The sequence below is a fragment of the Eleutherodactylus coqui genome, chromosome 8 (assembly GCF_035609145.1).
Source record: "Eleutherodactylus coqui strain aEleCoq1 chromosome 8, aEleCoq1.hap1, whole genome shotgun sequence".
Classification (NCBI taxonomy): Eukaryota; Metazoa; Chordata; class Amphibia; order Anura; family Eleutherodactylidae; genus Eleutherodactylus; species Eleutherodactylus coqui.
Genome location: NC_089844.1, coordinates 133,842,415 through 133,914,503, shown reverse-complemented (window position 1 = coordinate 133,914,503; position 72,089 = coordinate 133,842,415). Strand labels below are relative to the sequence as shown.

At 44.3% G+C, this 72,089-nt stretch overlaps 1 protein-coding gene across 2 annotated transcripts; it reads left to right on the top strand.

Moving 5' to 3' along the window:
• Positions 1-19,888: 19,888 nt before the first annotated feature.
• On the top strand, positions 19,889-50,194 carry TBC1D24 (TBC1 domain family member 24). Of its 2 annotated transcripts, XM_066576440.1 has the most exons (8): positions 19,889-20,064; positions 38,651-39,673; positions 40,669-40,686; positions 43,162-43,320; positions 44,168-44,231; positions 47,318-47,413; positions 48,084-48,309; positions 49,438-50,194. In XM_066576440.1, exons 2-8 carry the CDS (start codon positions 38,709-38,711, stop codon positions 49,611-49,613), a joined length of 1,704 nt encoding a protein of 567 aa, XP_066432537.1. In that variant the 5' UTR covers positions 19,889-20,064; positions 38,651-38,708; the 3' UTR covers positions 49,614-50,194. The 2 variants fall into 2 exon arrangements, with proteins under 2 accessions (XP_066432537.1, XP_066432538.1); XM_066576441.1 differs by lacking the exon at positions 40,669-40,686 and having other exon boundaries at positions 19,897-20,064.
• The last annotated feature ends 21,895 nt before the right edge of the window (positions 50,195-72,089 follow it).

The following is a 72,089-nucleotide window of genomic DNA, read 5'->3' as shown; positions in this document are numbered from 1 at the left end:
AAATGAAAGATGGGAGCATTTACACACAACAATTATCGCTCAAATTATAGCTTAAGAGCGAATTTTGATTGATAATTGCTGTGTGTAAATGGGCCTTTACAAATAACACAATACAACGTGAACAAATATGGCTCATTACTTTACGGCTGGTTAAACCATTGAGTACAGAAGGCAATCTCCCTTACACAAATGTGTATTGGAGGTCCTCAGAAGAAATCAATAGCAGACATGTTGTCATCAGTACCTCTCAGTATTGCAGCCTCAGGCTTTGCACCTGTAACTGATCAAATCTTAGCTTGGAAATTTTTTTAAAATATTTTTAAAGTACAGTAAAGTTTGTTTCCATCAGGCCTATATACACTGAATAGAGCCGCAGGGTGGATGCTTTACGCCTGCTCCAATCCAACTCCTGGTCAAAGCAGTCGTGCAGCAAGAAAGAACAGGGGGCTGTTCTAGTGATTGAAGGGATCCCAGCACTGGACCCCCAGTGATGAGACATTTAATGCCCATTGTGGCACAACCCTCTAAATACATTCTGGGAGTCCCTCTCTCCTATTTTGCAATCTACCCATGAATGAACCTTCTAGACCGGCTCTCATATGTGTAACGCCTACACAGTCATCTCAACCTCAACAGCGTATTTCCAGATACACACTCCTGAGTAACCAGCACAAGCTACATACAGGATGGTGCGTGCCTACACAACAAGGAGCACACGTAGCCCTGGCCAGCCCGCACCTGCTCAGGTTATTCATTAGGGAATCTGCAGAGCTTGGGAAGAAAGAAGTGTAATGAGAAACTTCATTTTTTATTTGCATTTTCCTTTACGGTCTTTTACATCACACTCCAAGTAATCTCTACCGCGTACAAGCTAGTAGTATACCCACAGAAACGAAAATGTTCTACGTAATGTTTCTCTTAGCCTTTTTAGAGAAACAATGAGAAGCCAGATGTATTTATGTCTGTGCTAGCTGTATATTAAAGGTCAACACTGCCCCCTAATGAAAAATTGTACCATTACACCACATTAGATCACATCAACAGAGAGGTTGGATGAAAGTCCCCACTAGTTGAGGCGGCATTACACATTAGCACAGTGTTTTTGCATTTTACTGTACTTTTTGCGCAGACTTTGAACGATCACATTGACGCAGGACACAGCTGCGCACAGAGTTAAAAGGCTATTAAGCCTAATTAATGTCTTGGGCTGTTATTTTCCCTGCAAAATTGCGCAGAGTATGCGCAATTATGTAGGAATTGGGTGCTTATTTGCACCCCCACCATGGACTCTTATGGGGCCATTGGTGCACAAATGCGCACTAAAATACAGCATGCCTGGATAAACATGGTGGTGTAGCCACGTTGAATTCAGGATATGATGAGGCAGATGGAGTGAACACAGCTTACAATGATTATTTAAAGGAGATGTCTCGAGGAAGCAGTGAATTTTTTTTTTTGCCCAGTCCCCCTAATTAAGCATACATTACTAAGCCCCCCTGTAAATGACATTTCTAGCTGGTTTGTACTTACCGTTCCAGCGTTTCAGCAACTTATAAAAGATTCCCCAAGATGGCCGCCGGCTTTTTTCCCGTCGCTTGCTGTAGCCCGACGTGCGCGCTCCCGAGACGCTACCAGCTGTGTCTCCATGACAACACGACGCCCCGCAGCCGCCGACCGGACCCCTGGAGTGAACACGGCCGACCAGTCACCCACCGCCAGGCAGCAGGTAACCGGCGCAGCCCCCGGCCCCCCCACGCTAGACCCGGCTCCCCCGCGCTACCGCCCCGGCTCCCCAGCGCTACCGCCCCGGCTCCCCAGCGCTAGACCCTGACAGACGAAGGCCCCCTCGGCCCAGCGCTAGGCCCCGGAGCCCAGCGCTAGGCCCCGGAGCCCAGCGCTAGGCCCCGGAGCCCAGCGCTAGGTTCCGGAGCCCAGGTGAAGGCCCCGGAGCCCAGCGCTAGGCCCCGGAGCCCAGCGCTAGGTTCCGGAGCCCAGCGCTAGGTTCTGGAGTCCAGCGCTAGGTTCCGGAGCCCAGCGCTGGGCTCCGGAACCTAGCGCTGGGCTCCGGGGCCTACCGCTGTGGCCCGGGACCTTCACCTGTTAGTGAAGATCACCCCCCGACCCATCACTTACCTGGGCGGCTTCTCGGGACAGCTGGGCTGCTGGGCTGGGCTTCTCCGCTGGGCAGCTCCAGTTTCTGCACCTTCCTCTAACAGAGGATGGTACAGAATGGCCGCTCCAGCGTGCTCCCGAGCAGTGACAGCTCGTCTGCGCATGCGCAGAAGAGCTGTAGCGGGGAGCACACTGAAGCGGCTCGTGCTGAAAGAAGAAGACCGGACTGCGCAAGCGCGTCTAAAAAAGCAAGCTGCCAGCGAATTTAGACGGAACCATGGAGACGAGGACGCTAGCAACGGAACAGGTAAGTGGAATAACTTCTGTATGGCTCATATTTAATGCACGATGTATATTACAAAGTGCATTAATATGGCCATACAGAAGTGTATAACCCCACTTGCATTCGCGAGACCTCCCCTTTAATTAGCCTCGTGTGGCGCAGAGTGCGAAGGCATCAGAAATGCAGTCCTAAGCTCTCGCTCATGCCCTGAAGGTTGTGAGTTCAATCCCCGTCTGGTTCAGGTAGCTGGCTCAAGGTTGACTCAGCCTTCCATCCTCCTGAGGTCAGTAAAGTGAGTACCCAGCTTGGTGGGGGGGTAATGAATTATCTGAAAGCGCTCTAGATTAAGTTGGTGCTATACAACAAGATATATTTATTTAATAACAAAATAATGCTAGGCCTCCTGCAGAATTCTCGCAGCGGGATACGAGCCGTGCCCATGCAGTGACCTGGTGCTTACCTCCTGCACATGCGCAGAAATAGGACATGCCGCGATTTGTTTACAGCGAAAGTTTTCATGCGGTCGAATCGCGGCTGTCTAATGCAATCCTATAGCAGCGGGCACAGGCGAAAATTCTGTGAGAATTCCCCCCCCACCCCACCCGTCTGCATTTGACCTTAGGCTGAATGCAGACTGCCAGGTCAGATTCCCACTGCCAGATTCTCACAGCGGGATGTGACCCTGTGCCCCTGCAGTGACCTCCGGCTTACCTGTCCAGCGTCTTCACTGTGTGCTGTGGTTGTACCTCTGCGAGGCTCGCACTAGAGTAGAACATGCCCCAATTTCCACCCCGGGAGCGGAATATAGCAGTTGATTTCCGCTCGTGGGCATGGAAATGCATTTTTCAATGCATGTCCTATAGGCTGAATTCACAGCGGGATCTGGAGCTCCGGATCTCACAGTGTGAAGACGCTTGTCCACATTAGGCCTAATTGTATAATGACAAATGGAAACGATTCAGCTGTTACCATGGAGTTACGTAATGCTGTCTATGGCTAACCAAAATCATGAAATTACTAATACTTTGTGAAAAATGCTGAATAATATGGGCAAAACAATATCAGTAATACTGTACGAAGATCCATCCCATTAAACAGAAATACAAATCTTGTAATACAGTTTGTCACTAAAGGGTTTGAGGGTGAAGAGGCTTGAAAATGGCTTAAAACTTGTCTGCAATTCTGCATCACAATCGGCAGTTAGACCTGTGGAATTTCCCAGCTGTGGATTTGCCTGCGCCCTGCGGTGTAATTCTGTCGTGTTTAAAGGTCTCTTAAAGGGGTTGTCCAGGGATAGAAAAAGATGGTTGCTCTCTTCCGAGTACAGCGCCACCCCCTGTCCATTTTGTTGTGTCTGGTTTTGTAGCTCAGTTCCATTGAAGAGCCCCGTGTGGAACAGAGTGTTACGGTTGCGAGTTCAACCCCCACATTGGTTCAGGTAGCTCAAGGTTGACTCAGCCTTCCATCCTTTTGAGTTCGGTAAAATGAGTACCCAGCTTGTACTCATCTTACAGATGACTGGGGAAGGCAATGGCAAACCATCCCTCAAAAACAGCCTGGCAAGTAAAACGTCACAATATGACATCACCTGAGGAGTAAGTCATGACTCGATGCTTGCAGCGGAGGACTTTACCTCCATAGAAGAACTGTTTGGAAGAAAGCAGATATGTTTTTCTAACACTGGACAACCCCTTAACGGCACAGGATGAGAGTTTACGTCCTGGCCAGCCAGTACTTAGTGCATCAGGACGTAAAAGTATGTCCTGTGCTTCAGATGTCGCGCAGACAATCACTACTTACCACAGCGGGACCAATCACAGTGATCACTGTAAATAGATAGTCAATGCTGACTGATCACTTACAGCGCAGCAGCGAGAGCTCACGCTGTTTACATTGTGATCTCCCCACCCACCGCAGTGTATTATAGGCGTTTGGAGAGGAAGCGTTGTGAGAATTGTGTGAAAAATAATAAACATTACCAGCGGTCTGAGTTAGTAATAGGCAGTGTGATCAGTCAGTACATTAGTGTAGTTAGTAAGGTGTGATCAGTGTGTCATTCAGTGAAGTATTAGTTTAGTTGGTGTCTGATTCTGTCAGTATAGTGTGTGGTTAGTCAGTGTATCCATCAGAGTATTCATTGGTGTAAATAAAAAGACCCCCCCCCCCCCAAAAAAAAAAGAAGCAAAAAAAGTTCCTGCTGCGTTAACGTCCCCTCACCCCATAGTCATCCATCTCGTCAACAGTCAATGTAGTGTAGCGTGTGGTTAGTCAGGGTAATGTCAGCATATCCATCAGTGTAAATACAAAAAAAAACACAAAAAAGTTCCTGCTGACTTCCTGTTCCTGTCCCAGTGATCCCTCAGTGTTTTGAGGTCATCCACCCAATGAAAAAAAAAATCTGCTTTTTTGGGTGCATAATAATACATTTATATACAGTATGGCCCATGGGAGGGGTACTGCGGGGGAGGCTTACTCAGACTCATCTAGTGAGTCTAAACCCCCTGTGATGCCAAGGACTGCTACTTCAGAGGACCCTAATTCATCTGATGCTCAATGGATTACCAGGGAAAATTTCAGACCCCAGAGCCCTGACTTTTCTAGAAGCTCAAGGATACAATTTGATGCAGCAGGGCTCAGAAGAGGGGAGTTTTTAAAGTTTTTATTTCAGATGATTTTATGCCCCACATTGTTACCCAAACCAGTTAATACGCCTAGAATATTATTTAAAAAAAACCAACTCCAGTTTTGCAAACCCCCACAAGTGGCTGGCCCCTCCATAAATGTCATACATGTAATGTCTTTTGTGTAGATGCACTGCACACACTGCCTAGTCTCTTGTTAGGTGTATTGCACAGCTGAAGCAAATGAAAGGTTAATGTTTGCATGAGACTGGGAGATGCGTGCAAATGTATCAATATTTGTCTAGCCATGTGATTTGTGTAGTCTATAACTATGACTGTTTGGGGTGTGTTAGGGAGTCTGTCCTCTTCTACGGTTGGGAGTGAAGTGCCGGCCACATGGGAGTACCTTCAACCCTCATGTGGTAAGGGGGTGGGAGAAGAGGAGCGGTTCCTGAGGGTCCATATACCAGGAACCGTGGAAGAAAGAAAATGAGAGAAGAGAAAGAGTTTGAGAGTGAGCATGAAGTGAGAAGGCTGAGATCACCGTGCAGAGGTACTATACCAAAGAGTGTCTGTGGAGTGACCCTACCCTTATCCTTCTCTGCAGAGTTCCCCCTCCAGGAGTGGTTCCTGTTAGATAACTTAGACTGCAGGACCATTGTCATCCTGTGTTTTCAACCTGCTGTTTTGCCTGCACGGCTGTCTTTTGCATTTGTGCCTTTTATCACGTTTATCAAGTAACGTTTTTCCAGGCCCTGACCGTTCCCATGGACATGAGGTACGTTACACAGTCTGTGGCTTCTTTATTTACCGCCGGGGGTCATTCCAGTGGGTAATGGAACAGTAGCGTGACCTGTGACAACCTTATCTCCTTTTCTTATGTTTATTGGCCATCCCTCTCCTAGGGGTGTCCAGAAGAGGCCCAGCGCTGCTCTGGCCAAGGCTACGTGTGTCCCTCCGCGAGGAAGCCTGGTAAGTGCCGTCGTGACAAGTGACCATTCTACCTTCCCAGCTCCTCAACGTATGCCCTGTGTCTGGAGTCACCCTAAGGGATGCTGCAGATGCCTCAGAGATCACAAAATTTGGGGTCATTGTATTATGTATGGGGTTAGTAAAGAAGCCAAGCATTAGGGCCTACTGGAGCACGGATATTTTATACTACATCCCAATGGTCCACATGGCGATGTCAAGGGTGCGTTTTGCTGCACTATAATGACAATATGCAGTGTCCACCCAGCGATGACCCCAATTACAATCACTTATATAAAATCAGGTCGGTACACACCCAAGAAAAACATTTCTATAGAAGAGTCCTTGGTACATTTCAAAGGGAGGCTTAAATTCTGTCAGTACCTGCCCAGTAAGAGGGCACGGTATGGCATAAAAATGTACAAGCTACCCCTTCCTAGGAGTTGCAGGAAAAATTGTATGGGAATTGGTGCACCCACTGCTGGACCAGAGTTACCACCTCTACCTGGATCATTTTTACACCAGTGTTCCTCTAAACCAGAGCCTCGCTTCCAGAAATTCGGTGGCAATTGGCACTGTTGGAAAAAAAACAGTAAAGCCTCCCTTTTTGCTTTGGTAAATTCTCAGAATGGTTAAGAGCCATGTGCCCAGGCTGCACTGAACCACCATTATATGATTAACCCTGATGTAGTCTGCGCAGTTTATACATAAAGCCACATGCCACTCCTTCCCTTCTGAGCCCTGCCATGCGCCCAAACAGCAGTTTATGTCCACATGTGGGGCATTTCCGTGGCGGGAGAAATTGGGTAACACATTGTGGGGTGATTTCTCTCCTATTGTCCCTGTCAAAAATTAAACATCTTGGGCTAAACGTACAAAATTTTGGAAGAACTAGAATTTTTCCTTTTCAAATCAAAATGTTAACAAAATTCACAAAACACCTGGTAGGTCAAAATGCTCACTACGCCCCTCGAATAATTCCCTGAAGGGTCTAGTTAGCAAAGTGGGGTTACTTCTTGGGGGTTTCAAATGTCCTGGTACCTCAGGGGCTGCAAACATAGCATGGCGCCTGAAAACTATTCCAGCAATATCTGCATTCCAAAAGCTAAATAGCGCCCCTTCCCATCTGAGCCCTGCCATGTGCCCAAACAGTGGCTTACATCCCCATATTGGTTATTATAAGAACTGCAGAATCTGGGTAATACATTTTGAGTTTTTTTCTCTGCTACCTCCCGCTGCCTTGTAGGAAAAAATGGTTTTAGATTGAAAATCTGCTAACCAAAAAAACTGAAATGTTCTAGTTTCTGATGGACTTTGCTTTATTACCTGTGAAACATCTAAATGGTTAACAAACTTCCTAAATGCTGTTTTGAATACATTGAGGGGTGCAGTTTTTTAAATGGTGGAAATCATCTGGGTTTTCTGATATATAGGCCCTTAAAAGCCATGTCAGAAGTGAATTGGTCATTAAATTCACTAAAATTAATTAAATTTGCTAGTAAATTTGAAAAAATAATGTTAAACTTGTGTATTTTGTGAAGTCCTAAAAAACACTTAAAAAATGATTGCAATCTAAAGTTGACCTATGGTAACTGTTATTAACTAATGGCCCTTTTACACGGTTTGTCCGATTCTAGTTGTCCGTCACCGGTTCGTCCGCCTGTTTAGACTGAACGATCAGTGAACAAGAATTGTGCAGTTCTCAATCACTGATCGTTCAGTGTTTCACATTTCTATGTGCAAATAAGTAAGATGGAATAATACATCTGCAGCGCCACCTACTGGATGGCAGTATTCCTGCAATTCAATGTCTTTATAAAGGCTCCCACACACTTGCGATTGCGTTTTTTATTAACGAGATTGTCAATGGGACTTTCTAATGTTAAAAACGCCATGCACCAAAAACGCAGTTGCTTGCGTTGCGTTTTTTTACAATAGAAAGTCCCATTGACAATCGCGTTAACAAAAAACGCAATCGCAAGTGTGCGGGAGCCCTAACAATTATTGGGAATTGAAAGCCATCCAATAGGTGGCGCTGCAGAGGTATTGTTCCATCTTACTTAATTGTATATATTTTCCAGAGGAGCATGCATGGCCTTATAAGTCTCCACACACCTTCTATGTGCTCTCCTTAGGCCTCTCTCACACAGGGCGTTTGCAAAAGCGCTGCGTTTTTCAACGCTACGTTTACAGCGTTTTCAGCACAGCTGACAATGCTGCCTATTCATTTCTTTCAAAGTATTTTTATTGCTTTTTCATTAACATACACAATACTTGTAAATTGTCACACATAACAAGGAGCTAACTAATACCATTTGGTTGCCCAGATGGAAGAGAACTTTACATTTTCTTAAATGGATTCCAACAATAAATCTCTTTAAACTGAGCATTCTTCATTGTCTTGTTATTTCCTATAGTAGACGTTAACATCCTAAGGGAGAGGGGGGGGGGGGGTATTACAGGACAAGAGGGGAAGGAAAGGATTAGAGGGAAGGTGGTGGGGAGGGAGGGGGGAGCGGTGGTATCCAGGTTATCCTCTTTACTTTTCCTTGTCACATCTGATCTACGGTCTTACTCACATTTGCCCGTAAGCAGCCAGTTTTGAAACATAGGGGTATTTCGTATATTTATCCATAGTGCCCACGTTTGATAACACTTATCATATCCTAGCGGGTCCTCCGATAATCTGATCCTCTCCATTCGCTCAATCTCATCCATCACCCCTACCCATGCACTTCTGGGAATTTCCAGACTCTGTTTCCAGAACCTAGGAATTACCTGCCTTGTGGCTATAATGAAGAATTTTAGCAGTCCTTTCCTGAGTTGGTGTGCATTTTCATGAGTGATGGACTGGAGTGCCATTTCTGGTGTCAGAGTTATTGTTTCTCTTCCCGTCTTTTCGAATAGATGTTTCATATCTTGCCATATGGTTGCGACCATAGGGCAATCCCACCAAATGTGGAGCATTGAACCCACCTCAGCTCTACAACGCCAGCAGGTATTCAGGGTTGAGGGGAAGAAGGAGTGTAGTCTTTCCGGTGTCAAGTACCATCTTGACACGATCTTAAAATTTAACTCTTGGAGCCTACTGGAAACTGCCACTTTATGGGTAAGCTGAAACGCTTTGCTCCAGAGCTCCATCGAGAAAGACCGGCCCAGTGCCTCCTCCCACGCACCTATCCACCTAGGTTGGTGATTTCCCAGTTGTTCCTCTATTAAATGGTTGTAGAGTATTGATACGGTATGTCTGGGAGCCTCCCTAGGGGGTGTATGTCATGTTCCATCGTTGACTAGGTTTTATCTTCCCCACGTAGCTATGCACTTGTAGGTATTGCATCCATGAGCCCGGCGCCTGCCTGCCCATTCATTTCAATGGGAGACACACAGCTGAAAACGCCCAAGAATAGAACAGGCAATGCTTTCAAAACGCAGCATTTTTCAACGCAGCGTTTTCAGCCCTGTGTGAGCAGCCCCATTGAAATGAATGGGAGCCTTGTACAGCGTTTAGCACAGGGCTGAAAACGTCGCGCTAAACGCTGTACAAAAACGCCCGTGAGTGAGAGGCCTTAGAGTGGTTTCACATGGGCAAGAAAATCGTGCGATTTTCATCTGATGCGAGAGACAGTAAAAAAGCAGATTATGAAACCAATGATTGTCAGTGGTTTCCTTCCCATCTGCGATGTTTTTAACGATGTGATGTGGAGAGAACAAAAAAATCACGACATGCTTTATCTTTCTGCAATGTGTGATTTTTTTATCTCCCATGTTTCCCTATTGCAGCGCAACGAAACTTGCGTTGCAATTAGAATTGAGCTTGATGCTCGTTCGAGTATTAGCGTACTCGATGGTGCTCGTTACTCGAACGAGCATCAAGCCACGTTCGACCCCGCCCCAGTTTTGGCTCCTCACCGCTGCGACGTGCCAGTCTTGGCCCCTCCCCGCCGCAGAGCGCGTCATTGGCAAATTTTTGGTCTGGCAAGCAGGAGAGAGAGAGAAAACATGCGGCGGGGCTGACAGCGGCTGTTAGGTGATGTATTTGGTTTTTTGTTTTTTTTTATGCAGCTAGCGTTTATGTTTGGGGTTAGGCTTATATTTCAAGCCCTCCCAAAAATCCTGGCAAAAGATCGCTACAGCTTCTGCGACTTTGTGGCGTCACCCGTGACTTTGCAGCGACACAAAATCGCATTATGGCCGCAAAAAACGCAGTGATATCACGATGAACAGTGATGCGATATTGCTGCGATTTTCTCATAGCAATACTGCTGTCGCCCTTGTGGACGAGACCTAAAAGTGATCAACAATGCTATACATACATCAAAATGGTACCAATTAGAGATGAGCGAACGTACTCGGTAAGGGCGATTTCGCAATCGAGCACCGCGATTTTCGAGTACTTCACTACTCGAGTGAAAAGTACTCGGGTGCGCTGTGGGTGAGCGGGGGGTTGCAGCGGGGAGTGGGGGGGAGAGGGAGAGAGAGAGAGCTCCCCCCTGTTCCCCGCTGCTACCCCCCGCTCCCCTCTGCAACCCCCCGCCCCACAGCGCCCCCAAGTACTTTTCACCCGAGTAGTGAAGTACTCGAAAATCGCGGTGCTCGATTGCGAAATCGCCCTTACCGAGTACGTTCGCTCATCTCTAGTACCAATCAAGATTACAGCTTGTCACACAAAAAGTAAGCCCTCAAAGAGCTCTGTTGATAGAAAAATAAAAAAAAGTTAACAGTCTTTAAATGCAGCGATGCCGAAAAAATGTTTTGCCAAAAAATAGTTTTTTTCTATGGTACAAAAGTAGAAAGCCTTAAAAAAAATACATAATTATGGTATTGTTGTAATTGTACCTTCCCACAGAAAAAAATGATCATGTCATTTATGCTCCATGATTAACGGTGTAAAAAAAAAAAGCAGCTGCACAATAGATCTTTTTTTTCTCTCCAAAAAAAAGTAGTAAAAGTAATGCAAAACATTATATGTACCAAAAAAATGGTACCAATAAAAACTGCAGCTCTTTACGCAAAAAATGGCGGATGAAAGTCCCCCCCAAAACTGCCGCATCCTTAGACCTCGGTCAGACGAGCGTTTTTTTCTGCAAAAAAATGCGCTTGTAAAATGTGAAAATGGACAAAGTTTCATATATGCACAGCACACCATGAAGAGAGAGAAGAGCTGCTGCGCTTGGAGAAGCAAAGGAGCTCCATGAACATTGTCACAGTGTTCATTGATGATAGGACTCCCCATGGGGTGGAGAAATCCCCTGCCACAGCTGTGACAGCTGTGGCAGAGGAGCGCGATGCTATCCCTTTGCTTTCAATGGGGCCGGGGCTGCTGCTGGGATGAAAGCAACCCTCGCAGGGATTTGCAGGGAAGGGCTTAAATATAAGCCCTACTCCAAAAATAAGCCATAGCTGCTTTAAAAAATACATCACCTCTTCGTCACTGTCCAGCTCTGGTGCGTTCTCCCCAGCACTGCATTTCTTCTGCCCAGGGATTTAAAAATCCCCACCTCCTGGTAAGCACCTTTTAAATGCCCTGCTGTAAGCAGCGGGTATCTATTCCCAGCGTGGGAGTTTCCATTAACTCCTGCTCCCATAGGAGTCAATGGAAACTCCTGCGCAAATAGCACCTATGCTCTATCTTTTTTAGGTGCATTCTATTTTACGCTGCAAATTCTCTGCATATGACCGCTTCTATAAGAATCCATTGGTTATCTTGGAACGTGTTCACTTTTCACTGACCTAAAACATGCTCGTCTGACCGAGCCCTTACGCGGAAAATAGACCATGTCCCTAAAGTGTTAATAAACTCGGTGCTTTTGATCAGGCTTAGGCCAGTGTATAAAATGCCGGTCAAAGAATACAGCCTTAGGCCTCGGACAGAAGAGCACGAATAGGCACATAAAAAGATTGCGTCTATTAGAACCAATGAAAGTGTTCACATCTACGTTTTTTAGAGCGCAAAATACTCGCAGCTACCTAAGATAGGACATGCTAGTGCAACTTGCATCTAAAAAATCCACAGCGCACGCAAAGATAAGACCTTCCATAGACTCCTATGGGAGCTGGGAAACACGCACAACACACCTCGGATCATGTGAACAGGCAAATAGCCGTAATTCACCTGGTCACGCAATTTTTTCCACACGCAAGGGACGGTCTTTTTGCACGCCTCTTCGTGCGCGGGAAAAAAGTTTGCTTGAGGCCTTACAGTTTCAGTGTTTTTTTTTTTCTGTCCATTCAAGCTTAAGATGTATTATATAAAACATAAATTGTCTACATTTTGTCTCATCAAGACAAACCCTTCTACAAAACAGCCGTTTGGTGATCTCACTGATCCCTGTCCAATTCCTGGATGCTGCTATTATCACTGGGGGGCAGCCTCACCATGACGCAATGTGTATGGAGCCTTAGATAAGATCTCTTTACAACAATTCTCTGATATACATTTCAACTGCCCATCTTCGTTTTTTCCAGCTCCTGTTTTAATCACCTTCGTCTTTTAGGCACTGGGTTATAAAACATTATTTTTGGCCTGGGTGTCCCCCGCCTTCCAGTAACCTGGTCAGGCAAAGGTCCAGGAACTGATGGTTTCCCAGTGAACACCAGATGTGAGCATGTAATGTACATCTGGGACTGTGTGGGCACTTGGACTTTGGCCATTTATTAGCAAGATGTTGGAAAATATTGTTTTTCTAAACAATGTAACAAGGTTAAGTACACAAAAGTAAAAGACATGAAAAACTGAGTAATGTCGCCTCATTCCTCAGCCATTCCTATGACCTATGTGTGTGCGGGTTTGAAGACTGTAGCAGCTTCATACAGTAACTATTAAAAAGTTTTTAACCCCCATGATTCTCCCAGAATTAGGCCTCATGTCCACTTGAAAAATACAATCCGCGCAGAATCTGCCGTGGATTCCCGCGCGGATTTGCTTTAAATGGTATTTTTTTGCATGCAGATATCCGCACACATTGCTATCAATGTGATAGCAATGTTGCCGATCCGCGCGGAATCCGCGGCAGAATGGCGCATGCCGCGTTTTTTATCCCGTGCGTGAAAAACGCAATTCTTTTAAAATGCCATCCACAGGTGCAAAAATCAATTTAATGGACCCGCGGATGGCCAATGATTCCCTATGTGCAAAATCCGGAATTCCATTTAGCTAGTGGACATGAGGCATTAGGCCTCATGTCCACTGGGTAAATGGAATTGCGGAATCCGCAGCGGATTTTGCACATAGGGAATCATTGCCATCCGTGGGTCCATTAAATTGATTTTTGCACCCGCGGATGGCATTTTAAAAGAATTGCGTTTTTCATGCGCAGGAGAAAAAATACGGCATGCTCCATTTGCTACGAATTCCGCGCGGATCGGCAACATTGCTATCACATTGATAGCAATGTGTGCGGATATCTGCATGCAAAAAAATGCCATTTAAAGCATACCCGCGGCAGATTCTGCGCGTTTTGTATTTTTTGAGGGGACATGAGGCCTTAGACCCCTTAATGACGCGGTCCCTTTTTCTTTTTCCATTTTTGTTTTTTTTCCTCCCCCCTTCAAAAAAATCATAACTCCTTTATTTATCCATCGACGTCGCTGTATGAGGGCTTGTTTTTTGCGGGACAAGTTGTATTTTTCAATGGTGCCATTTACTGTACCATATAATGTACTTAAAAACTTTTAAAAAATTCTAAGTGGAGTAAAATGAAACAAAAAAACGACATTCCGCCATCTTTCAGTGCGTCTTGTTTCTATGGCATACAAACTGCAATAAAACCGACATGATAACTTTATTCTATGGGTCAGTCAAAACTTGTATAGTTTTTTTTTTACTATACTACTCTTTTTTTTTCAGACATTTAATTTTTTTCAATTATTTTCTACCACCATCTTCTGCGCGCAATAACTTTTTTATTTTTCCGTCGACATAGTTCAGCGATGGCACATTTTTTGTGGGATGTCCTGTAGTTTCCATTAGTACCAATTTAGAATACATATGACTTTTTGATCACTTTTTATTGTGTTTTTCCTGGGAGACAGGGCGACTGAAAAAGTGCATTTCTGGCGTTATTTTTTTTTCCGGACGACGTTCACCGTGTGGGGAAAATAATGCGCTACTTTGATAGATCGGACTTTTACAGACGCGGCGATACCAAATATGTATTTTTATTTTATTATTTAGATTTTTTAGTAATAGATATGGCAAAAGGAGGGTGATCTAAACTTTTATAACTTTTTTTTTTACAATTAATAAAACTTAATTGATCTTATTTTTACTTTTTTTTTAAGTCCCCCTGGGTGACTACAACTTGCGATGCTTTGATTGCTCCTGCAGTATGACGTAATGCTACAACATTACATCACACTGCCATTTGACAGGCGATCTCACCGTGGGGGGGGGGGGTGAGGGGCCCCCGAACGTCGTTTGGGGGATTTAAATGCCATTGTCAGAATTGGTTAAAGGGTTAAACACCAAACACAAACAATTAGCGTTCCATTTATTTCAAAGGGGCAGATGGAAATACCCGAGCACCTACCGCTCAGCTATCTCTGGCAGTCCCATTGCATGTGAATGGAACGGCAGCGAGACAGTGTGACCAGCACTTCGATTATGATGCGGCGATTCTTGTTTGAACGAGAGAATGACGTCCCCGCTAATTCGTTCACATTTGTGCAGCCTGTTTAGTCAGGTAAATGCATCATTGGCTCATTCAAATGAAAATTGTTCAGTTCCCATATAAGCTAATGAAAGGGACTGAATAATTGCTCTTTAAACCAAATGATAAAGGAATGAGCTAAGAATGTTTTTAAAAAATGAACGAAAATCGAATGATTTTTGTTTGTCATTCAGTCGATGAACAATTTAGACTGAACGTTTATCGTTCACTTTCGCACGTTTGAACGATATTTTCGGAAATCCTACTGTCAAAGCCCTAATCTAAGCCCTGGCTGTAAGAAAAAAAAAATACACATACATCACCTGTCCCACGCTGTCAGCCCGGCCGCATCTTCTCCCCAGGTCCCCGGCAGTGATCTTCTCCTCTTCTGGCTGGGGATTCAAAAATCCCCGCCTCCTGGAAGCGCTGGCTGTGATTGGCTGACACTTGCACTCGCTGAATGGCTGTGATCAATGGTTTGCAGAAACGCAACTTTTTTCAAAGCTGTGGTTACTGCGGTTTCAGCTGTGCATATGCATTTCTGACAACATTTTGACTGCGTTTTCAGCTGTTCTGATTTTGGTGTAGGTTTTACTCACTGCACTGCAATGTATGAAGTCAGAGGGGACTATCTGCAGCATTTCTACAACAAATAGAGTATGCTGTGGATTTAAAAATGTGTTGCAGCATAACTCTGTTCCGCTAGAGATTTTTTCTGTTGTAAGTGAATGGGGTTTATTAAAACCCCTATTCACTGATGTTGTACTCTGCGCTGCTGTGGAATTTCGACAAGCCATCGGTGTCAAAATCCTAAATGCAGATTTTGATATGGAAATACCATCAGAATTCTTGCATTTTCAACTATGTAGTCTACTTTTCTTTTAAAGTCTGTAACCACTGAAACACATACCGTATGCAAGACTTATACAGTGGCATACATAGACCATAAATGTGGTAGCTAGAATTTGGATAAAACAGAGTTAACGCAAGTAAGATGGTAGGTGTTGTAAAAAGGAGGGCGGAAGTATGCCTATTTCAGGGCAGGAGATGAGACAACAATTGTAGGGTTAAATAGTTACTGTTCCTGTGTAGGGCCCAATCTCCACATGCGGTCTTTAATTATATTCCCGGGTTGCGGGTCGCACGCACAGGAAGAAATTGCAGTGTGCTCGATTTTCCTGCGGGTCCCGCAGCGATGGCTTCCATTGAGGCCAATGGAAGCCGTCCCAGCCGCCCACACCCACAGTTGTTACTGTGGAGGTGCTGCGGATCCGCGGAAAAGCAGGAAATTCAAAAACAAAAATGTGAGCCCTGCTTATGCGCAGGGCACGTTGCCCGACGCTCTTAGATGCATCTGCCGTGCTGAAGAAAGAAGATCCGACCGCCTCCAAAGAGATCCGCGCTGGACCCGGAGAGGTAAGATTCAGCAGTGGAATCCGTGCGTGCAAGTGGACATAAGGCCTAATACTATAGTGAAATGAAACCAATCAGATTGTTTTTAGATAAGGAAAAAATGTCTTTGTGTGGATTGTATAAGAGAGTATGTTGTCTTTTGTTGTTGGTACAGGCCGGCCTCACACGAGCGTAATTTAATTGCGTATTGCACGCACATAATACACGGTGAATGTAGTCAATAAAAGTACATACATTTTCATTGATCCCCTCACATTTGCGTATATTAATTGTGTATGATACGCATGTAAAAATGAACGCAGAATATTCCATTTTATCGCGCACTACAAGCAGTTGAGCACTATTGTTCCATATGGGTGCATACAAAAACACTGTACATACATTGCGTGTGTGCTGCATTTCTAGGCAACATTGCAAAGAGACAATAGAGTTAAAAAAAAGAAAAAAACAGGAAGCCAGTGCATGAGAGCATGCGTGAGATACTCTGTCATGCGCAGGCATACACGATCACAAACGCAGTGGTACGCAGCTCCACACGCCAGTAAAACACTTCAATTCTACGCAGCGTTCTACCATATGGTCATGTGAGCCCGCCTAACTTACTGGACGCTTTCTCACATCGCAGAACACTGAGGGCATTCCACAACTGAATAACCACAGCAATTTTGCAAGAGTTCCACGGTAGCCAAACCACATCTAAGGCCTCATGCACATAGGGCAAGTTGAGCAGCGGATTCCACGCTTGTCAACAGGTGCGGGCGATAAGCTGCCCAATGTGCCCATTGATGTGTGTGTAGATTCCTCTCTCCACGCACACCAGTGGATTTTATTTGCTCACTTCAATGGAAGCCGGCTGTGCGTGACCCGCACAAAAAAGGCAGCATGCTGCCATTTATTCTCTGCGAGCGCAAAATCGCAATCGATTTCTGCTTGTGGAGATGAAATGGTGTTTTGCCATTGAATACTAAGGGCGTTGTTTGCTGTGGAGTCCGCAATGCAAATACGCCCGTGTGCAGGAGGCCTGCATGCTAATTTCACATGGGCAAGTGCAATATCAGGCCATGAATCACAGCCCGATATGGCGCTCGCCAACATGTGATTTCCCTGTGGATGCCAGGCGGTTTTATATCAAAACGCCTTAAATCACTTAGGCGAAGTAGCGATCACGGAGTGTCTCCCATTGTTTTCAATGGGGATATCTCACATTGCGTGCACCTGGCACGGGGTGTGATGCTGCCGCCAGCCGCACTGAAGACAATGAGCGATGCAAGAGCATGCCCGAAGATAGTACACGCCTCATGTGTATGACCGCATTCTCGTGTGATTTTCTCAGCCGTGTGAAAACAGACTTAGCTGCCGCCATAGAATAAGATATCACGGATGGCAACGTTATTCTGCATCTGGTGATGGCAGTGAGAGCGGGCAGAATAGTGCCAGGTTACATAGCATAGTTCTGGGAACTGACAATTCCCTAAAGCTACCTACATACGGACAAACATTATAACGGGCCGAGAAATTCTGTCCGATATCGCGCTTGGTAATTTGCGTTTTACCGGTAGATGCAAGGCAATTTTCAGTCAAAAACGCCTCACATCGCTTCTGTGAAATTCCGATTCTCTCGCAGGATTTTCGCACGCGATAGTGGATCGGAAGTGCTTTCCATTGATTTCAATGGGAAACCTCGCATACACTTCACATGGCATGAGAGAGAGATGCGATGTATTTAAGGTCCCATTGAGATCAATGGGCGATGCGTTCCGAGGAACACGAAAAAATAGAACATGCCACGATTTTTTCCCTTGCTGTATCGCAGTGAGGTAAAACATCGCTCATGTGTATGACTCTGTTCAAAAGAATGAAGTTCATGTTTGCACGAATTTTGCGTGTTTCACAACATACCAAACTCGAGCGAGATTCTTGGCCGTGTGAGCCCCCTTACTCAAAAATGTACTTTATCAATACTTCAGCGCCACAGATTCTGCTGACCTGTGATGTCACCAGGTATTCTGACAGTGATGACCCATAAACAGGTCACATGGGCTTCTAATGTAATAGCCCCAACATATTTACGAGACGTTAATGATCCAGTGTTGGGGCCTCCTATTGGCTGCATTGGTCGCACGGGAAAACAAGAAACAGAACTAGACAGAGGCAGCAGCCCTTCATGGGAGAGTTTGGAATATACATTTTATCCCCCCAATGTATCTACTAATTGAAGAAACCAATTTAAGCGCGCCTTCACACTTGCAATCGCGATATCGCTGCATTTTTTTAACATGAATGTCAATAGGACTTTCTAATGTTAAAAACGCATCGCACAAAAATAGCAAGTGCTTTGCGATTTTTGTGCGATGCGTTTTTAATAGAGATGAGCGAGCGTACTCGGATAAGCACTACTCGCTCGAGTAATTTGCTTTATCCGAGTATTGCTGTGCTCGTCCCTGAAGATTCGGGTGCCGCTGCGGCTGACAGGTGAGTCGCAGCGGGGAGCAGGGGAGAGCGGGCGGGAGAGAAGGAGAGAAAGATCTCCCCTCCGTTCCTCCCCGCTCTCCCCTGCAGCTCCCCGCTCCGTGCCAGCACCCGAATCTTCAGGGACGAGCACAGCGATACTCGGATAAAGCAAATTACTCGAGTGAGTAGTGCTTATCTGAGTACGCTCGCTCATCTCTAGTTTTTAACATTACAAAGTCCTATAGACATTTGCGTTTAAAAAAATGCTGCGATATTGCGATTACAAGTGTGAAGGCACGCTTAGGGCTCCTGTCCACGGACGGATGTGCATTGGGAAGTACGGAGCAGGATTCTGCCTCCGGAGCAAATCCAGCCCCATAGCATGCTATGGAAAAACGCAATTTCCTGCCCATGAGCAGAAATCGATTGCGATTTTCCGCTCACGGCTGAGAAATCGCAGCATGCTGAGATTCTATGCAAGCTACGCTCGTCCGGCTTCCAGAATCGCCGCGTCATCACCATAGCGATGGCATGGCGTCCTCTGTACTGCGCATGCATGCCGGAGCACAGGCCTGCATATCCGCAGCACAGAGAAGAAGACGTTGGACAAGTACGCGGGCGTCACCAGGTCAAACCCCGCTGCGGGATTCCGGAATGCGGGGTCCGATCCGCCTTTGGACAGGTGGCCTGTCTCTTCCCCAAGAATTTCAGTGCTTGCTCCAGACATAGCGCAGACTTTTTAATCTTTTCTTGCAATTTATAACTTGGAGTGAATGTAATAGACACGGACATATAAGCTTCCCATAGACGGCGCCTCCCATGGTGGAAGACTCACAGGAACCTACAGATGACAGACAACCTGCAGCCTTCTTCCTGTCACTGCAGAAGGCCCCTATGCTGTCGTCTGTTGGAAATCCCTCGGTGTGTAATGTACCCCCTCCTGCTATACCTGCTACAGGGCTACATTAAATAACCCTCCTTCGGGAGAGACACATGTCCCCTTTCCAGCAGTGAAAGGGTTACAACCACTTCTGCTCTCAGAAGCCAGCCTGCTCCCATCTGCTGCATAGAGACAAGTGGTTAGATTCTATCAGGCAGGGCAGTAGTAGTAGAAGAGCCGTTTGGGAGCAGGAAGAGAAGACCCTCTTTGGTGAGCTGAGCTAAACGCTCCAGAATGATTAGCACCGCGTCACCGAACGTGGAAGACTTAGGGGATTGTAAATGCGCATGCGCTGACTAGCGGACTAGGAACGTTCTTAAACTGGGCAGGGCAGGGTTCCTTTGACCGACGGCAGCGGCCGTTCCATTTGAGTGGCAGCTGCTGTACACGTGAAGGCGGGCAAAAAAAAGCAAGCATATCTGTAGGCGGGGTGGTGACTTGCCAGTGACAGCCCGGTAGGGGGCGTGGTCCGCAGCTGTCTTGTAGGAACAGCTTAGGGAGGAGACGCATGTAGTGGAGGGGGAATGGTAATTTCTTATTTGCAGCTAGGGATAAAGAGGGGAGGATATGAGAGAGCTGGCTGAGGCCTCCCCCGTGCAAGCACAGCCCTGACCCTGAGTATAACAGGTAAGACAGGTAATGAGGGACACAGCCTATACACTGCTTCTTGTATGTGGGCCTGGAACCCTATGGATAGGCTGGGAATGAGGTCTTTTTAAAAATGGCAGCCTTTCGTCCTGCTTGTACAGATTATGTATTTCCATGGTGATGTGATCATGCATAGGTCATGATGATGTACATGCCAGTGTCCACTGAACACATTTTGCACATATGATCATTTGAATGTTGGCTAGAATGAGTGTTGAGAGAAATCCATCATTTGGGTGAAATATTTGTACATGTGTCAAACTTACAGAACAATCTGATACATAATAATCTGCTGGTAAATGACCTTGTACCTGTGTACAAACCACGGGAGGGGTAAAGCATGGCTGGATGATTCTGATAATCCATATGCTATGGCTTTAGTCATGTGTAGTAATCATACATGTGATGTAGTTCGGTCTTCCTATAGATTCTACTTTGACAGTGACTAGCAGTAAAGTGCATTTTTTTTCCATGCTGTCACCTCTTAATTTGTAGAGAATTTTTCAGCAGTCATCTCACTAACATCACAGGCAGGATTACACTGAGCGGTAACACCTATATGTAGATAACACAGAAGCATCCATTCACGGTTGTTATGAACTATCTGCTCCCCTCCCCTACAAAATGACCTAGGCACAGTTCACAGAACATGTCTAGAAACGCCTTCCATACAAGTCAATGGGCGAATGGCCTATGAGGCTGCTGTAAAGCATCTCTCTAAATTCTCTTAGGCCAGTTTCACATCTGTTTCTGAGCCTCTGGCCAAAGGTTTTGTTGCAGATCTGGCTGCAAATGGCAGAAGAAAAAGCTTATTCTTCACTCCCAAAACCGAGCAGCTGGGTGGAAAGCGGGTGGACCCCACTATGGTCAATGGGGTTTGTCCAGCACTGTTCGGTTCTGTTTACAGATTGATCTGTTCAGCTGTGGGGATTCCTCAGCACAAGTGTGAAAACGCCCTTAAAGGGGTTGTCCCGCGAAAGCATGTGGGGGGTATACACTTCTGTATGGCCATATTAATGCACTTTGTAATATACATCGTGCATTAATTATGAGCCATACAGAAGTTATTCACTTACCTGCTCCGTTGCTAGCGTCCCCGTCTCAATGGAGCCGTCTAATTTCAGCGTCTAATCGCCCGATTAGACGCGCTTGCGCAGTCCGGTCTTCTCCCTTCTGAATGGGGCCGCTCGTGCCAGAGAGCTGCTCCTCGTAGCTCCGCCCCATCACGTGTGCCGATTCCAGCCAATCAGGAGGCTGGAATCGGCAATGGAACGCACAGAGCCCACGGTGCACCATGGGAGAAGACTTGCGGTCCACCATGGGTGAAGATCCCGGCGGCCATCTTAGCAAGGTAAGTAAGAAGTCGCCGCAGCGCGGGGATTTGGGTAAGTACTATCCGTTTTTTTTTTTTTGTTTTTTTTTACCCCTGCATCGGGTTTGTCTCGTGCCGAACGGGGGGCCTATTGAAAAAAAAAAAAAACCTGTTTCGGCGCGGGACAACCCCTTTAATGCTGTTAAATGTAGATCAGGAAAGATGGCCGCCCCATAGTCATGTATAGACAGCAGAATAAATCTACAATCAGAAAATAAAACCGATTAGGAAAACCTTTTACTATCTGGTTTTAATTAGTACAAAAAAGTTTTGGTGATCCGTGCATTCGTCCTAGTGATTATCGCTCATGAGCTTTAACACGCGAGTGAATCGTTTAGTGAATGGACCGGGACCATAGATCGCTTCTGCCCATCAGCCTCCATTCACAGTAAACCAGAAGTCCTTCATAGATGATGATCGCTTGTGTAAATACGCTGTCCTTTGTTTTTCATGCCTGCCTAAACTGAGTGGTGAAAAGATTATCACTCATCATTCAGTTACTGGTAGCGTTTACACTCAATGATTATCGTTCAGATTTGTACAATCCAGTGAGGAACTGAATGATTCTGTGTAAAAGTGTAACTATAGTAAAATACCTTTCCGTGTAGCTGGTGTCTGGCTTAGACCCCCTGTCCACGACCGTGAGTTCGCCGGCGGTAAATCGCCGGCGAATCGCGCAGGCTGAAGCTTTCCATAGAGTTGCTATGGAAAGCGCCGGCCCCATGTCCACAAATGGAGAATCCTTGTGAGTGTCCACAAGTGGCGAATCCTTGTGATTCTCCACTCGCGTCGGGCAATTTGCAGCATGCTGCGAATTGGTCAGCCCATCTATTGATTAGGCTGACCGGCAGAGAAACGTGTGCAGCTCCTGCGGCGGCGATCTGCCGCGGTACTTCGCACCGCCCGTGGACAGCCGGCCTTACAGTATGTTGCAATTGCTGTATCATAAGTACATAGAGCCACTTGTGCCACCTCCCACAGCTTCTCGCCTGAGTTTATAGGCACACCAATGGAAGATCTCTGCTCTGGAGGATTAGCGGCATGTGCTATCTTTGGGCGTTCTCTCGCAACATCATGCCCATTGTCTTCAATGGGGCTGGGAAAAATAAAGCAAGGCATACATGGTGCACGCAATTCGATGTTCCCCATTGGAAACACTTACCGATCCTTTCAGCTGTGCCGGAGGATCTCTACTTCCCTGAAGTGATGCGAGGTGATTTTGACACATGGCCCGAAATCGCGCTCGCCCGTGTGAAATTATTCTAATACAGCGGAATGGCTGTGATTGGTTCATCGAGCACTGGCCCTGATTGACTCAAGCGCCACAGCTCAGCCAATCAGAGGTAGTGCTTCCTGTAGGCGGGGATTTTCAAATCCCTGACCAGTAAGAGATGCCTGAAGACAAGGTCCGGGGACCTGAGAGAAGACGCAGCGGAGATGACAGTGTTTCTTAGGTGATGCATTTGTTTTCTTTTTTCTGCAGCCAGGGCTTATTTTCAGGGTAGGACTTATATTTCAAGCCCCCCTCAAATCCCAGCAAAAGTGACTTTGTAGTGACACAAAATCGCAATATCATAGAATCCTAGAATGGTAGAGTTGGAAGGGACCTCCAGGGTCATCGGGTCCAACCCCCTGCTCAGTGCAGGATTCACTAAATCATCCCAGACAGATATTTGTCCAGCCTTTGTTTGAACACTTCCACTGAAGGAGAACTTGCCACCTCCAGTGATAACCTGTTCCACTCATTGATCACCCTCACTGTCAGAAAGTTGTTGTTTTTTCTAATAGCTACAGCGCTGTGAGAAAACGCAGCAATATTACGCAGACCACAGATGCGATATTGCTGTGATTTATTTGTTTGTTTGTTCGTCTTTTATCGTGGCAATATTGCGTCATCCGTGTTAAACAGGCCTCAGCACTAGTTAATGGAGCAAATTTGTGTGCAGGAGTCGGATGCAGAAGTCACATCACATTGACTTTTTTTTGTTTGTTTTTTCCTTCCATAATGCAACTTTGGGAATTTGCAGAAATCTGCCCTGCAGTGTGGGTTTCTGTAGCATTCAATAAAATGCAAAACTGGCACCAATTTTCCCACGGAATCCATGGTGAAGGTGCAGTACGTGGTGTGAGCGGCGGCTTACAGATGTGTTCACACAGCAGATCTGTTGCAGAAACTTCAGACCCCACTGAGGTGAATGTGACCGTTGACAGTTTGCAACAAATCTGCCACATGTCAATTCAACCTTTGCAGCCATACTATTCAGATTTTGCACAATTCCACAGTGAAGTCCATGAGTGTTACATGTAGATTTGCCAAGGATTTCACTCTACTCATTCAAAGGGCTTCTGTAGAAGAGAGGAAGCGCAAATGCGCTTGCTCCTGCATAATTGTGTCAGCAGCATCTGGTACTACCGCACACTGGGTCAGGCCAGCAGATGCAGAAGCCAGAGAAGGAGTTCAAACCCCAAAACTCCAATGCAAATCCATGTAAAAAAAATAGATCTGACAGAATGCAGGGATGCAGTAACCAAATGAGCTATTGCCCCATCACCAACAGATCTGCAACGTTTCGGCCATATGGCCTAAGCTTGAAGAAGGCCATATGGCCAAAACCTTGCTGCTCTGTTGGTGATGGGGCAATAAATCATTTGGTTGCTGCTAGCAGTACGTACCTCATGCTGTCATGAACCCAGCCCACTGTAATCACCCATTGCTACCATGTCTGGTGGTGGTACTTTCTGGGTTTGTGAGAGAGTAGCTGAGGTATTTTGATGACGGGGATGTTCTTTTGCCTTAGTTGCTGTCACGTAGACTCGTGGGCAGGAAATCGCGTTTTCTCATGGCATGCTATGGGTTCTAGAGATTGAATCTTGCTCCGGATTTTGCAATGCAAATCCACCCATGTGCAGGAGGCCTAAATTGACATGCTGCAGATTTAAAATCCACTCCACAGGTCAATTTCCACAGCTGGGATGTGACTACTTCCACACTTCCTGCACTGCAAAACGCTGTTGGTTTTCCATGGGCAACTCCATTAAGGAATATCTGCAGTATTTCCGATACGTGTAGATGTCCCCTCGCTACAACAGCTCTGATTTGATTCTTTATTTGTGGTTTCCACGATCAAAATGCTCAACTATGCAGCGCCCATGTGAGTGAGCCCTTAGATCAATGCATCAAAGAAATTGTCCTAACTGGATTTCAGCAGCTACATCTGAGGCAATCACCATTAATCCAACTGCAGGCAGCCAAACCTTTTCTACAGGTAAAATGTAGTACTACATGATGTAAGTTATGTTCATATCTGCACTGGAGGCTTTGTCCAGAGCCTCCGGCACAGACCTGGCATAGGAACCCAGATGAAGTAACACAGCATGCTGCTCTACTCCATCCAGGAAGATGCTGGCTCGAATGCTGGAAGCCAGACGAACCTCGTTTACAGTCAATGGGGCTCTTTAATGCCACCATTTGGCAGTTCCAGTACTGCTGAGGACATAGATGAACAATGGAAATGGACCTGAACCACTAGCGCAGGTGTTAATGTGCCCTCACGTGGTTACGTCAAGTATGCCAGAGCAGCAAGAGGTTGTCTTATTTTGTTGCTCCTCAGCCTGTAATAACGCATTGTCACTTGGGGACCAGCCGAACTAAAACTGGACGTACTAACCGCAATGAAAGGGGTTGTCAAGTTCAGACACTCGGTAAAAACTGTCCCAAGTCTCTTCAGAAAGCAGAATATTTCATTCTGCATTAAATGATATGATATACCCTAAAATGTAAAACTGCAATAAACAGTGTTTTCTGGATAATGTGGTTTTTATGAGCAAAACGAGTTCCCGTAACCTCTGCACATTACTTGTAGTGTCTTCTAGTCTTGCTTTTCCTTAATGCTGTCCACATGTCTTTCATTACACAGTGACTCACTGTAGCTAAATTAAATTTCATACCCATCGAGGCATGTATTGTACATCTTCCTGTCCTGCTGAAAATACGACATTACAGTGTTTATGTGATTACTGTCTGCGCCTGCCAACTGCTTATAATGGACTGAACTTACTCCTTTTGCTGTAGGCCAAAGGTCTTCCAACATGTGGCTCTCCAGCAATAGCAAACTACAGTTCCCAGCCGGTGGCGGTCAGACCATGCTAGGTGTTGTCGCTTTGTAAGAGCTGGAGACCACTGCTGGAAGCTATGGTAGATGCATGGAGTAAAGTTATCATTAATCCTACAGGAGATATAGATTTCTTTTCTTTGGTCCCCTGCCACTATTCTCCGTGGGCTATAGAGCAACTTCGGCCGTGATACAAGTCTTACAGCCAAAGATCGCTATGTTGCAGGGTTATACTTCAAAGTAATGGAAGTCAACGCAGTTACGATTTGAAAGTTGCCACAACTTGACCCCCCCCCCCCCCCCCCCAATCCCAAGAAGTCCAGAGATCTCTGATTTCTTGCAAATGTCAGACTTGTGATTGTTTGCTTGGGGGCGACCAACCTTCTGTATTTTGTGCCATCCTAGCTGGCTTTCTCTGCCCAATTACTACTATTGTCTATATACCCTGTTCCACTTTACTAGCGCCCATCTGCTGTAGGTATTGTCCCTGGCAGCTCAGTAATCGCTGCTGTGATTTACATAAAATGCGTGCCTCGGACTGTGTGGAGACAGAATGGCATACGTGTTACGATTTGCCTATATTGGGCCATATCTGTAGCTAATATATACGGTATTTATTTTTCCTTCTTATAACCTTAACCTTTTCCATAATTCTGTGATTTTTTATTTTTCTTCACTACATGCCTCATTTTTCTCCGCTCGGTGCTGATGTGCTGTCATGTTGAATAATTACTCTGCGCGCTTTGTAGTGTCTACCTCCCCTTTTTAAATTAAATGTTCCAGCAAGTGTGGAGTATGCCCGCAGTTAACAGCCCATATCGGCTGCCTGCGAACAAAAGCATCATTCATGGAGGCATAGGTACCAGCGCTTACAATTACGTAACTTTGCCTCATCTCTTCTGAGATCATCTGCTGAATTGAGATCGCTTGCAATTTTTTTTAAATTTTTTTTTCGCCCAATTCTATTTGTAATGCTGCAGGCCATCAGTTCTTGCCTGGAAAACCTTTTAACTTAACGTTAAGGAAAAAATACATCAGATTTTATTAAAAACTGTGTGTGGATAGAACATGTAATATATATTTTGTATAATTACACGTCAATTGTGTGATTATTGCAAAATGGCTTGGAAAAAGAAGGCCCAAGATCTGCTCTTGTGACTATACCCTTATAGAAGAAGCTCTGCATCTGCTGATGGTCTTACTACTTGAGGATTAGAAAAACATGGTGACTTTCTTCCAAAAACTGCACCACAGCTGACCAGATTATGGGCTCTTTCCCACGAGCGTATACTGGCCGGCCAATATACGCTGTGATCTGATGCACTGGATTCCAATGCATCAGATCACATGGCCGTATTCCTGAGATGTAAAAGCGCCCAGCCGACCAATATAGCGCCGGGTGTTTTTACGTCGGGCCCAAAAGATGTCCTGGCACTATCTTTTGGGCCAGAATACGTTGGCCGCTGCGTAGGCTCCTCAGGATAGGTCATCAGTAGTTGATAAGCCGGTGTCTGGCACTTAATGCCCTGGCCAATCGGCTGATCGGGCACTTGCTGTCAGCACCACAATACATAAGGGGTCAGAAAGGAAGCTGCTAATCCTACCCCAGTGTAGTGGCCAGTGCTTGTAACTACAGGCTGGGGTTATCATTAAAATCAGTTGGTGCTGCACCTGCAGTTACAAGCACTGGATGGGTCAGCAGTAGTATCTTCCTGGAAAACCTGTTTAACCCGTTAATGACACAACATAAATATGCATTCCGTGCATTCAGGGTTTGTATGGAGGGGAATCAGGAGCAAAACTCTCTCCATACAATGTGGGTGCTGACTCTTACAGCTGTGATCAGTGTGAATGCTGAATGTGGCTGTAATGCTGTAAACACCACTGTCAGTTCTGACTGCATTTAAATTCCCTGATTGAAGTTTCCATGGCTGATGGCTTAAAAGAATGCCTATCAGATCATTGTATAATCTAATACGATCAAAGCAAACTATCACAAGTTCAAGTACCCTGTGGGGACTAAACTTAATTGTTTATTAATCATTAGATAGAAAAAGAAAAAAAAAAAAGGAAAAATAAGTAATGGATAATAAAGCCAAAAAAACCTTTCCCATATTTTATAATAAATTAAAACCATAAAGGCAAACCTACTTGGAATCTGCAAATGTCTGATCTATCAAAGTAACATGTTTGTTCTGCATGGTGAATGTAGTCAGAAAAAAAAATACACCACGCCAGAATTGCACCTTTTGTCATCTTATCTCCAAGAAAAAAATGTCATGAGTGATAAGTCAGATGTCCTTCAAAATGGTACCAATAGAATCTACAGGATATGCTGCAAAAAAAAATGAGCCCTCACACAACTGTCGACCGAAAAATAACTGCAGTCAGTAGAGGTGGCAGAAAATTTTATTTATATATAATATAGTCATCGGAATTGTAAAATTGTACTGATCCACAGAATAAAGTTATCGTGCCATTTTTACCACAGTGTTTACACCGTAAGGGCGCATTCAGACGACCGTATATCGGCCGGGTGTTCATGCCAGCCGATATATGGCGTCTCTCTCTGCAGGGGGAGGAGGCTGGAAGAGCCGAGAGCAGTGCACTGAGCTCCCGCCCCCTCTCTGCCTCCTCTCCGCCCCTCTGCACTATTTGCAATGAGAGGAGGTGGGATGGGGGCGGGGCTAAATTCCAGGAATTAGCTCTGCCCCCGTCCCGCCTTTCCTCATTGAAAATAGTGCAGGGAAGGGTGGAGAGGGGGCGGGAGCTCAGAGCACTGCTCCCAGCTCTTCCAGCCTCCTCCCCCTGCAGAGAGAGACGCCGTATATCGGCCGGCGTCTATACCCGGCCGATATACGGTCTTCTGAATGCGCCCTAAAAACAAGACCCACTTGCAGACGGCACAGCAAATCGCCAATATGTGTACGCACTTCAAGTGAATGCGACGGATCTGCAATACCACATACAACCTGTGGACAGATGTCACTCTGGCTTTGTGTCTTTTGACTTGTCATTGAGGATTGAGTTGTCTGACATTGTATTTTTAGTCTCTGCAGTAGGGTAGAGAAGCAATACTAACCAAAGAACGCAAGCAGAGCTTATCATTCTTATTAGGATAGGTCATTAATATCAGATTGTTGGGTCCCAACTCCTGCCACCAGTCATCTGTTTGAAGCGGCCATGGTGACATCACATTTGTCAGCCACATGGCTTTTCTGCAGCTCAGTCCATTCAAATGAATGAGCACTACAGTGCCAGGCACAGCTGCTATGTGAACGCCAGGCGTTAGTAAAAATGCCGCGTTTTACAGCGTTTTCAAACACATTCATCATCATTTCTTACCTCACCCCATCACTGCAATGGGTGATGTGGTGCGTTAAAAAATCACCGAAATGCACTAAAATGGAGCAGATGGTGTTCAAAAAGCCCGGCGTTTCTTCTCCCCTAAGAAGCACCATTGATATAAATGCCTGTGTGAGAGCTCCCTTAGGGTCGCCTTCACACTTGTGATAAAATGGCACGATGCGAGAGTGAGTGAAAACGTAGAATTACGAAGCCAATGGTTTCATTCCCATTTGCGATGTTTTCACTCATGCTTCCCAATAGAACTTGCAATTTTGATGGAATGTATTTTTGCCGTTAGAAACGCCTTTTGTCTATCGCGCGAGAAAATCAAGCGGCAGCGACTATTTTGCAAGAAAAGGCATCGCTGACGCTCAGACATCTCCTAAGCAAAATTGCACTTTTTGTTGCGTTTTTTTTTTGGGTTTTTTTTGTGGCGATATCTCAATCGCCAGTGTGGAGGAGCCCTTAGGCTAACTTCACACAGGTAAGTGCGATAGCAGACCATGAATTACGGCCCGATATTGCACTCGCCAACACTCGCTTTCCCAGCTGATCCGAGGCGCCTCGCATCACTTAGCGAAAATAGTCATCGGTGGCGAAGGATTGCGGTTTGTCTCCCATTGTTTTCAATGAGAAGACAATGCATCACACTCGTGTGTGTGTCCAGCATGCAGAGCGATGCTGCCGCCAGCCCTATTGAACACAATTGGCGGTGCAAGGGCACGCTCAGATATGGGATGTCCTGGAATTTGTTTCCCATGATGCAGAAAGAAATCGCTTATGTGTATCACCCCATTCAAAGGAATGGGTTTATAGTTATGCGTCTCACACGATTTTCTCCATGTGAAAACTGTCTTAGTAAACAACAATGAAACTGCAGTGTTTTCCCAAGCGCCACGGCTCCTAATCATCAGGGGTGCTGAGAGCCAGACACCCCAGTGATCTGATGTTGCTGACCTATTTTATAGAAAGGTCATCAATACTGAAATCTCCGAAAACCCTTCTAATAATCAAGTTGCCTTGTGTGATGGATTCTTCTGTTAATGAGTGTAGTAATGGTTAAATGTGCCGTAAGTGAACTTTACGTGAACTGCTTCGCCTCTCGGTCCAGCTGACGTAGGCGGTGAGCGAAGTATTACTTTTTATTTGTGCAATTGCCCACGCTGTGACACCTGGTAAGGCGATCCCTTCTCCCTAACTATGGGTCCCCGGGGTGCTGTCTGCGGTGCAGAGATCACATCAGTCTGCTGGCTGTAGTCTTAGAAGCCTGGCATTTCAATTTAATTCACGTGCCTAACTTATCGATTGGAACAAAGCGAATGTCTTTATTCTCGGAGAAGCTTGGTTTAATGACTGGTAAAGGAGGTTTTGTCCTTCAGCTAAATCAAATACTGTGGGAGCTGAGCGCAAGTATAATGTGTCGTTTTGGAAAATGTTGCAATTCGGTCTTTAAGACTGAGGCATATGTATGACTGAAGTTTGCAACGTTTCTAGCGGTTTTCCCACTAGAGATATTTATTCCCCATCTTGTGGATAGAAGAGAAGTCTTCGGTGGTAAAAACCCACTTTAAGTTGTCCTGGCTAGATGATCGCTATACTAAATAAAATCTCATCACATTGCCAAAAGTTGTAGAACTCCATTAGGTTGGCCATAATGTGACCACAATTGATATCTTAAATCCTTCAGTGAAGGCCGATATGCCTTTTTATTGACCACCCTAATGTGCTGTAAGCCTGTACATACATCTTTTTAAGGCAGTGCCTTGGCTGACTGACAGACAGGCTCCTGCCTTAACTGCCATGACAAAAGGAACCTCAAATCCTAGCAGTTTAATCCCTTACATGCCACAATAGCAACCGAAGCATGTAAGCAAATGACGGGGGGGGCTCTTTGTCACCCATTCGAACCCCGCAGTGTGATCGCAAGGCACTATTGCGTTCTCGTTGCAACCGGAGGCCTCTGCTTGCCATGTAAAGGCTTACTCACATGTGAGAATCTCATTTGTTGTGAGACGCATGAATATGAACTCTATTTTACTGGCATGGATTTATTCAGATGAGCTTTTCTTATTTCCCTTGCAGCAGTGCTGTGAGGATAAAAGTTGCAGCATGTTCTAACTTTTGATGTTCCTGTGGAACGCCTCACCCATCTTTTCCAACAGGACCTTAAAAGACATTGCATGGCACTCGTTCAGGATTTTAAGCTGCGTAAAATTCAGACTGACAGTCGTTCAGTATAAATAGCAGCCGTTCAGTACTGAACCACTCCATTACATGAATGGATAGGGGCGGGGGAGTGCGAGGAGAGAAATCTCCTCCAGCCGCCCCACTGTGAAGCAACAATACTCGCTCCTGTGCAGGTAAGCGGGTACTTGCGGGGACGAGTGTCGGGCTCAGTTTGCCTGACATTTGTCTCGTCTAAATGGGCCTTAAGTCCTTAAGGTAGAAAAAGGCTTGTCATGAAGGGGTTAAGATCCTAACGCCTCATGTCCACGGGCACGCATGGATTCCAGGGTAAGAATCACGCAGCGGTTTCCAGCCATGCCTGCAGCCATGAGGCCAAAAATGACATTTTACTCACCTGTCCGGACGCTGCAGAGCTCTCTTCTCTCACGGCTAGATCTTCTTTCTTCTTCACAGCAGATGCGCTTGGGGCGCCAGTGGCGTACCGCATGGATGCGCTATGCTTTCTTTCTTTTTAAACTCCTGCTTTCCCGTGGATCCGCGGCACAGCCACAATTTCACCCGCGGCTGTGTCGCGTATCAGCTGGCTTCAATTGGCTTTAATGGAAACCCACAGAAAATGGTGTATGCGGCGGTTGTTTCCCCACGCGTGTGATCTGCAAACTGGGGGGAAATGACATTCGCACGTATTTAATTACCTGTGGTGCCCAATGATTCCTTGTGGGCATGGATGGCATGCGCGGAAGACCCGCACGCATTTTTTTTTAAATCCATTTTCCCCATGGACATGAGGCCTAACACTGGAGTGGAGGAGGGGGACAATGAGGACTAGCAGTACTATGTAAAGACATAGATAAAGCTAGATAATGTTATCACACAGTGTTATTGGTACTGATTATTGTTTAAACACTGGTGTTTTTAAGGCCATGTATATGGTGTCCATAAAAAGTTAAGACAGTGGGCCCAGGGCAGCGCACTTCTTGAATTGTAAATCGCACATCCTTTTGGAACCTAGAGTTATATTCAGGACCCACAAAATTTCTGAAATGCTTAATTTACTCTAGATATTAATCCCGTAAAATATTGGCTCAAAACGGGAATGTAAAGTCTAGAAATAATAATAATCTTTGTATAGCGCCAACTTATTCCGCAGTGCTTACTGGTCATTGTCTTTCTGCATGAGGATCCTATGTCCAGATTGCTGTGTAATGTACTGGTCAGACTCGTGCTGGCAGCCTGCACCAATGTGTGTGCGGTACGCTGAGTCGCCGGCAGCTATTCTGGGGGAAGATCGAACAATGTTTAATCTCATTACAGGACTTTATTGAATGGTGCAGTGATTCTGTAATGGAGCCGTGTGGCTGTGAGCCTCCTCTGGTGGATGGCTGGATGGATGCTAATGTTGCTGCATTGCATCTTTCTATATATACATACATGGTAAAACTGTGTAGACTTTAGTGCCTTCCCTAATCCTCCACCCTTTCCAAGGGTCACCTGGACCCAAACTGTAATCACTGGGCAGGAAGTTAAGTGTTAACAAAGTAACCAGGAGAATAGAGCCTGCGGAAAGAGACTGATGGCAAGTAATCATACTCTAATATAAAAGATCCCAGAGTTCAGGAACGGTTTTCCACTTCTGAGGTCCATGTATAAAGGACACTAGAGGAACAGGACCCTATCAGCCAGCAGTGCTGAGTGTTTTAGTGATTCTGCCATATCAGACATGTCCTTCTTTTGCCGTATTATTTGGAAAATGTGTTTTTGGTTGATTGCGATCCAGGGTGATGTCATTCATGGCCTTGTGCGCACACTTATGTTTTTCTGGATTCTTATATGATTCAGCTATCCGTTTTAGTAGAATTTGGTAATCTGTGTCTCTCTGACAGTTTACTATAAACCTCTAAACCTTCTCTTAGCCAAAAAAAATGAGGCTTTGTGGAATATGTCATCCTGCAGAAATTCATCAAGTTATGGAAAGGATGTGAATAACTAATGTTATAACATACCTGGGAGCCAGTAGGCCGCTGACCCCCCCCCCCCCCCCTTCCCTGAAGCCAACAGGAAAAATGCCTGTATTCCTCCTTATAAAATTGGAGCCATACAGAGGTACAGTTAAGCTCCATAAAGTTAAATGACCGCTATATTACACTTCTGTAAAACTCAGATGTTGTTGTATATGGCTATAATGCAGTCATATAAATAAAAAGGCAAAAAAAAGCTTGGGCAAAATCATAAACAATGTGATTTGACAGATCCAATCATTCCTTACATACACCCAAGACGGCCTATTCTGGAAAGTAAATAAAATGGCTATGCTTTTAAAAGGGTAATCTTTGCTTATTTTAATTGATCTATTGAGGGGAGAGGTCCTCAGTAGTTGATAGATTAGGGTCAGCCACCTGGGACCCCCGTTCATCAGCTGATTGTCCAGCCCACTACACTGCCAGTGCGCCGGATGATGTCATCAGTGACTAGAGGAGGAAGTTGGTGCCCTGGCTTCATTCCCATTGAAATCAATGGTAGTTCCACAATGCTCATACGTGTCCTGCCCATGACAAATGGTCAGGCCGTCACGACCTGTCCTGTGCAGGAAATGTAAGGGTGATTTTCAATGGGAGGGAAGCCAGCACTACAACTTCCTCCCCTGACCACTGATGACCATGTCCGTCCCAATGCAGCGGGTCAGACAATCCGCTAATGGATGGGGGTCCGCTGCTCAGGACCGCCATCCATCAACTACTATTCAGTGGATACGTTATCGGTTAAAAAAAAAAAACCTGAATACCCCTGTGTCCTTTTTTATGGCCTAAACCCTCTGTAGTTCTAATAAACCGAACTTGAATAAGCCTAGAACTCTATGGTGGTCTGTTTGGTGTAATGGCTCAGGTACATATGTAACCCCAGGATAAAGCCATGAAGGGATTAAGTCACTTGGGTCAGACCAAGACTGTCTGATAGTTAATAATAACCAATATGTGGGTGAAATGCCCCTGCCTGCTGCTTTTGGCATTGCATGTGGTTTTGAACATCCCTGTTTAATGTTTTAGCCCTAGTATCAAATTATCTGGGTCAGCATTGATGTTATCTCAGCTCGTGCAAGTTTACTGGTTTCTGCTGCTTTTCCTGCAGTGTGGTCTATGAACAAGCGTATGGTTTTATAAAAACATCTACTGGGCCATGGGTGTACACAATGAGAACAGAGCTCCATTGTGAATACCTCCACTCTTTCTGCAATTTCAAGTCAAGCTCCGCTTTGGACATCTTGCGGTCGTTCAAAATATATGCAGAAAATGCTGCTGATCTATTTAGCCTATTATACGTTTTATATCTTGAATCTCCTAGAAAATACATGCAAGGAAGACTCTAGCTGGAGAAACTTTGAAAGTAGAGGATGGCGGTCAGCAGAATACAGGAACTATTTGCAGCTTCCATATAGTCAGCAGCCCCGCTCTTCTTAATATGTGGGATACAAGCTCCTGTTAATGGCTGTATTCTGCTATTACATGAATGCTTCCGATTTTAGGGTATGTTCAGATGGGCCAGAAATGCTGTGGACTTTCTGCAGCACAATTGGCTGAATCCAGTACAGGCTTTTTGGATGGGATTTTAAGAAATCCCATCCAAACACTGTGGCGAAAATCCACTACGTAACCTGTCCTGCGGACTTTAAATCCTCAGCATGTCAACTTATGCTGTGAATTTTGACCATGGATATCAACCCTTAAAATGATGGGATACAATCTGCAAAAAATAACGCCCCTCTGGTGTGCTGCTTCTGCTGTGGATATTCGGCTATAGAGAATGTGCTACATGTGAACATACCCTTACCACGAATTGCAGGGCTTTAAGCTTTACTTAAAATTCTGAGTTATGAGCCCAGGTGCAGTCTGCAAATTAGCGCTAAAATGCAAGCATTAACTGCAGTAGGGAACCTGTGTACACTGGCACCCTAAGGCTGGGTTCACACAGGGCGGATTTGCACCTGGTACGCGGTGTGATGCCACATTGCAAACAATCGGCTATTCCTGGTATGTTTTATATATATATATATATATATATATATATATATATATATATATATATATATATAATATATATATATATATATATATATATATATATATATATATATATATATATATTTTTTTTTTTTTTTTTAATGATCTCATAAAAGATGTTTCTAACCAACAAATGTCTGCTTCTTCTTTTGGGTAATCGCTGGACTTTTTACACAGCCCAACAGTCAAACAAATGAACGTTTAGACGAAACTTCTTGAAAATAATGGGAAACGCTCCGCGATCCGCTGGTGATGAGACAGTTTTAACACACACACTCCTCACATCTGCAAGGACCTCGCAAGTTGGCGAACGTGATATTGGGCCGAGTTTCACGGCCCGATATCGCATTCGCCCGTGTGAAATTAGCCTTATTAAGTAATATGTAATATATAAGTTTTATGGTGTCGACACCCCAACTAATATCTATCTTCAAACATGAACCAGGAATTTATTTGAGTAAGCAAAAACGCCTGGTGCAAACACCCTTGTTTCTGACAGCAAACCCCTTTAGTGATAAGACTAATCCTTTCTTGTCTTACAAGTATGCATAGTAAGCAAGGTTGGGCAATCAAGGCTAAACTATCTTTGCTGATTTCTTCACTGGTTGGAATACATGGAGATCTTTTAGGTATTTAAGTGGAATATAGAAAGAGGCTTAGGATCATCTGAACAGACGTATAGAGACTAAGGTACGGTCCCCACAAGAGATCTCCCTAGGATGGCTAAGTGACTATTATTTTGCTTGTATGCTTATTTTATGTACTGCTTTGGGTTCGTTTCTGTTCCTCTGCTCCACACTTGGAGCAGATAAATCAACAACAAAAAAAATTCAACCCTTTTTTCCCCCCATTGATTTCAAGGTTTGTCTTTTTTCTTTAAGTATTGCCACTGTCTGTGCTATTGGTTCAGTTTTAAAAACTGTAATGAAATGGAATCAAACCAAAACATTTCTGTTTTAAACCTGGGGATAAAATGTTTTCTTTATTTCCTCTTGATTTTTTTTTTTTAAATGTTTTATTTAAACACAAAAGCTTCAGTTTGATTTCATTTCAATTTTTAAAACTGAAATAGTAGCACAGAGAATGGCACTACTAAAAAAAAAAACATGGCAGTCAATGAGTAAGGCCTCCTTCACACGGGCGACACCGCATCGCTGCGAGAAAATCACTGCGATATCGCATCGCTGCACCGTACGATATCGCTGCGATTTTCTCTCAGCAATACCGCGATTTTGTAGCGCTACAAAGTCGCATGAGACGTTACAAAATCACGCGACTTTGTAGCATCTGCTACTGTCAAAGTTGCATCGCATGCAAACCGCGTTTTCGTGCAATGCAACAGAGAGGAAGGCTCCATAGAGAAACATGGGCTACAAAACCTAGCGTGTCGCGGGCATATCACCGGACCTGCGAGGTTTGTGTGGTTTTGTAGCATGCTACAAAACATCTCATGTGTGAAGGAACCAATAGGAAACCATGGGCTTCCTATACATGCGATTTGTAGCATCATAGCAATGCTCCAAAATCGCACGACTTTGTCGCCCGTGTAAAGGAGGCCTAAAAGGAAACCTTTTCCTGTTAATTTTCCTGCTCTGAGGAATGGGAATCTAATGGGAATTTTTCTTTTTCTTTTATATGCTTCTTTTTATGTACTGCTTTATTTTGGATAACTTGTCTATTGTGTTTTTTAAAGAGGTTGTCCAGAAATTAACATTTTTCTTAGTATGTGACTGTGGCCCCTGATTGTCTGCCGCAGTCATGTGTTTAGACAACACATGATCCGCCGTGCCCAGAAGTAAACATGGATCTGAATGATGGAGAGACTAGCCTTGGTGTGTGTTTTTATAATAAAAAAAAACAAAAAAAACACGTCCCTGAAACTACTACAAAACCTGTCAGTCCCTAGACATCATTGTTCATACAGTCCTGGAATCTACTGTTTTAGAAGTGCATCCCTATGTCAAACACATTAGTAACTCCCAGAGTGCTGTCTCAAGCCTCAGGGCTCGTTCCCACAGGCGTATGCATAAAATGCTGCGTGGATCACACAGCGTTTTACTGTTATGTGGCGATAGATTGCTCACACATGGCAGCCATTGTGCACGGTGTATGACAGCGTATCTTGCGCACACTGTCATGTGCAGTGACTTTTTTTTTGCTGTCTCATAATGTATCGCTAATATACAGCGTTGATTATACAGAGCTGTACGTGTGTGATATGCGGTGAAATAGAACATACTGTGTTCTTTTTCACGCCTCGTATTATGCACAATGTATATACACTAATGTGAATGGATCACTGAAAATCAATGTACTTTTATAGACTCCATTCACACTCATGGGAATGAGCCCTTATTTACATGGGCAAGTACGTGACTTTGGTCAGTGCAAAACTTGCTGATGTAAATGAAAGTGTGTGGCGTGCATCCGTTCTTGTGGTGGCTTTTTTAACGTACAAGTGTCATCCACACAATCCGTTTTCATGCACGTCAAAAAAACAAAAGGGAAGTGGGGCCAATTGATGTAATTTAAAAATTCCTAGTAAAGTCAATGGGTGCGTGCGTGGGGGGGGGGGGGGGGGGGGGAAAGAGAGGCATGTCCTTTTTTTTTTTTTTTTTTTTTTTAATGCAAAATTTTTAATTTTCTTTTTCTGTCCATCAGTTCATTTAAAATAAAATTGCACATGTGAATGACTGCATGCACTTTAAGTCCTAGTTCTGTTAGAGTTCCATTCAAGTTTACAACTAACATTAAACTCGCCAGGTGCAAACTAATAAACCTATTTAGACTGTCACCTTGTACTGAGTTAGGTCCCTTTATATGGGCCAACAAATGGTTCGGATTCCTGCCATCAGCGGTACAAGAAGTATTATTGCTGGGACTGCCTGTTGGGCTACATTCACACGAGCTTGAATCTCGTGCGAGTTTTGTGCGTTTTTTGAGACTCACAACGTGCGTGAATATGAACTCCTTTATTTTGAAAAGGGGTTGCCCACCTTCGAACTATTGATGACCTAGCCACAGAACAGGCTATGAATAGCTGATCGGTGGGGCTCCCAAGCAGCTGTTCACTGGGCCACTGTCACTGAAAGCAGGCGGCTCTATACAATATGCAGAGGCCCAGGTTGGTGGGGTCTATCCGCTGTGGACTCCACCGATTGCCAAGAGTCTGGCAAAATGAATGGAGTATCAGTGTGCATGCTTGGCCACCATTCCGTTCAGTGAGTGCCGGAGATTGCCAAGCATTTGGACTCTATTTTTGGCACTGAGCGTATACATTACCGTTCCATTCATTCTGCTAGTCTCTCAGGGGACACGGACACCTGTTTTGGCGATTGTGGAGCTCTCGGCAATCTGCCCCCTACTGATAAGCTAGTTAACCACTATTTCCGCTCTGAAACATGTAAATGCTAGATTCAGAGCCGTTTCCTGGGGTGTTTTTTTTTTTTTGTTTTTTCCTCTAAAGACTGTGATGTTTGTCTGTTTTTCAGACTACACTATGAACCGAGAATAGTATTCCTGAAAAATACCTTTCTTCGAAAGATCATCATGGACGACACTGAATATGGCTGTTTTGTGGACTGGGATAAGATGGAGACTGGAGGACAGGAACAGAGCCCCAAAGTATTAAACTGTACAGATTTCCAAGAATTAAAACAACTATCACGTCAGGGATATTGGGCAAAAAGCCATTCATTACGGGCAAAGGTATATCAGAAACTGATTCAGGAGATCCCATGCCGCACGGTAACACCCGATGCTAGCGTATATCGTGACATTGTAGGTAAAATAGTGAGCAAACGGAATGCAAGTACCCTACCTCTGCCGGAGTTTGTTGATGATCGACAGGTTCCAAACTACTGTCTCAACTCTGAAGGCATCGGAGCTGTTAGGAAAATACTCTTGTGCATCTCAAACCAGTTCCCAGACATCTCCTTCTGCCCCGTCCTTCCGTCTGTTGTGGCCATTCTCCTCCATTATAGCCAGGATGAGGCTGAATGCTTTGAAAGAGTATCTAGAATACTGGGTTGTAATGATCCAAACAGAAGACTTGTTGATCAGACTTTCTTGGCTTTTGAGTCCTCTTGCATGACATTCGGAGATCTTGCAGGCAAGTACTGCCAGGGACCTCACAAGCTCATGGTAGCCGTGTCTGAAGATGTCTTAGAAGTTTATTCTGACTGGCAGAGGTGGCTTTTTGCAGACCTACCATTAACCTATATTGCCCGTGTGTTTGATGTGTTTCTGGTGGAGGGCTATAAAGTGCTTTTCCGGGTAGCCCTAGCTCTTCTAAAGTTCTTTCACAAGATAAGAGGTGGCCAGCCAATGGAGTCGAATAATGTGAAAGGAGACATCCAAGCGTTTGTGAGGGACATCAGCAAGTCTGTCTCTCCTGAAAAGCTCTTAGAGAAGGCTTTTGCTATCCGGCTCTTTTCCCGTAAGGAGATTCAGCTGCTTCAGATGGCGAATGAAAAGGCTCTGCAGCAGAAAGGGATCACCGTAAAACAGAAAAGGTAAGTGGCCAGAGTATGCTAAAAATGAGAATATTCACAGCTGCTAATATTTTCCCTATAGATTACCTAATGAATCTGGTGTGGAATGTGCATTGAACAATAGCAAGCAGGTAAAGTGATCATCCGGTCTCGGGACAGACCAAGATGGTAGCACTGCTACTCTGACACTACACGCTGCTCTGATTAGTTAGCTCTGCTCAAGTGATCAACGCTGGCCAATCAGAGCAGCGTGTCGTGTCATGTACTCCCAATGCATTATCAATTCACAGTGTGCATCATGTAGTTGCAGAAGTGGTGCGCACATCTTGTGACGTTCAGGCCAGCGGACCACGTTAAATTCTGTCAGTTGCTTCTTAGAAAGGGACTACAATGAGCCACATTGTGGCAGTTTGTAGTCTAGCGCTAAGGAGCAACTGAGACACTTCTTATGCTCAAAATATCTGCAACAATGGAACTACTCTTTAAATGGTGAGTTTGCCACGGAGTGATGACCATATAAATTCTACCTATAGTCTGGAAACTTAAAAGGGTATTTTCCACCTCTTTGTATCTATAATTAACATAAGCAAATATGTGAGTTTGCAGACAAACTGCAGAAGATTTTCTAGTCAAGACTTTGTTTGCTACTTTATCATTTTCTTTTTTAGTTTAGATGCATTGGAGCAATAGCTTTCTTTTGCAAAGGTGGACATGCCCTTTAAGAGATTTGCAGAGTGACCACCTGCTCCAAGTCAGTGTGCTATTTTGGTGACCTATACTATAAAGTGCAGATTCCTGCATATCAACCCATTTACACAGCTGTTTTACTGGTTTGTAGCCATGCAATACATCTCTATGATCCTATACTTTTAGGGTAGACTATTTTCTTTGCAGGGTGAAATTCCAATGGACTCGGTCAGTGGTTTAATGTGAAATATTTCACTGATGATTTTTTTTTTTCCCTTTTCCTGTTTTCTCGTTCTATTTCCTCTCTTCTTCTGCTGTCCTTTTTCCAGAGCAAAGTCTCCTGTCCGGTAAGTGACCTTGCTGCCTCCCTTCCTTTCCTTACCCTGGAGCTGACTTTGCTTACTCTCCCGTAACACTCAGTGACTGCTGTACCGCCTGTCTAATTTTCCCCATACCATGGACTGCAATAAAACGTTTGGCACTAATTGCTGCTCGCTTTTGCAAACATTTACTTCATTGCAACATTAAAGGGGTAATCTCATCTCAAATGTTTTTAAAGAAGGTATATCCACAGAATATTCCATACATGTCTGGTTAGATGCAGGTACCACCTCTGGGATCTGGACCTGGTCTCGCATCACTCCACCCTGTTCAACTGGCCACCAAGAGGTGGCTGCATTTCTACACGTTTCACGTCATCTCCTGTGGAAATTCCGCAGTAATTACAAATGTTTTTGAGGCTCACGTTGGGCTGTCTATAGCTGCACTTCAGTTTCCATTCCTGACTGATCCAGTTTTAATTAATTTAAATTATACATCACATTGACATTTTGAAGAGGTTTGTACTAAAAGCAGACCCCCTTTATGTGCCCTTCAAGCATATATAGATGTAACTAAGTGGAGCGGGTACCCCACTCAGGATTCCCCATTGTATTACTTATCATAAGGAACCACTTCCAGCAGCAAATCTTCATCTGGGATGACTTGTCCATATATTACATACTGTCCACTGAGTTTCAGTGGGCACCATGTAATGGTTCATGCCAATGCCATGGCATTGCCAACAGCAGCTTTTCAGGAATTTCCTGCAGAAGGGTTTTGGTACATTTTAGGCCTTTTGGCTATGACCACCATCTCCATGCAGTGTTACTCCCATTCCTTCCCAACTTTTTACAAGACTCTAAAATCAGTCACATTGTAGTCACCTATTGATGGGCAGTAGGAAAACGGCTTTCTTCCTTCTAGAGGAGAAGTAATTTGCTGCTTCTAACAAATCTGAATTTGATCCATTAGATAAAAGTAGTGGACGTACATAGGAACTGTAAATGCAACGATGCTTAATATTTAATCGACTATTTATAAAGTTTCAGTCTTCAGTTAGATTTGAGTAATAAAGTAATAGGATGTGAAGGCAGACATAGCCTTAGAGGGAACCTGACGTGTCCCCATAGCACTATAAACTAAGTTTTATGATCCTGTTGGGGAACATGACAAGGAGCCGTGTGGGGCTTTTTTTTTTTTTTTTTTCTTTTTTTTTTTTTTTTTTAAATACTCGCCCGCTCCCTGGTTCCTGCAATGCCACCAGTGAAGATTGTGCCGGCACTACAACTCTGACTTCTTTTACAGTGACATGCATGTTGGTCTGCTATATAAGTCTATGGGAGAACGCAATCACAGCACTGTGAAGAGTCAGATTTGCAGTGACGGGTTTCCAATAAGTTCTCTTGTACAGAAGCTGATTGTAATCTCTGGACTAGTATTAAATAGTGTAATTGACTTGTTAATGGGATCATGAGCAGTAGGCACCCCACCCCAATGATCACATGTTGTCATCAATAATAAAGTCCCCAGACAACCCCTTTTTAATATTGACTGAACCAAACTTTTTCAGTGGGACTGGCCAAGCATTTAGTGCAATGGGTGTCCTGACTTTCCCCAAACAGAAAATGCCCCAGGGGAACTAGTGAATGTCAACATGCCCCCAATCCTACTGTTCTCAGGGAGATGAGCTGGTACCATGGGAGTCTGGTAGAAGTTTATTCCACTCTTCCAGTGTTGCAGACATTCATGCTTGGCCAAGCGGAGTGTGCTTGTGGTTCGGGAGGAATAGCTGTTAGCCAAATGCTTATTTTGGTATCTAAAGTGTGTGGCTAATTTTAAAGGGGTTGTCTGGGAATGGGTATAAAATGGCTGCTTCTAGGTTTCCAAAGGCTGCACTATTCTTTTGGTGGGAGAGATTGTATCCAGACTGGAAGGAAAGGGCTGTGTGGGGCAGAGCCTAATAGTTCACTGACGGCTGATTTCATGTGCAGCCCGGAGGCGGAAAGAGGTGGGGGCTGGAGCCTAACTGTCTGCAGCCCCTACCCCCTTCCACTAGTTGCACTGACGGCATCCATATGCTATTTCTGGACAAATCCTACAAGGGATTATTTAAATGCAAGGTAAAGTAGGAATGGTCTGACTGGCTCCTGGGATCTGTCCACATCTTTCAACTATTATTCTTCATCACAGTATGGTTGGACAAGACAAAATTACTTATTACTCTCTGCTTGCCATTAAAAACAATGTGTCTACCCGCAGAAACTGCATCACTCTTGTCTATAGACTCTGGTAATGCAGTTTAATGATTGGCTTTTATGCGCTTTTATTTAATCCTTCAAATATGGCTTTGAGTCATTAGGAAACAGCATGGCTGGAGCAATGATCCGTTTCTTTGTCAAGCTTTTGCCATGTCATGGACTGTTAGTATGGCTCTGTGGACATGGTGCCACTATTGCATGCTTCTGCCTAACACCTTTTTTTCCACCCCACGTTTCTGACAGACAGAATGTTCACCTGGCTGTCCATGCAGAAAACTTCAAGTCTGAGATTGTGAGCGTGAAAGAAATGAGAGACATATGGTCCTGGATCCCAGAGAGATTTGCCCTCTGCCAACCGCTACTACTTTATACCAATCAAGAACATGGCAACAGCCTGAACAGGTCAGTCGTCTGTGTGTGAGGCCTTTCTTCCAACTGTGTTGCAGTAGGTTGTGGAAGGAGAATGTACAACTGTACAGATTTAGTGAAGAAACCTCTCTGTCGTTCCCTTCAAATACCTTCACCAATTGGTTTGACTCCCTAATGTGTATTACACCTTAAACTAGTTGACAAAACCTACACCCTATATGAAATGAGCCACTCGGGTACCAGGTATGTATGACCTCCTTCTATCCACTCTTAAACTGAATTTGGCCTTATTCATCTCACATCGGCCGAGAATGATTGTTTGATTTCTAGGATAGTACACTGCATTACCTCAGTAGTGCATTCTATCAGACTCTGCTGGAGGTGGGGCCTAATTGGGGGCCTTTGTCAGGCCGCCTCCTGCCATGGGAACCCATTGGTCTTTTGCGATCACATTGACGTTCTTGGCAACAAACAAGGCAAGTCTCTTTCAAAATAAACAGCAGTCCTGCAGTACTAATTGGCTGCTGCTTACAGTGAATGGAGAGGGGCGGGGGGAGAGCGGGAGAGAACTTTCCTCCTGCCGCCCCGCCCCTCTCCTGCCTGCGCTGTGAGTGATCCAGCGATACTCGCTCTTGTGTAACTGCACAGGAACGAGTATACACTGGGACGAGTGCTGCACAATTCACCTAGTAGCACTCCACCAAATTCAGGAGACCACAGTGACCTTGGCAACAAACAAGGCAAGTCTCTTTCAAAATAATCCAATAAATTAAAAAGGCAATTGCCAAAGGTCCCAAAAAAGCACCTCCCTTTATTTGGTGACGCCTAAAGCCTGCAGGATTCTCTCTCCATGCTCCAATAACAATACTTTATTTGCTAGGTTTTTTTTGCACTGTGAAGGACACGAGCCCACCCTACTTCTCATCAAAACCAGCAGCAAAGAGGTGAGTAACCAGTCAATACAAATGCCTATGGGATTGTGTGTAAAAAGGGGTTGCCAAGCTTTGACTCCATAAAGGTTCTTGTACATTAAATGATTTTGTGAACGAATCGTTCAAACGAGTGAAAAGTAACGATATCATTCAGTGTAAACCTAGCCAACAATTGAACGATTCGTGACTGGGTTGTTTTATGCGCCAATGGAATTAGTATGTGTTTTTGTTTTGTTTTTAATGGGGATTTAGAAAACAAAATTTCAAAATTGTTTGGATTTCATTTTTATGGAATTCGGCATGCAGAAGAAGTGATGTGATAGTGCTGACTCGTGACAATAAGGTTATCTCTATGGTTTGGTTCTATTTTTCTTTCTCTAAAAAGCACTTTTAAAAAAAAAATGTGCTTTTGTGTCGCTACATTTAAAGAAACATAAAGGCCGCCTGACGGGACCCGACCGTAGGCCCTGCAGGGACCAGCACAGCACTCACCTCTCCTACGGCTCTGGCTCTTTGATGTGCCAGCTGGCGCATGCGCAGAGCGGAGACGGCAGCCGGGGAGTGACACTTCTGTGCGGGGCTCTGCGAGACCCACACAGAAATAGAGCATGCTGCGATTTGTTTTCTGCACGTGATTTCACGAGGACAAATTGCGGCCGTCTGCCTAGGATTGAATTTTCTAGCGCAATCCTATGGCAGCTTCCACGGGTGGAAATTTACACCCGTGTGCAGGGGGCCAAAACGTTTATTTTTTATTTTTTCTTCCTTCTCCCCCATTTGACAGAGTTCTATAAGGCCTAGTTTTTTTGCAGAATGAGCTCTAGTCTTCATTTACCCAATTTTTGGGAACATAACATTTTAATCAATGTACATACATAGATATTTTTCTTTGTTTATCTTCCCTCTAAAAATTAATCTGCAATTCTGTTTACGGGGAACACTGTATGGTATTAATACGTTTAATAATCCTGCAGGTCAGTACCATTATGTCTATACCAAATCTACATAGCTTTTTTTGTTGGGGTTGGAGGTGTTGCGGCTTCATTATTTTATTAATTAAAAAAAAAAAAAAAAAAATATATATATATATATATATATATATATATATATATATATATATATATATAATTTAAATCTTATATATCAGTACTCTTTTCTTTTAGTGCCACATTCTTAGACTATCATTTTCTTTTTCAGCACAGTTGGTGCTGTGTTTTTGTTTAAATAGTACCCTTTTTTTGTCAATGGGCAAAACAATGAAAAACTGCATGTGGTTTAGAGGCGTGTTTTTTTTTTGTTTTTTGTTTTTTCTTTTAACCCCTTCATGACATGGCCTATTTTGGGCTTAAGGACGCAACAATTTTTGGCGGATTTTCTTCTCCGTTTATCAAGTCATAACTTTTTTATTTTTCCGTCGACGCGGCCGTATGAGGGCTTGTTTTTTGCGTGGCGAACTGTAGTTTTTATCGGTGCCACTTTTGGGTACATAGACTATATTGTAAAACTTTATTTTTTTTTTTTTTATGATAGCAGGGAGAGAAAACGCATCAATTATGTGATAGGTTTTTTTTTTTTTTTGTTTTTTTTTTTACAGCGTTAATCATGCAGCATAAATGAGACATTCCATTTTTTTCTGCGGGCCGGTACGGTTACAACGATACCAATATTCTTACTTTTTTTAGGTTTTCCCACTTTTCTGCAATAAAAACCCATTTTTTTGGAAATCTTTTTTCTATTCTAAATTGCTGCATTCAAAGTCCTGTAACTTTTTTATTTTTCGATGTACGGCGCTCTGAGGGCTTATTTTTTGCGAGACGAGCTATAGTTTTTACTGGTACCATTTTGGGGTACATACGGCTTTTTTGATCACTCTTATTGCGTTTTTAGTGAGGCAAAATGCTAAAAATTAGCATTTTGCCTCAGTTTTTTTTTTTTTTAGCGGGTTTTTTTCCGTGCACAGTCAAAAGCATGTGCAACTTATTGTACGCGTCGTTACGGACGCGACAATACCAAATATGTGGGGTTTTATTTTTTATTTTTATCTGAGAAAAAGCATAAAAAAAGTTGCCATGGTGACAGGCTGGGCTCTCGCGATGACATCGCGAGTTCCGGCCGGAGACACAGAGGGAGTCTGCTCCCTCTGTGAACTCTTTCCCTGCCACGATCTACTTAGATCGTGGCAGGGAAGGGGTTAACAGATGGGGCGCATCTCCGATGCCCCCCCCCCCCCCCCGCTGTTGCAGCGGGATGCCGGCTATGACTAACAGCCGGCTCCCGCTGCGGGATAGCATGCTGCGTAGATTTACGTCCTGTTGCGGGAAGTACCAGGCTGCCAGGACGTAAACTTACGCCCTGCAACGGGAAGGGGTTAATTGTGTGAACACAGTAAATCCAGGGAGATATATAATTTATACGTGAGAGGGAGAGATGCACACATACACATATATACACTTACCCCGGGCCGGATGACTTCTCCATCTCACAGCAGCAGGTGAGCCAGACACTGCAGCTCCACGTTCAGCAGGAAGCAGCACGTGATCCCTGTGCCCTGCCGGCCCGTGTGACTTCCTCCTCCCTCCTCCTCCTCTCCCCTTCTCTGCCAGGCTCTCACTCAGGCTGGCCGTTCTGCATGCAGCCTGATTGGAATCTTGCTGCACACAGAACGGCCAGCCATTAATGCACTGAATGTACAGATGGGTATGGCGGAGGGCGGCCTCGGGGCCCCCTGAGTGCAGGGGTTGGGTCGCCATGGCGACCCCAGCAACCCCTGACGCTACGCCTATGTTTCCTGCAGACATCTGCACGAGTGCAAGCGGCCCAGAAAATGAGTGATCATCAGGAAACCTGGGTGGAGGAAAGCCAACTTCTCCCCGCCACCCCCATCTATCACTAATGACCTATCCTCAGGATAGCGAACCATCAGTGGTTTAAAGCTGGACAACCCTTTTTTCATTTCTGTGCTGTAGCACTATGTTCTGTACAAGTACACTAGCTTATACTTATATGGCCACTATTTCTCCTGCTCCATGTGATTCTTGTACTTTGAGGCACAAAGTAGTTTACTGGTCAGTGTTTTTTACCTGCTGGTTCTGTCCTAGGTGTGTGGTGCATACTTGTCCACTGACTGGAGCGCACGGAAGAAGAGTAAGAACCAGCTGAGCTTCTTTGGGACTGGAGAATGTTTTGTATTTCGGGTAAGGACATCTTAATCTGGAATATAATACAATGACCAACTTTCTTTTTTCATCTTAAATAGTGCTGATTATAAAATCTCTTTATAAGGGCAAAAGACTATTTATTTCTATATAAAAAATTTTTTTTATTTTTTTTTTAACTGTAGCACTCCCAAATCTTAATTTCTTCATACGGTCAATGATGAAATTACATGCCTTTAGCCACCACTGGGGGAGCTTGTGTATTTACTGCATACAGATGTGCTCAGCAGAAGCTATATCAACTTGTCTTTTAATCAAAAGATCACCTTTTTAATATTACCGTCTGCTAATTACAGGACTAATATATATTATAGATTAGAAGGTTTTGTTCTTTATATATAAAGTATAGAGTGGCTGCAGTTCTTCTCATTCTACTAGCATTGTCTGTGCTCATAATGAAGGGTTAGATATAGGGAGCAAGGCCGGATTGTGATTCCAGTGGCATAGCCAAATCTTTACCCTTTTAAGCAGTAATAAGATTCTTGGCATTTACCATTCGTGACCTTCTCATGATCATTGACCTTCTCCGGTAAAATCTAAAGTGATTCAACAATCACATTTTGGTAGATAATACTGTATTTTCTTACGCCCATGGTTTTTTCAGCCTGGAAATAATGTATTTAAGTTATTCTTCTCCTTGGTCACACAGCTGCAGCCAGAGGTGGAGCGCTATGAGTGGGTGATAATAAAACATCCGGAGCTTGCTAGAGTTTCTCCAGCAGCTGAAGACAATGATTCCAACTCTACCCGGGAGACTGCTGAAAGTTCTGACCCCTCCAACCGTCTTTCACCTTTTTTGGCTACTCGTCATTTCAACCTCCCATCCAAAACGGCCTCCATGTTTATGGCAGGGAGCATCGAGTGCATAATCATTGGTATGTCATCTAAAGGGATTTATCTCATCCATGTAGAAGGAATAAAGGCCCATTTAGACACAAGGAATATTGCTCAAAAGATGTCTTTTGAGCGATAATTGTTGCCATTTACATCGCAAGATGATTGCTCAAATGTTGAGCAATCGCCTTGCGCTGCGGAAATGAAGCATGCTGAAAGACAACGATGATTGAAAGCCTAACGAAAACTGCACCATGTCAGTGCAGTTACACACTATTATCGCACAAAATATGGCTTTGAGCGATAACCATTGTGCCTAAATGGGCCTTAAGTGAGGAGCGCTCCATTATATCAGTCGATGTGTCATTTTATCAAGAATCTAGTTGTGTTGGGCAGAAAACAGTGGGTTCTTCTAATAAGTACATACAACCCTTTTAATTGGTAATTAACTGTTGCTATGATCTCATCAGAAGTGCCTTGTGGGCTCTCTGACAGATATCTGAGACTTGAGGTGTCGCTATCTACCCGCCTGATGCCACAGTTATAGTATATGGTGTGTAGAGAATCTTTTATTTTCTCCAATGGAAATTTGTATTTTGAAGGACATGGTGGATGAACCATAAAAGTTTCTCCTATGATGGAATATAATGGTGAGAGAACTGGTAGATGTTGTGCTTTTTTTTTTTTTCTTTTTGTTTAGGTTTTTTGTTTAGGTTTTTTTTTTTACATAATGACACAAAATCAAGCTGAGTTCATGGAAACACTCCTTTAGGTGTCCATCTGTATACTATCTTGGCCAAACATGCCCACCATGGGAACACTGATCCAACGCTGCGAAAAGTTTACAGGTGTCTATATGTAGGCATGGAAGTAATTTCCAAGGATTTATGTTGAGTGAGGGCTTTCTGGGGTGTGATGTGTATTTTATTTATTTATTTTTTTTTCTCCCCCACCCCCTCCTCTAAAAACGTTACACCGTTTGTGTGAATGGATGAGAAAACTCTAATTAAGCATGGGAGTTGATTGTGGAAAATCGTCCATTCATGTGAACTTATGGAGCGGACATGCGACCGTAAAAGAAAACACAATCTGGAGTTGCGCTGTGATATTCCAGTTTTTAACCTTGCATATGGCACATAGACTGTAACCTGACTGTTGTGCTCCCACAGGTGGCGGTGATGGACAAGCTTTGTATCTGGATGCTGATTTGAATTATGGACGAACCAGTCACTGCAATACCTTCAACAATCAGCCTCTGTGCTCGGAAACCTTCCAGATTGCCACGATTGAGGTGTGGGGCTTCCAGGACAATCTAAATGAAGGCCGCTCCTCTGCGTTGCCATGAGCTGATTCTCTCCATATCATTAGCATATAACATTGGACCTGTCTCAGCTGGGACATCGGAGCAGCTATGAAGGCATCCGTCGGAGCTCCTGCTCACCTTCCGTTAATGTGAGGTGTTGGATACTATAGATACTGATCTGTTGGTTAATAATGGACTTGTACATGAAAATCTTCCAGTGTTACTTGTTCCTTACAAAAACAATGGTGAAAGTATCTTGACTGTTTCATTGGACCAAGCTGTGAACTGTGCACTCGACCAAGATAAAATGTCCACTTTCGAGTCTTTGAACTGGTTCCTATTAGTGTATTCCCTCTGATGGAAGCCCCTGTTGACCCCGTTATGTGACTGTCCTTCTTCCACGTGTTTGCTCTGCATATCTACCCTGAGATCCTGTTTTTGTCTTGTTTCATATACACATCCCTCCACCTGTCTCCTAGAATTCTATGTTTAGCGGCTCCTCTTCTGCAGAACCAGCAACTGGAAGGACCAATAACATAAGACTCTAGATAGATGTGAGATTATATGAATTGTCCTGAGTCTGTCACCCTGTAAGTGATGAACACTTCAGGAATAAAAGTCGATCTCAGGTATTGTTTGTCTTTGTTATTTTTTTCATTATTTAGATATCCTAGTTGAATGAACTTCTCAGCCCTGAATGTGGTGTTGGACAACAAGGAGGGAAACACTACAACCCCCAATTCCAAAAAAAGTTGGGATGCTATGTAAAGAAGAAAAAAAATGCAATGGTTTTGGAAATCTCATAAGTATTTTATTCACAGTAGAATATAGAAAATTTCTGAAGGTGAAAGAGAGACCTTTTTCCATTTTATTAAAAAAAAAAATTAGAAATTGAGGGCAGCAACACATCTCAGAAAAGTTGGGCCAGGGCCATGTCTGCCACTGTGTAGGATCCCTTCTTTTTACAACAGTCTGCAAACCTATGGGAAGTGATGAGACCATTTACTGAAGTTTTGGGAGAGGAATATTCTGATTCTAGCTGCTCAACAGTCCGGGGTCATCTCTGTCAGATTTTCTGTTTCATAATGCGCCAAATGTTTTCTATTGTTCAGACAATGATTTGTGGAAGTATTTCTGAGCCCATGCAGTGATTTACATCACGGAATCATGCCTATTTTTAATGTAGTACCGCTTGATGGCCCATAGATCTCAAGCATCCAGTGCTGACCATTGGCCTTGTCCCTTTTGTGCATGACTTTTTATCCAGACTCTCTGAGATATTCAAAGTATTTTTTTTTTTGTTTTGTTTTTTTTTGGTATTTCTTTGAACATTTTTCTGAAATTGTTCCACAATTTTTAGGCGCAGTTTTTCACAGATTGGTAAACCTCTGACCATTCTTGCTTCTGAGAGACTCTTGCCTGTCTAACAAGCTCTGTTTATACATAGCCATGTGACTTGGCAGAAAATTGCTCCTCCAGCTGTTTATCCATTTTATGTCGCCAATTCTTGTGAGATGTGTTGCAGCCATTAATTTCTAATGAAATTCATTTTCTTCTTTAATGAAATGGGAAAATGTCTCAATTTTAATTTCTGCTGTTTTGTGTTCTTATATAACCATATTGTAATCTCAATAGATTTCCAAATCATTGCATTATTTTTTTTCTTTTTTTTTACACATTAGTGGGGATGTATGTATCTGGGTTACCTTATACATTTTCAGGGTGCTACAAACTATCCCCAAAGTCAGCCTTTTCAACACTGTCATTTCTAGGTTCAGCATTGCAGTAATCCAGCTAAATACTGCCCATGCACCTTCAACAATTGTTGGACAAAGTGTCATTCGTCCAACAGCTATTTCTACCTGCGTCCCCATCCACACGAGTGTTTGGCTCAGCTGAATGTTTGTGTGTTTAGGGAGGTGAGCCGCAGTCAGACAGCTCTGTTGCTGACTTATCTTTTGGGGAAAAAATGCATCAGGCATTGAAATTCAACATCCTCAATCCTTCTTTCCTCCAGCAACGTCTGTTGGGGGGGAAAGTTGGGTCATCCCCATACACAATAGATGGCATCTGACCGGCACCAGTGTTAGCAGCTTCAGACGACTAAAGTCTAATGCTCCCAAGCTGAAAAATTTTAGGAGCGAAATAAAACTCCGTCGACAAACTTTATATATAGTGTAGATCTGCAACACAATCTGCACACTGATTTTGATGTTGGTTCTCTCTGCTTTATTCAATTAGTTTTGCAATGAATTCCCACAGCAGAGCATACTGCAGATGTCAAAATCCACAGCATGACTATTTTCCACTGCAAATTTTTATTCCTGATTGTAAGTGAATAAGGTTTGTTTTTTGAAGTTGAAGCAATTTACCAAGAACATAAATTTAAGATTTTCTATGTTGTGCGTACCCATTATATAAATGTGCCACTTCACATCAAAAACCTAGCTCTGCCAGAATGTCACTCGGAAAATCTGGCCTCTGCAGCCCCTCGCCGCCATCCCCTTTTGTGCCAACATCTGCTTGTAGTGCTGAAATCGCATACATGGGTCGTGTGTGCGTCTTGTCAATTCTTTAGCACATGCACATTGCGTTGTTGCGGTCGGGCACTGTGCATGTACCAGAAGCCGTGGTAGGAAGGGCATACACGCAACATTTCAGCGCTATAAGCTCCAATGTCTATACAAGAGTGTGGTGGCAAGAGGATGACGTTCTGATTCGGAGTGATAACTATGCTTCCTCTTTGACTCGTAGCCGCACACTTGGGACCAATGCACATGGCCGGATTTGCATTGCAAAATCTGGAGCGGCCATCTACCTCCGGATTCCGCAGCAAATACCGGCCATAGCATGCAATGTAAAAGTGGGTTTCGATGCCCACGAGCAGAAATCAATTACATTTTTTTTTTTCTCTTGTCACCCACTGCCCATCCTTGGACCCTTTTTGGTAGGTACTAACCACTACATACTAGGAACACCCGATTAAGACCTGCTATTTTCCAGATGGTAACGTACTTGTCCATTTTGGTTCTGGTGAGACCTTTTACGCTTGCCCATTATTTCCTGTTTCTAGCACATCAACTTAAAGAACTGACTGTTCTTCCCCATCAGCCAGGAAAGAATGATGTAATTGAAAATTTTATTTCAGTTTGCCTGCATAGTGCCAACCTCTAGGGCACTGTAATCCTTCACATCTGTCCCTGTCCTACTAGGGCTCACAATCTAATTTCCCTAGTGCACACACCAATATCAGGGAAATAATACTTAATGTTGTTAGGATCATCCACTTGCAGTCTGACCGTTATTAACCCATATCCCGTACTAGAAGGCGTCTCCTCAGGTTATAACATTTTCTGCACAACTCTGTAAATAGTTAATGTACTTTATGCCAACTGGCCCAGATTAATTATTAACTGGCTGTTCCATCAATCGTCCACAAATTATTTTTTTTTTTAGATAAATATTTACTAAATCTAGAATATTAGAGGAAACCTGTTGCGCCCCCCCCCCCCCCCCCTTCTGATCTTTTTGTTGGGCTTTCTTTGTAAATCAGGATTTGGTTAGTGGAATTTCAATCCTATGTCCACTAGATGGCAGCAGTGCCACAACTTTTAAGTATAAGCACAGTATGGCAATGATTGCCACTGGGTGAGAATAAAGGGTAATATTCTGTTCCAGGGTGGATAACGTGTATATCCTATTTCTGTATTCTAACCTCAGGCTATTATAGCATTATATGTCTGGCGGTTACACTGAAGCACAGTGATTTCTCAAGCTACTTAACTGCTGGTGCGATTGAAAGGTCGAAGTGGTGTGTGGATATGGAGGTGAGGAGATAACTCCTCGGGAGGTTTCACATGCTGACCCGTGCGGTCTCAGTAACCGTAGTGCAGTATATTATGTGGCAGTATCTTTGGGCACTAACATATTACATGCAGTATATAATTATATAAATCAATAATGTGATTTAAAAGCCTAAAAAGGTTAAAAGGTGTAAAAATCCATATAAAATTACACTGCATATTTTGTTTTTTTTATAAGAAATCAGTAAAAGAGAAAATAATACATACAAAAGAACACTTATTTGAGATTTAAAAAAAAAAAGGTATGGAGTAATAAAATTATTAGGATGAGAATAAACTGGTGTTTATGTAACCAATGCAGGTACGATTTAAGGCCTTCTTCATACGGGTGACACAGTCGCGTTGCTACAATTCTTTCCTATTGGTTAATTCACACATGCGATGTTTTGTAGCATGCAACATCCAGACACCTAAAACTTCGCGGGTCTGGATATGCCCATGACTCGTGAGGTTTTATAGCTCATGTTTCCCTATGGAGCCTTCCTTTGTTGCATCGCATCACACGAAAAACTGATTGCAACTTTGACCGTAGGAAATCCTACTGTCAAAGCCCCTATCTAAGTCCTGGCTGCAGGGAAAAATAAAAACCGTATATATCACCTTAGAAGCGCTGTCAGCCCAGCCGCATCTTCTGCCTTGGTCCCTGACACTATTCTCCTTCATCTCTTTTGGCTGGGGATTGAAAATTCCCCACCTCCTAGAAGCGCTGGCTGTGATTGGCTGATGCTTGGCCATTTAGAGGCAGTGCTTCCAGGAGGTGGGGACTTTTAAACCCCTGGCCAGAAGAGATGAAGACCAGTGCTGGGAACCGGATAGAAGCTGTAGCGGAGCCCCAGACAGTGCTTCTACGTGAAGTATACTTTTTTTTGTGTGTGTAAATTATATGGTACATTAATACCATTGAAAAATACAACTAGTCCCACAAAAAACAAGCCCTCATACAGCAACGTCTATAGATAAATAAAGGAGTTACGATTTTTTAAAAGGGGAGAGGAAAAATGGGGAAAAAAAGCCATGTTCTTAAAGGGGTTGTCTCGCGAAAGCAAGTGGGGTTAAGTACTTCTGTTGTATCAATCAGGAGGCTGGAATCGGCACGTGTGACGGGGGCGGAGCTACGCGATGCCGCATACAAGGGGGCGGAGCCAAAACACAGCTGCTGCCGAGCGGAGCCGAAGGGAGAAGACCCATCTGCGCAAGCGCGTCTAAAAAAGCAAGAAGACACCGAAATTAGACGGAGCCATGGAGACGGGGACGCCAGCAACGGAGCAGGTAAGTGAATAACTTCTGTATGGCTCATATTTAATGCACGATGTACATTACAAAGTGCATTAATATGGCCATACAGAAGTGTATAACCCCACTTGCTTTCGCGAGACAACCCCTTTAAGGGGTTAAAGTTTCTTTAAAGACCCCCATGTAAAGATTAGCCAAGCTTGGTGCGAAGCACGTCTCCATTGCCGTTTGTCCCACTTACATATAGAATTTTATCATTCTTGCCTATTTTTTCAATTTTTATTTTTTGAGAATATAAACCTATGGAAGTTTTATCTCAAACTACATTTTTATTGCCATTTTATACATTTACTATTTGTAGTAGTCATTTTTATTTTCTGGTTATCCTATTTTAATTTTATATCTTTTTTTAATTTATAAGAATTTTTTTTTACCCAACATTTTATCTTTTTTACCCCACTTGAGTTGGTCACGCAAACGTGGCCCAGTCTGATCTCTATTATATACCTGTCATGTGGAGATTTATGGTTGCTGCTTAGGGGGTCAGTCAGACAAGCAATTTTTTTTTTGTGCACCTACGTGCGCAAAATAAATGCGCTGCATGGATGTGCAAAATGCGCCATATTTTTTTTTTCAAGCAGCTTGGGCTTATTTTAAGGGAAGGGCTTATAGTTCAAGCCCTTCCCTGAAAATCACTGCAGGGGTTGCCTGCATCTCATCGCTTTCAATGGGAGAACATTGTGATCCTCTGCCACAGCTGTGACAACTGTGGCAGGGGATTCTTTCATCACTGAACACTGACCGTGCTGTCACTGTTCAGTGATGAGGGGACTCACTGTAACATCACCCGATGTTACATGCAGCACGGACCTTCCCGATCTTCTGCTTGTGTGGTTTTGTTTTTTTTTTGGTTTTTTTTTTTTGTGCGCACACAAGAAGGGGGATCGTTTTACTATAGCCCCTTAAAATGCATTGCAAAGTATTTCTCGTGTCAATACTATTCTTTTTAATGTCTCCACAGCATTTTATTATCGCTTTTATTTTTTCCCATTTTATTCTTTTAATTTTTGTTTTAGAAGAAATCTGGCTTAAGTTCTAAAACCTACCCCAAATATTAATCCTTCTATCCGATTCCAGTAGCTTCTACCTATTGATAGGTTTGCTACATGAAGAATTATCCTTGAGCACTGTATGCCCCCTTTTTTTTTTCATATCACCCCACTTATTGGACAAAAATTTTTTTCTTTGCAAGAAAATCCCAAACCTGTGAATTTTAGTGTGGAATTCTGCAGCCGGGGATTTGTCTCGTCCTGCGGCGTTATTCCATTGTGTGTGAAAGGTCCCTTAATCGCTGTGTTATAAGCGTTTTTCAACCTTCTAATTTACTTCATTTTTCAATCCCTGACAATTCCTAAAATCAGTTCTTGCTGTCAGTGCGTGAGAACATTGCCCGTATTCGAAGACTAAAGCCCGTACAGTCAGAATCAGAGAGCAGTTTGTACTGCTGATGTGTATATAACTCAGACTGCTTAGATACAATGCAAATGTAGAAAACTCAGCTGAGAGAAGCATTACGTTGTTGCAAGGTTCAACCTCTGGATTCAATCGAGTGTCTGCATTAACTGACAGCAAGCAGAGCTCTTGACAATTAGACCGTCTGTCTTTGGATGTAATAAATAAATATGGGCTCTACATGCCTATGATCAATATCATCCTCTACTTCCAAGCAGACAAGGAAAATAACGTGGCAGATACATTTACTGCAGTTGCAGGTATGGAAAGTCTAAAGGCCCCTTTCACATAGAACAATTATCGCTCAAAAAATCGTTTAAACGAGCGAAAATGAGCAGTAATCGCTTAGTGTAATCACGGCCAATGATTGATCGATAATTTGTTTGTTTAGCATTCACTTCATGCAAGCATAAAAATGATCGTTGGCTCGTTCTCTAATCGTTCAGTTTAAACACTGATCATTCAGTCATTCTCATTCACTTATACAGCGACTGAACGATCCTGTTATACAAAGATAAGTTGTTTATATATTTTTTTCTATCTGATTGCCCGAACAAACGATTAAATCGTGACATTGTTTGTTCCTTCAGGTAAACAATAATCATTGACCCCTTACCTCTCCCTGCCTTTCCTTGGTGCTCCACCAATGTACGGTTTTGTCATGATTTGGCGTACCTGTAATGCTACCGTGCTGTATACACCGGCTCTTTGTTGCCGGATCTGATATGCCTACAGACATGTAAGGAGGGTCTGGGAACATTTTTTGTTTTCCCTGGTATAAAAGAATGTTTAGGAACCACAGGCCTAACCTAAAGCAAAGAGAATATCGTATTTTTCCGTGTATAATACACACCACCTACTTTGCCACCCAAAATTAAGAAAAAAAAGATTTTAAACATAAAATATTACATGTTACTGTTCTATGTTAAAATCCCACTATAGGTCCCTGTTATACTTACCTGACCGTCCTCTCCGTGCTGCCCGGCAGGTCTCTGTAGCTCTTCACAGCACCATTGCTGTCTCGCGAGAGGTTGCTGTTTACAGCTTGCTATGGGGACCAAGCGCAGCAGACAGAAGACCGGCCGGGTAGCGCTAAGAGGAAACGGCTGGTGAGTAGACTGTGTTGTATGAACTGTATATGTGTGTAATGTGTATGTGTGAGGGTGCAGGCACACTCACCTAGCCGCACTGCTGCCCTGCTTCTCCACACTGCTGCCCTGCGCGCCACTGCTGCCCTGCGCGCCACTGCTCTGCCTCCCCGCTCCGGTAGTGTGACGCAGCCTGCACACCTGTGAGCGGTACCTTGCAGCCGACATTCATATGAGTTTTCGTCGTATTCTTTCCAATGAAAACTAACATCCCGTGTATAAGACACGGTGCGATTTTTGAGCAGAATATTTGTCAAAAAACCACGCCTTATACACGGAAAAATACGGTAAGTAAAGCTACAAATCTTATAATAAGCTATTTCCCCTTGTTTCTCCAAAGGGGGCAGTGTTGTGCAAAACAAAGCATTTGTAGGCTGAGCCAAGGCAACGCTGCTCCACAGTCTCAGAATTGATAGGCCATTATTGTACACCGAGCCCTGCAATCCTACCGTACTATGGTGATGCTACTGGTACATGGATTTCCATTGCTTACATATTGTCATTTACAGGTTCAGAACCTCAAGCATATCTGTGTTCCCCAAATATTTGCACCCCAAGTGGTTGGCTAATGACCGTTTTATGAACAGATTTTCCTTTATATCATGACCTCTTTTGAAGCCATACGGTCACTTGGCCATACATTTCTGTAGCAGTAGCCAATCAGTATTAAATTGGCTCTCACCTAAAGGTTCTCCACTCAGGAGAGCAGAAGATCCCCTACTATGATGTCTATATACCCTGCAGCAAGCAGTTGTCTCATAACCCCCTTTCCTAGAGTATATATTGTTAATCTCTTTAATTTAGGGTCTTGAACATTGTTATTCTATTCTTTCTCACGGAGTCAACCCCCTAATTCCCCTGCAGCTATTATAGATTGTATTTCTATTCAAGCACACCTCGGGCTTCCCAAGCAGGGGTACCCCACTCTGCCATTTATATGCCGTAGGTCAGGGGTGTCAAACTCATTTTCACCGAGGGCCACATCAGCCTATGGCTTTATTCCCACGAGCGTATGTACGGCGGGCGGTACCCATGTGAAGTATTGATTTCCAATGCAGCCATTCACATGGACGAATATATGGTGTGTAAATACGCTGGCAGCGCGAAAAAAAGCGCATATACGTGGCCGGTGCATATATGCTCAGCCAAAACATAGCTCTGGAACTATGTTTTGACTAATATACGTCGGCGGGTCCAATAGATTCCTATGGGAGCAGAGAAGGGAGGGGGAGGCATTTTTGTAGCGTCCAACGCTGAGAAAAGCTTACAGGTGCCTCTATATAGGCGCTGGAAAGCATCCCAAGGATTTTGGCAGAGCGAGGGATTTCTGGGATGCGGCGTATGTTTTTTGCTAAAAACGTTGTGTGAATGGATGAGAAAACGCTGGCTGTGATCGTGGGAAAAAAGGCCATTCAGGCACTTATACGGAGTAGGCGTGAAAATATAAAAACGCCGTCACCCTAAATGCGCTCGTGGGAAAAAGCCCTTAGGCTGCATTCACATGGCCGTAGGTGTTTTTACTTTTGTGCGCCCGTTCAGACGGCCCGAGCGCATACACCCTGAGGCCGCAATGTCTTCCCTCCCCGGCTGTTTGCAATGGGAAGGGGCGGAGCTAAGCTACGCCCCTTGTCCACAGTCAGCAATGGGAGGGGCGTGGTGCAGCTTAGCTCCGCTCCCACCCACTGCAAACAGCTGGAAGGGAGGTGAGAAGAGGGAGGGAGTTTAGCAGTCATATTTCTAAACTCCCTCCCACCTCACTTCTCCGGCCACTGTCATAGGTTCCCATAGGAGTCTATCGGGCGGCCGACGTATTCCGGCTGAGAAGATAGTTCCAGGACTATCTCTCCTGCCCGGCGCTATATTTGCCTGGTTGTGTGCTTTTATGCTGCAATAATACGCCTGTGCGATCTGATGCATTGGAATCCAATGCATCAGATGGTAGCATATATCAGCTGGCCGATATATGCTCGTCTGAATAAGCCCTTATGGTTACCTTCAAAGGGCCGATTGTAATTGTAAGACTGTATAGTAAGGGCTTGTTCACACAAGCGTATTTGTCTACATAATATGCAGTGAATAGAAGCCATTGATTTCAATTAGGTCATGTTGTGTGAAAATATACATTCATGTGAATAAACTATTTTGTTGCGTACTACTGTAAGATGGTGAAACAGCCCTCCTGTTGTGAATGTACCTGTTTCTGTAAGTAAGCTTATGCTGTTATAACTGACCTTTTGTTGTTTGACCACAAGAGGTCACTGTTGCCTGAAATGCAACAGGGGAGAGGAAGTGCATCATCATTGCCCAGACAGGATAGAGCTCAGAAGAAAAAGAGAGAAGTGTGTGTGTGTGTCAGCCATCTTGTGAAGTGTGTTTTTGAGGACTGGAGAGAGTGAGCCAACATGTTACACGTGGAAAAGGACCCCTAAAGGACTGGAGTTACAGTGAAGGGGAGCTGAATTTGAGACTGTTCCAGAGTTTGTCAGACCCCCATCCTAACAGAGAAGATTGCCATCAAGGACCAAGCTCAGAAGTAGCAGCGTCAGTAAGATCACATGGTTCTTGGATGAACTTCTATTCCTGCCATTCCAGACAAAGGATAGAGGTACCCAACAGACCCGAGTCAGCCAGAGAACTAAGGCCTCTGGGATAACCGTGCACGCACCGCATTGTATGTTTGGCGCCAAACTGAGGCAAATAAGGCCTGTAGTTAGTTTAGTTGGGCATACTGTCTGTCACAGGCCACACCACTGGTTACTGATCTGTCTATGTAATAACCCTCAAACACAGAGAACTCTATGGAGCTGGAATTCTCAAAGTGAGAGAGAGCGCTTTCTACAAAGGTCTAAAAGTCACATGTTATATAACTTTACATTTCCTAGGCTTGTGAGCTATATACTGTTACATCTGTTTGGTGGTACTGTGGTTGGGGAGGATAGGGGTGTGTTGCTAAGATTGGAAGCTCTTGTGCTGTGCCACTGCTGCGTTGATAGCATCCTCACTAATTGTTCCTGTTTCTAGGGTGATCGAAGGTAATAGCGGCTAGTTAAAGACAGTCTGCAAAAAGACAAAAGCTTGGAGTATATTGGAAGCACACATTATAAAGCACCGTTCTGCATGGCATAAGGGTCTCTACTTCCAAGCTGAGTGTATGTAAATATCTGGGGGGCGCGGTGTTTTTTTTTTGGTTACATTTTACTAAACTTAGTAAAATATCATTTAACCCTTTCCAATCTACTGTCTGACGTTATAATTTAAAGGGGTTGTCTCGCGAAAGCAAGTGGGGTTATACACTTCTGTATGGCCATATTAATGCACTTTGTAATATACATCGTGCATTAATTATGAGCCATACAGAAGTTATTCACTTACCTGTTCCGTTGCTGGTGTCCTCGTCTCCATTGCTCCGTCTAATTTCGCTGTCTGCTTGCTTTTTTAGACGCGCTTGCGCAGAAGGGTCTTCTTCTTCTGGTTCGTCCGGGCACGAGCGGCGTTTTGGCTCCGCACCCTTCTACGCGTCATCGCGTAGCTCCGCCCCCGTCACGTGTACCAATTCCAGCCAATCAGGAGGCTGGAATCCGCAATGGAACGCACAGAGCCCATGGTGCACCATGGGAGAAGACCCGCGGTGCACCATGGGAGAAAACCGCAGTGCATCCTTGGGAAAAGAACCGGCGGCCATCTTTGGGAAACGTTTTATAAGTTGATGAAACACAGGAACTGTGAGTAGAAACCTGCTTTAAAGGCCATTTACACTGGTGCATAGTAATGTATGCTTAAGAAGGGGGACTGGGCAAAAAAAAAATCACTGTTGCCTCGAGACAACCCCTTTAAGGCTGTACAGCTCCAATGTTTGAAGACGTCAGTCGGGGTTCTCTTACTGTATACTGCCAGCCTCTCTGCTGTCGGTGCCTATGCAACGTGTCACCTCATGCAGTACTGGCTTTAGCCAGCACACAGCGCCATTGTATAACAGCAGAAAAAGAGTAAGCCCCCTAGGAAAACCAGAATACAAATTGGATTGGAAAGGGTTAAACTAAGGGGATTGGAGACGCCTCTTTTGTTCAAGACTTCGCTGTATCCTGGGGAGCCCACCCCGGTACACGGCTTACACTACGCATCGTAGTAGTACATTGAAGTGAATGGGCTGTGCAAATACGCAGTGAATGTGCAGGAAACTTATGTATTCACTGTATATTTGTGCACCATTTCAATGGGCCCATCACCGTTCTTTTTTGCGTGCCCAAATATGCAGGCATAAGCTATTTTCCATTACGCAAATGCGCAGCGTATTCATGTCACCAAAATACGATTACACCCCTACAATGGTTGCAGTAGTAATAGTGACTCTCATAGTGGCCCCGGTAAAAAACAGTGACTCTGATAGTGGCCCCAGTAGTGACAGGGTACCCTGCAGTGATTCTAGTAATAATATTAACCCCACAGTAATATTAACCCGGGTGCAGATTGACGTCAGTGTGTGCGCTCGGAATGATTCCTCCCTTATCCTGTCCTACGGAACTAGGGAGGAGAGGACTCGGGAGAAGGATCCCGGGTGCACACTGATGTCAGTGATCAGCGTCGCAGCATGATTAACGCCAGGGAGCTGCGGCACCACCAGACGGTAATCACTACAGTGGAGAGCGGCCGTCGGCACGCGTGCCTTAGGTTCGCAGGCCAAATAATGTGTTTGGCGTGTGCCTTAGGTCATATAAACAGGAGTTGGTTTCATCATTCAGCTACTGGTAAAATAAGTCATTGATGATTTTGACTTAAAGGAATTGTCCATGCTTGGGCCAGGGGTGCAACTATAGGGGATGCACAGGATGCGGTTGCATCAGGGCCCAGGAAAAAAAACCTTACGGGGCCCATAAGGCCTCTCTTCTCCATATAGGACGCCCAATACTATGAATAAAGCATTATCGTTAGGGGCTCTGTTACAGACTTTGCATTGGGGACCAGTAGCTTCAAGTTACGCCTCTGGTTTGGGCTATTGATTGCCTAACTTCAGAATAGGCAATTAGATCTAAGATCAACTCCCACTGATCAGCTATTCTCTGGAATGCTGCACTCGGACACGTTGCTGATTTTTGCCGGAAGCAGACAGCTCCAATCCCACTGCAGTGGCCCAGCTTAGTATTGCAGGCCAAATTCCCATTAAAAAGAATGGGAACTTAGACTGCAATACTAAGCTGGACCACTGCATTGGTTATTAAAGTGATCTGTTTCATGCAAAAATTCATTCTGACTGAGTGTAGTAGTCTGGCGAACATCTAATCAGAGGAGGTCCCAAGTGGCTGACCCCTGCTGATCTGTTATTGATGGCCTCTCCTAAGGAACGGCCATTAACAGCTCATAACTGGAAAACCCCTTTAAGATTTGTAAAAAGGATGCAGATGCTTGTAACTGGGTGACAAATTAGTAAGATTGGTATTCTTATTTTTTATTTTCTCCAAAGTCTGACGAGCAGGAACATAGCAAAACTCAGAATAGGCCCCACCAAGAGCAGTCAGATGTACTTACACCTTTATTAGTGTCCACCAATCTATTTAGGTGATGTTTATGTTAACGGGGCTGAGCTGCAAGACCAGAGATGAGCTGCAAATAACAATTGCACTGTTCCTGGAAAAAAGACTAATTTTTTTGATCCTGAATAGAGATGAGCAAGTATACTCGCTAAAGGCAATTGCTCGAGCGAGCATTGCCTTTAGCGAGTACCTGCCCGCTCGAGACGAAAGGTTCGGGTGCCGGTGGCGGGGCAGGGAGCTGCGGGGGAGAGCAAGGCGGAACGGAGGGGAGATCTCTCTCTCCCCCCCCGCTCCCTCCTGCTGACTGCCGCTACTCACCGCTCCCCCGAACCTTTCGTCTCGAGCGGGCAGGTACTCGATAAAGGCAATGCTCGCTCGAGCAATTGCCTTTAGCGAGTATACTCACTCATCTCTAATTCTGAACTCCTTTTAAGGGCTTATTCAGACGACCGTATATCGGCTGGGTTTTCACGCCGAGCCGATATACGGTGTCCTCATCTGCAGGGGGAGGAGGATGGAAGAGCCAGGAGCAGGAACTGGAACTGAGCTCCCGCCTCCTCTCTGCCCCCTGCCACTGTGATAGACATGATGATTATTTATAAAATGTCTATCGATTAATATAACCCAAATGTATTTTGCTGTTGTAATGACTTTTAGCTCAGGAGTTTAAAGGACACACACACAATCTAATCATGGTATTTGCTAGCCAATGGATGGGTGATGTATTTGCTCTAAGTACATAGAAGTTGCTCAACCAGTTGCTAAGAGTTAAAGGGCTATAGTGTTATGTGTATATCCTGTGTTCAATACTGAGTGTTTACCTAGGCCCCCTTCCACTCTCATCCTGAAGCTAGGTAAACAATGATTCATCACTACACGGAGATGACTTCAGCTAGGAAAAAAGTCCATACCACCTCAACACTTGGAGGGGGTGGGCAGAGAGGTGGGGGATTCTATATGATCCGACAAATGAGAATCTTATATGTTACTGATGTAATCTGTTGCACGCCCATTGAAGGGCGGTTGTCATGTGTTACAATAAAAGCCTGAGACTCTACACATTTGGGTAGAGACTCTCCCAGTTTTAGACCAACATTGGTGTCTGATCTGGTTCGATGATGTGTGCACACGATACTCAATTTGGAAGCGACAAAATACCCCAAAAGCCTGCTGGAGAAATCATAATCCAGATCAGTGGAGTCCCTGGGTGAGCGAGTGGATCTGTGAGGTTACAGCCTGGAACGTACAGAGACCGGCAGATAGCACGCAGAACTCAGGGGCCCGAAAATCTACAGAACACGGTAAGATTGCTTTATCTACCTGTGTCAAAGCTGGGTTCTGACTGCTTTTCTGCCTGTTCCTGATCCAGACTGGACCTTCACTGAAAGACAGGTCTGTCCACTCGAAAAATCACCACGTTACCTGTCTAGGGGTATTTTGTATGCTGTGTATATTATGTCTGAGACGGTTAAAAATTGTGTATACAAGACCAAGAGATAAATTCTGTGAGGGTTAATGTGTCGGGAGGGCGGACTCGGCTGTTTAAGTCTGAGGGAACACGCCAGTGACACGTGCTCCTAGGTAAACTAGTGTGAGGTTAGGAAGATTTATGATACGTATACTTACATTTTATGATTGAGCGTGTTATGTTCTCATATGTGGAAAGGTATAGCCGTGCTTTGTGACGGCTGATTTCTCCAGAATATTGTTGAGGTTTTGGTCATTGAAAATAATCGTCAGTCTCTGTGTATAGCTAAATGTCCTGTCTAGATCGTGTACAAGGAGTGCTCTTGGGGACTACTAGTATACGGTGGGCTGTTATAAAGGTAGATGAGATATATACCTTGAGCCGTTGTGGGTATTCTCCAGTAATCCCGTCTGTTTGGTACTATAGAAACAATGTGCAGTGTTTATTATCAGGGGGGAGGGCTGCTGATAAAGAGTGAACTGAAAGCTTTTTCCAATTAACCCTTTCTGTTTACTTTGTCTTTCCCTGTGTTTTATAGAATTAATGCGTATTGTAATCTGAGTGGGAAAGAGGTTATATTGGAAGGATTTGAAGAAGGTTCAGGCATAGACGCAGGTTGTTTAGAGAATGGGGAGCAAAGTGAGCAAGGACAAAGGTCATAGAGCTTGTGATTTGGTTACTGAACAATGGGAAAGGACCAGGAAAAGTTGCAGAAAGAAATGTCAGGTCATGGACAGATAAGATAGGCTGTAGAAAGTTTTCAGAAGATGAGTAGGAAGCCCAGCAGAAAGAAAGGTGTTTTTAGATTGCTAGGAGGAGGTATAACGTAGTTAAGAGATTGAAGAGGGGAAAGCATGTAGTGGGGTATGTGTATTGCTAATGAACAATGTAATGCCTTTGTGTTCACTACAGCCCCTCCCTGTAATGGCGGCCGTGCTTGCAATGTTTACAATCCAACATAGTGTGACTCTGCAGTAAATGTAGTGAGGCCTGCCCCCACCCTGAAGTTACTTCCCCCCATGTGCTCACTTTCAGGGTGTGTGATGTTACTTCCGGTCCCTCCCCATCCGGGACAGGACCTGGGCCCGCCCCTTCCTCCTCCAGCGGCCATCTTGCCTCACCTGGAAGTGCTGCTACTCCTGGGCCCGCCTATTCCTCCAGCGGCCATTTTGCCTCACCTGGGAGATTTGTAGCCACGCCCCTTTCTGCCTCTGGCGGCCATTTTGCTGCATTTGGGAGGCCTATATTCCCCAATGCCACTGTATCCAGTGCTAACATCATGATTGTCTGAAGTAAGGTTTTGTTTGACCAGACTTTGTTACGCTCCAAGATGTGGCCACTTTGGATGTGTGATAAGTTCAGGGAAACAAACCTTTGTGAAGATGCAGCTTGGGACATAGTAGATGACTAAGCTGGTTTATAGTGCATGGAAGATTGGAGTTGATGCATGGGGGGCAGAGACCGGGAATACATGACAGGGGACGCTCTCTCATGTTCCCAGGGGCTCTGTTTTCCACTGCCCGCTTCTCCAATGGATACTCAGACAGATGATGTTACGGAAGGCTCCTACAGATGGAATAATTTCCCTATAGTCACCCAGCAAACTTTTTCATGCAATTTGGTGAAGTAATTTTACTTTTTATGTGAAGAAAGAGGGACTGAATTGCCCATAGTAGGATGTTAATTCATCCGTATTCTTTAGTTTTTCTTTAAGTCTTTTGTATATTCTAGTGTCAGTCTACACTGAAGCTATAATTATATTCCGACAGGAGAGTAAAAGCTAAACGCTGGCCATACCCTGAAATACTATTACACTGGGTGACGTAAAATTTGAATCGTGTGGCGCCCCCTTGTGTTAAAAAATGCTAACTGCGACCTGAAAGGAAAAAAAAAAATTTTTTTGTAAGGAGATTTTCGCTCAGACTTCGCTGTATACAATGTCACCTTGACCTACAAAGTGCTTGTTTTTGTGCCTCTTGGTTTACTAGTTTGAACGCAATTACTCTTTTTTTCCATTGAGTATTCCGCTTCAAAAGGGGGGAGGCAGAGGTGATCTGGGTCATAGATGATCTAGGTGTTGTAGATCAGCTATTGGGTTTAAAAAAAAATAAATAAATAAATAAATGGAATAAGATAACAAGATTCTGAGCCATGTGAAATAGAACATCAACATGATTATTTAGTACTAATTCAGTAAGAAACTGCAGATATGCAAACAGTTATCAGAACCTCTGTTGATAATGCATATGTTGAGCTTTTTGCAGATGGTACCAGGGTGAGGATTGATGACTCCACATCGGATATGCAGTGGTCACACAACAAGATGTCCTAGAAGCAGAAGCTCTGCCTCCGCATGTCACAGTACAATAAGCGGAATTGAAGGCCCTCACTGAGGCGAGTAGAGTGGCGAGAGGTAAGACCGGCAACCCTTTACACTGACTCCTGGTATGCATTTGGCATAGCTCATGATTACGGCCCAATATGGAAGGCCAGACAGTTTTTACCTTAGCAGGACAACCAATTGAGAATGGTGCAGCGGTACAGAGTCGCGTGGAGGCCCTGCTTCTACCTGACAAAGTTGAGAGTTCGCACCGATTCCTACACTGGAGAGGCGAGAGACGACACCCTCGCTGACAGCGCAGCAAAGGCAGCGGCCCTCAAGCCGTGGAAGAAAGAAGAAAGATACTGACAGCATGAGTCAGTGGTAAAAAACTTTGGACATTGATAAAAATTTGGACTTTGATATGCTAAAGACTTTTACAGTTACCAGCCAGCAAGGAAGGAAAGAATAAATGGACTAATATGGGAGCAGCAGAAACAGGACAGCGTGTGGTGAACGGTCAACAGCACTTGCCCACCACAGTTCCTGTATCCCATGATGGCCCAGCTGATGGACGGAAAGACCCACCTAGTAAAGCAGTAATGACGACGACGCTTGAAAGAGGTTGGGCGACTTCTGGGTTCTCTGTAGCTGCTGCATCATTTGTCCGGTTTAGCATGATCTATGCCATAGGTGAGTCAGGGCAGAAGTAAATTTGCCACATCACACTTGCCGGGACCACTCTACCCATTTCAGGGATTGCAAATTGACTACGTTCAGCTCCCACTTGTTGGGAAGTATGACTACGTGCTTGTTGTTGTTGATGTCTTTGCAGGTTGAAGGCCGACCCTGTTACCAAGGCAAACAAGTAGGTAACCGCAAAGAAGCTCATGAACGAGGTAAACTGTGAATATGGGGTACCAGAAGTGATTCAGAGTCAGACAGAGGTATAAACCTTGCAGGTGAATGTAACATGTCATGTCTGCTCTGGGTGTATCTCAGGCCTTTTACATACTCTACCATCTTTAGAGTAGTGGAAAGGTGGAGAGACGTAGTGGCACGCTAAAAGTAAGATACTTAAAAATGACGCCACTTTGGAAAGACTGTCATCCAATAGCCTTATACAGTGTTAGATATGAACCCAGGGGGGATTATACATTATCTCCCTACGAGATTGTTTGGGCTAGCCCCAAGGCTAGGTCTTTACTATCCTCAGTGGTTACAATTACAATCTGATGTGTTGACTAAGTATGTGATTTCCGTTGTTAAAGAACTAACCAAAGCCTATGCACAGGTGTTCTCTTCCAGACTCAGAGGCAGACACTGGGACACATATCTTGCAGCCTGGGGATTGGGTGTGCGTCAAGAAGTTCCTCAGGAAGCACCCTCCTGAGCCCCGATTTGATGGCCCCTACCAGGTGCTTCTGACTACTGCCACAGCTGTGAAACTAGCCGAAAGACTTACATGGATCCATGCTTCATACTGTAAGAAAGCTTCAGATCCGGGAGACCAGTCTTAGTTGTGCCAAAGACTTTACTCTGGTTAGGGCTAGTGAGAGAGGAGGGTGGCAACTGGAATCCTTAGTCGGAAGAATATGAGGGTATGGTTACCTTCTAGTATAACTCGTCCAATGCTCAAGTAGCCGCATATTCCTTCGACTATTGTACTGTGGTCCCGTGTCTAGGCGCAAGATCCCACCGCAGGCCAGATTTAGCTCAGTCCAGCTGGTTATATGACTTATATACCCGGGGAATACAATATGTTTGCGCCACTGATAAAGTCTGGGGAGAAGACTGCCGTTATTGGGGATTAATGGGATGGAACACAGGAATAGACTAGTCCTATAATCCGCGAAGTGCCTTAAATAAGAAAGATAAGAGCGGGAAATCCCTAATTAGTCGTATAACCCTCCTTGAGAATAATGACAGCAGGTATTGGAAGGCTGAACTTAGTATGTTGCTTGGTTTTAATGCGGTTTTTACATTAACCATGGGAGATCCAAGCCCGGGGGACGGGGAGACTTATAGTCTGGGGACATACCGGTACGGGAGGACAGATCCCTTAGGGAAGTTTAAAATAAGGGGTATGGTAGATGCAGCCGAATGGAAGCCTTCACTTAGTCCCGTGCCCATAATTAACCCCCTCCGCCGTAAGATAAAGACCTTGACGAGCATGATGATCATAGCCGACCCTACCTTTTGTGGACACCTTGACAGTAGCGACTGGCTACTCTGACCAGAATCTCTGGTTGAAGTTGATGAGGTACAATGCTAACAGGAGCAACAAGTCTAACTGTTGCGTGTGCGGTAGTGCCCGACTACACTCGGGGATGGTCCCCCTAAATCTCCCTGTAGATGCTGAAGAGTGGTTTATTAGTCTCTTCACGAACATTTCCGCTAATTACACTGTCCGTGAGAAATGGAAGAAGGAATACTCTATAACTACTTAAGTGTTTTGCACCGGAGAGAGTGTTACTGACTACCCTGGAAACTACACCTGCCAGGCAATTAGGCAGGGTGGAAGGGAGATTTTTGGGGAACTCAGCAATATTTCCCTTGTTTAAAAAAGAATGAAGAGCCAGTTCCGATAATGCCAACCACATACGCTACCAAAGAAAAGGAGAAATGTACTAGTACTGTGCCTGCCCCGATCTCCTAAGATGGATTGTCAGTGGAATTCCCATTTGCCAAGGGATAGTGCAGAAGACCTTAGGTTCCGGCGAGGGCACACCCTGTGGGGTGTTAACTTGTACAGATAGAGGGTATGGATGCCCGGAAATGAGCCCAGGGAATCCATGGCCTCCCTCTGAGGTGAGGTAGGGATCCCCCCCCCCCTAGGAGTAGGGACTTACGGGCAGTGGGAAAACCCTGACGCGAGGGTGAGGCGACCTGGACGTGTTCACCATTAGGACTATCTCCAGGAGGGACATTGGTGTGGGTGAAGATTAGGGAGTCACACGCCGTGCGTACCTGTGCACGCTACTAGTATTGTAACATTATACTAGAGCGAGAAGAGAGACCCCTGGTGGTAGTTTTGATCTACACGTATACATTGACGTCATAGGATAGCCAAGGGGGGTACCTGACGAGTTTTAAAAATTAGAGACCAAGTTTAAACTAGATTCGAGTCCATTTTCCTGATCATTATGGTAAATAAACGTTGACTGGATTAATTATGTTTATTATAATTAGCAGTGGTTTATAAATTATACTAGAGACGCCTTATAGGGACTAGTCGACCAATAGGACCTACCTCGACTATGACTTTTTTAAAAATAGAGTGACCTTAGATATGACTTTAGCTAAAAAGGGGAGTGTCTGTAAGATGATAGGGGAGACTTGTTGTACCTACATCCTAGACGACACGTGACCCGCGGGTAAAGACGCAGTTGCCATTAAGAAGCTGACCGCACTGACTAAAAAGAGCTAACTTTTGGGACCAGCACTCGCCATGGATGAGCGGGTGGTAAAGGATCCTGGCACAGACGGGCGTCGCTGTTGTATGTGAACTGATGGTTACCTTTTCTGTTCTAGTCTGCTGTGTTATCCCCTGTGTCAGAGAGACCTGTGAAACTGATGCTGGAAAAGCCGCCCCCACCATGAGTTTGCTGGATGCATCCCCAGAAGGAGTGGACAAGTCCTACACCCCCTTGAAGACCCTAAAACGAACCTTCAACGCGCTCCAGTTATAGGCTCATGCGCAGAAAACTGTGAAAATTAGATAGAGAGTTAGAGGATAGACATTTTAAGGGGGGATTGTGATAGACATGATGATTATTTATAAAATGTCTATCGATTAATATAACCCAAATGTATTTTGCTGTTGTAATGACTTTTAGCTCAGGAGTTTAAAGGACACACACACAATCTAATCATGGTATTTGCTAGCCAATGGATGGGTGATGTATTTGCTCTAAGTACATAGAAGTTGCTCAACCAGTTGCTAAGAGTTAAAGGGCTATAGTGTTATGTGTATATCCTGTGTTCAATACTGAGTGTTTACCTAGGCCCCCTTCCACTCTCATCCTGAAGCTAGGTAAACAATGATTCATCACTACACGGAGATGACTTCAGCTAGGACAAAAGTCCATACCACCTCAACACTTGGAGGGGGTGGGCAGAGAGGTGGGGGATTCTATATGATCCGACAAATGAGAATCTTATATGTTACTGATGTAATCTGTTGCACGCCCATTGAAGGGCGGTTGTCATGTGTTACAATAAAAGCCTGAGACTCTACACATTTGGGTAGAGACTCTCCCAGTTTTAGACCAACATTGGTGTCTGATCTGGTTCGATGAGGTGTGCACACGATACTCAATTTGGAAGCGACAAAATACCCCAAAAGCCTGCTGGAGAAATCATAATCCAGATCAGTGGAGTCCCTGGGTGAGCGAGTGGATCTGTGAGGTTACAGCCTGGAACGTACAGAGACCGGCAGATAGCACGCAGAACTCAGGGGCCCGAAAATCTACAGAACACGGTAAGATTGCTTTATCTACCTGTGTCAAAGCTGGGTTCTGACTGCTTTTCTGCCTGTTCCTGATCCAGACTGGACCTTCACTGAAAGACAGGTCTGTCCACTCGAAAAATCACCACGTTACCTGTCTAGGGGTATTTTGTATGCTGTGTATATTATGTCTGAGACGGTTAAAAATTGTGTATACAAGACCAAGAGATAAATTCTGTGAGGGTTAATGTGTCGGGAGGGCGGACTCGGCTGTTTAAGTCTGAGGGAACACGCCAGTGACACGTGCTCCTAGGTAAACTAGTGTGAGGTTAGGAAGATTTATGATACGTATACTTACATTTTATGATTGAGCGTGTTATGTTCTCATATGTGGAAAGGTATAGCCGTGCTTTGTGACGGCTGATTTCTCCAGAATATTGTTGAGGTTTTGGTCATTGAAAATAATCGTCAGTCTCTGTGTATAGCTAAATGTCCTGTCTAGATCGTGTACAAGGAGTGCTCTTGGGGACTACTAGTATACGGTGGGCTGTTATAAAGGTAGATGAGATATATACCTTGAGCCGTTGTGGGTATTCTCCAGTAATCCCGTCTGTTTGGTACTATAGAAACAATGTGCAGTGTTTATTATCAGGGGGGAGGGCTGCTGATAAAGAGTGAACTGAAAGCTTTTTCCAATTAACCCTTTCTGTTTACTTTGTCTTTCCCTGTGTTTTATAGAATTAATGCGTATTGTAATCTGAGTGGGAAAGAGGTTATATTGGAAGGATTTGAAGAAGGTTCAGGCATAGACGCAGGTTGTTTAGAGAATGGGGAGCAAAGTGAGCAAGGACAAAGGTCATAGAGCTTGTGATTTGGTTACTGAACAATGGGAAAGGACCAGGAAAAGTTGCAGAAAGAAATGTCAGGTCATGGACAGATAAGATAGGCTGTAGAAAGTTTTCAGAAGATGAGTAGGAAGCCCAGCAGAAAGAAAGG

Coding starts and splice junctions, on each gene's coding strand:
- TBC1D24 (XM_066576440.1), top strand. CDS start 38,709: ATGGACGACACTGAATATGGCTGTTTTGTGGACTGGGATAAGATGGAG. Junction 44,232..47,317: donor TCAAAACCAGCAGCAAAGAG/GTGAGTAACCAG, acceptor GTTCTGTCCTAG/GTGTGTGGTGCATACTTGTC. Junction 47,414..48,083: donor GAGAATGTTTTGTATTTCGG/GTAAGGACATCT, acceptor TTGGTCACACAG/CTGCAGCCAGAGGTGGAGCG.